General features: G+C 40.7%; 2 protein-coding genes across 3 annotated transcripts; one reads left to right on the forward strand and one right to left on the reverse strand.

Annotated features, from left to right (window-relative positions):
* Positions 1–6,123: 6,123 nt before the first annotated feature.
* On the forward strand, positions 6,124–52,809 carry Sp3 (Sp3 transcription factor). Of its 2 annotated transcripts, XM_038336604.2 has the most exons (7): positions 6,124–6,742; positions 7,367–7,515; positions 7,993–8,142; positions 15,445–16,804; positions 43,985–44,177; positions 49,375–49,571; positions 51,059–52,809. In XM_038336604.2, the coding sequence occupies exons 1-7, from the start codon at positions 6,736–6,738 to the stop codon at positions 51,373–51,375; spliced, it is 2,373 nt and encodes a 790-aa protein (XP_038192532.1). In that variant the 5' UTR covers positions 6,124–6,735; the 3' UTR covers positions 51,376–52,809. The 2 variants fall into 2 exon arrangements, with proteins under 2 accessions (XP_038192532.1, XP_038192533.1); XM_038336605.2 differs by lacking the exon at positions 7,993–8,142 and having other exon boundaries at positions 6,131–6,742.
* LOC119818818 (enhancer of rudimentary homolog) lies at positions 30,483–30,797 on the reverse strand. The gene has a single exon (XM_038336606.1). The coding sequence runs from the start codon at positions 30,795–30,797 to the stop codon at positions 30,483–30,485; it is 315 nt and encodes a 104-aa protein (XP_038192534.1).
* Positions 52,810–72,089: the final 19,280 nt, after the last annotated feature.

The raw sequence follows: 72,089 nt of genomic DNA on the forward strand, positions 1-72,089 counted from the left end.
TTATTATGTATTTTACATATTAGATGACATATAATAACAAATATTGATTTGTAAGTTATTCAGTTTATTTGGCTTATTAGTGTTATCTTTTTGTATAGTGTTAAGAAATATTTCCATATCTTAAATTGAAAAAATAACCTTTATATGTCCTAAAATTTTTGTTTTATCAATTAAATTTGTTCTTTGACAATCTCATAAATGTGTCTATTCCAATTACTCTCGTTGGACAGGCTCCCTTGTCTTCTCCCTCTGGCTGGTCCGGTCCCTCCACTCTCCCTACAGCCCCCTCCCCCTCCCCACAGGTCCCTTTTCCTTCTTGTTCATATCTTGTTTTGTGACCCACTCAGTTTAACAAGGGCCATCTTTGTGACCAAGGGTATGAAACTTCGCTGGAGACTGGTAGCTCCCGAGAGAATCCACAGGTCAGTGAGACATGCGGTCCAGGCTGGTCTGGAACTTATTTTTTTTTTTTTTTTTTTTTGGTTTTTCGAGACAGGGTTTCTCTGTGGCTTTGGAGCCTGTCCTGGAACTCGCTCTGTAGACCAGGCTGGTGGTCTGGAACTTAAAGGCTTCTTTCCTCAGCCTCTGAGGGCTCGGACTGGATTTCAGATAGGGCCATCACTGTCTTCTTTACAATTTACGATTGTTTGTTCAACTGGTGAGTACTGTTTTTGTTTGTTTGGCTCCTTTCCAATCATTTTATGGTAAGTCATATCACTAAATAGTTCTTTTCATTAAAATAAGAAGTTTGAATCATTAATACCAAAATTACAAACTTATAGCTTATTGAAATTAATGCCTCGTTCAAAAATGTTGGCACATGCCTTTAATTCCAGCATTTGGGAGGCAGAGGCAGGCAGATCTCTGAGTTTGAGGCCAGCCTGGTCTACAGAGCAAGTTCTAGAACAGCCTCAGTTACACAGAGAAACCCTGTCTTGAGAAGAAAACAAAACAAAAACAGAAGGTAAGAAGAGCTTGTGAGCACAATGCTTATGGTTAGGCTATATCTGACAGCGCTAAATCATTGCTAAGCCGCCAGTTAAAAGAGCTATGGGGGGGTACACAATAAGGGTATGGAAGGTTAAAGAGGAGGGGCTTGCTGCCAGCCGCCAGCGAAGGCTTTAAGGAAGGCTTGCGGGGAGTTTAAAGTCTTGTCCCAGTTGCCAGGAACACAGGGACCAGGGAGCAGGATCCCGAAGGTCAAGTGTGGAGCAGTGAGAGGGATTATGAGGGCTGTCCTTGATAGGACCCACGAAGGAGTTGGAGCTAGGAAAAGGGAAAGGGGTGGAATGGCAGATGTAGAACACAAAGGGCAGGGAAGTGCAGACCGGGCCAGGGCCAAGCTCGCCTTCCTGCCTTTCAGCAGTGCTGGCTGACGCTCAGTGGTTGAGAGGAATGGGAGAGTTTTGGCGAAGCATTTGGTCTGTTTGATTTTTTTGTTTGTTTGTTTTTGTTTTTTGTTTTTTTTTTTGAGACAGGGTTTCTCTGTGTAACAGTTCTTGCTGTCCTGGAACTAAATTTTGTAGACCAGGCTGGTCTTGAACACATGGAGATCCACCCGCCTCTGCTCCCGAGTGCTGGGATTAAAGGTGTGTGCCACCAAGCCTTTTGATTTTTTTTTGTGGTGTGGGAAACCCAATGCAGGACCCTGTGAATGTCAGCCACCACTGAGTATACACATTTTGTGTCTTCTGCAGACTCCATTTCCTGAGGGTAAGAGCCTTGCAGGGTCTTGCAGAACAGGGGGCAATAAATTTTGTGCTTTTAGCAAACAGTCATTAAGAGAGATGATGCAGGAAAAGTTGCCAGCACCACACGGCTTCTGCTAGTGGGGAAGCTGGGGAAGACTGTCAAACCTGACTACTGACTGGAATTCTGAAGAAAAGAAAAAAAGGGATGGCATCATTGTTAGAGACAGTGTCCAAAGGGAAGGCAGAGCTGTGTTTGCAGACAGGTTAGGAGTTCAGTTGTGAACATTTGCAGTTTGAGGCTAAGTGAGACATTCAAGAGGAATTTATGGCGCCTACAGATACGGAACAGGACCTTAGGTGACAGCAGAAGGCTAAAGATAAGAGGTGGACCTTAGTTGAGAGGTGGTGGCTGGGGTTGCAGGAGTGCCAAGCTTGCTGAGAAAAGCCCAAGGACCCTAGAACTGAGTCTGGAGTGGTATTCACGTGAAGGGCGGGAAGAAGGCCGATCGATACGCAAAGCAGCTCTATCCAATGTGAGGCCTTGATCACGGGCAGCCATTTAAGTGTACATTCATTAAAATAAAATAACTTAATTGCCCAGCCACACTGATCATATTTCAAGCACTAATGGTTGTGTGTGGTTAGTGGTTGTTGTAAGGAACAGATAGGAAGCATTTTCATTGCCCTAGATTGTGTGTGTGCGCGCGCGCATGCGCGTTTGTGTGTGTTTAAATTAGACTGTGTGGCTAAAATGGAGAAATATTCATTTGAGAGAAAACCAGAAAGCAGATGAGGTTGAAGGAGGAGAGAGTACTCAGGAGGAAGTGTTGAGTGCTGAATGTTGAAACTGCTGTCCGGAAGGCAAGCTCTTGATAGCTTGCATGAGGAAAACTCAGACCACTCCAGAGGCAACCGCACCATCCCACGGAGGGGTCACATATAGGTGACAGGGACTGAACACGGGGTCTCTGACATATTCGATGAGCACGTGGCCACTGAGATAACCGGCCTGCCCTCTTCACTTCTTATTTTGAGAGAGCTTCATTGTATAGCCCAGCAAGCCAGTTCGAGATTCTCCTGCCTCAGCATGCCAACTGCTGGGATTTCAAGAATGTACTAGCACACCTGGCCTACACGGAGTGTTTTAAAGGCAAGAAACTTGTTCGTGTCCGGAACAAACAGCCAAGAGGACCGTGAGCAGTCTCCTGAGTCTGTGCCCTGGCCCCCTCTCCTTTTAGCTTCCCGATCCTTCCATGGGTGTCCTCTGGTAGCCACAGCCCACACATTGGAAGCCATCTCCCAGCTGCTCCATCTTTATGGTCCTTACTTCAGTCCAGTTCTCCGGTGACTAAGGCTGGAGCCCTGAGTCACGAGTCACTCCCATACTGGTCAGTCAAGGCATGCTTGTTCCACCGCCTTTCCAGGTACTCATTTAAAAGGTTTGCTTTAAGTTGAAGACCATGATACAATATTTCATAAAAGGCAGTAGGAAGAGCGACGGCGCTGGACTCCGCCTAACTTAAGGAAAACTGGACAGCACCCGGGAAGCCCATCCAAATCTCATTTTCTTTACATTTTATTTTCATATTTACTTATTTATGGTGTTTGTGGGAGGGCCTGTGTGCTACAGCATGTGCATCACAGTAAGGGGACAACTTATGGGAGAGAGTTCTTCTGTCATGTGGGTTCCTGCGACCAACCTTACACTGTCAGGATTGGCTGCAAGCCCTTCTGATCTGCTAAGTCACCTGGCTGGTCCTCATTTTCCTCTTTAACCACTTAAGACTTAGCGTCTGTCATCCCCCGCGAGGGGTGTCACAGTGAGTTTCTGTATCGGTGACACTTCTGTTGCTGTCATACAATGCCCTGACCTTAGCGGAGGAAAGCTCCCTTCAGTTTAGAATTCTACCGTACAGTCCTTTCTAGCCGGGAGGTCAAGCAAGGAATTCAGCCTATCGCATGGCGTACGCTGAGAGAAATGAAGGCTTGCACAATTTGGTCTACTGTCTCCACAACCTAGGACTCAAATCTAGGGGATGGTGCCACCTGCGGTGGGCTGTATCTTCCACATCCATTAAGACAGCCCCTCATAGACACAGGCCGGCTGACCTGATCTGGACACTCTTCTCAGGTGACTATAGATTGTGTCAACCTGACAGCTAGAACCAACAGCTACCATATTATTTATATCCATGTATGGTTACAACTCGGTGTGTTTTAAAACTTATGCTTCTGTAACTAGCTTCCCCTCACTGCTTTTTAAAAGCAGTTCCAAGTTCTACATCTTCTGAACCAACTCACTGGTAAAGATGAAAAAAGGAAAACCAAGAGGCCAGTTAAACATGCCCAACTGTCCAGACAGCACTGACATTTTCAGCTAGATATGGTAAGACTAATCGCTGATCATGATTTCATATAAGCGTTCAAGCTGTTCAGTGCAGTGTCTTACAGTCCCAGCTAGGTTTCCTCGTCTTTTCTTGGAGTTGTAGCTGATGTCATTACTGAGTTTTGTCCTGGTCTACAGAGGAATAGGGTGATCTGGTTTTGTTTCTTGGCCAGGAATAGCTCATGAAAATCTTGAGAGAAAACATGACAAGAAACTGGGCCAAGGCATGAGGATGGAGGAAAACAGACCTTTCTGTTTTGATATTTATTCATGATATTTATACTTTTAAATTTTTATTTAATGACTATACCAAAACATATTACTCCATTGTGAATTGTACTATATTAGCTACTACATGTTTTATATATACATATATGTTTTGCATATGGTTTGAACGTGTCTGCACTAGTTAAGAAAAAAGTAATCTTTCAAGACACCATAGTCTAAAATAGTGGGGCAGTGGTGGCGCATGCCTTTAATCCCAGCACTCAGGATGCAGAGGTAGGCTGGATCTCTGAGTTTGAGGACAGCCTGGTCTACTATAGATTGAGTTCGAGGACAGCCAGGGCTACACAGAGAAACCTTGTCTCGAAAAATCAACCCCTCCTCCCGGGAAAAAAAAAAAAGCCTATAACAGTAACTCAGATGTGGTTGGAGAAGTTTATTGAATCTCACCATAGTCTTGAGTGATGCTTTTGCTAACATGCATTCTTTAAAAGCTATGTATCAAAATAGCTAGTGTGGGTTATCGTTTTTGTGATCTAAAAAGATTGTTCATTCACAACACAATAGAGAATGTGTGTCATTGTCAGCATTAAAAATATCAGAAAATGTCTGAAATATTCTTTTTAGAGCATCCAGGTCAGGACAAAGTTACAAGTCTGTGACACCCTCTCCCAGTAACTTGGGTTTCACCTCCACCTTGCTCTTCCATCTGTCCATCTCTACAATCTGTCCATCATTACACATTTCCTCCAAAAAATTGGGTGTAAAAGTGTACTATTTATACTATTCAATTTAAAAAGCAATACTTCTAGTGAAATATAGGAACACAAGAAACTGTTAGAAGAAATGAGTTCTTGGATTTAGAATTTCAAATTTTGTTTTTGCATGTCTGCACATGTGTGTGCTTTAACAAGTCGTTGGTAAGATTTTGCATAATAAGCACAGGTTTGCTATTCTATGAGCATAGATAACAAATGAGTCTTCTGGAACTGAGATGCATTTTTTTTGCAAATGAAATGAGATTTTTTTTAAGTTAGTGCATTAGTTTAAATGTTTCGTCCTCACAATATCACAAAATATAACTACAATAATTGGAAGGTTGATTCTAGCTTGAGACAGACTTCTAATGGAGTATTGTGGACAGTGTTTCCTCCTCTTGAATTTAACCTTTTAGCAAATGTATCTAAAGTTACATAGGCAACTACGTCTCTTGTTGGCAGAGTACGAGGAGAACCTGAGCATTTTTCTCCTGAATGACAGCAAGTCATTAAGGATGTCAAAGGAAGGAGTGTTAACCTAAATCACTAAGTGAAAAAGTGTACCTAAATGCTCCCAAGGGGGAGGGCACTTTAGTGAGATTTACTATTTTAACAAATGTTGGCAATTGTTGACTTGCTTTCTCAGGAGGATTAAGCAGCAAAACAATTTGAAAAGGTGATTGTACTTCATTAAGTATAACATAGCTAAGCCTGTTTTTGTATCACGGGCCAGAATGAAAACTCTTTTCCCTTAAGAAGCGACTTGAGATACCTTTTAGCAATAACCGCCTGCCTCTAGGGTCCATAAAAGATGGTTGGAAACCAGGGGCTAAAGGGGATATGTGGGGGGGGTGGGGGGTGGGAAGGCGATGGATCCGACAGTGGATTGAATGTGTGTGAAAGAGTCCTCCTCCAGCCTCGGAGGGGGTGTCTCCCCCAATACCAGCTCCCTCCCCCAGGGCTCATGGGGCGGGTCCGGTTTGCTCAGTAGCAGCGGCGACCGCAGCAGCAGCCTTGGGGCTGAGCGGCGGTGGCCTCCTGGCAGCGCCGGCAAGAGGCAGCTCCGAGAGCCCAGGCCCTGGGGAGATCCAGCTCAGGCTGCTGCCAGGATGGAGGACGCGTCGAGCGGAGCCGGAGCCACCGGGGACGGACTTCCTCCCCAGCTCAGCTCCCCGACAGCTTGGCGAGGCCTGCTCCAAGGGCCGGCGAGTAGAGGAAGCTTGTGCCTCGGGCCTGGCAGCGGCGGCCGAGGAACGAGGCAGGCACGGCGGGGTAAACGCGCGAGCTGGGGCCGTTCTCAGGAACCTACGGCGCCACGGCCGCTCATTGTCTCTCCCCTTCCACCCGGGGGCAAACAGGAAGCCCGCCGCCTGGCCGAGCGACAGACGGGCGCCGGGACCAATGAGCGCAGTCGGCGGCGAGCGTGGCGGCAAATGAGCGCCGGGAAGAGGGGCGGAACTTCCGGGCGGGCTGTCACCCTCTTCCCCCCTTTTGGGCTGGAGGCTCCACCTTTTGTGTTTCCCGCACAGTCAATCAAAATAGGAAAAAAAAAATCCCCGGACCGCTCGGGCCGTGTCCGCCGCCGCTTCCCGCATCCTCTCCCGCCGCCGCCGCCTTCGCTTCTCACCATGTGTAAGGCGGCGGGGAGCCCCGCCTGAGGTGTCCTAAACACACTATGACCGGTACGTAAGAGCCGTGCGAGAGCAACCCTCGCTGCCTCCGCCGCTGCCGCCCACAGCCAGCCCGGGGCCGCCACCGCCGGCTCCCGGCCCCGAGCGTGCGGACCGAGTGTCTGTGGAGGCGCCAAGCCGCACTCGCCGTTGCCTCCCTTCCTTCCCCTTCCCCGCCAGCCAGCGTCCAGCCCTCCAGCCCCCACCAGCAGCTCCGAGCGCCCTGGCGGCTTCGGGCCGGGCCGGCCCCGGTCCCGCCGGGAGCGCATCCCCCTGTGTGCGGGCGCGGGCGGCGGGCGGGCGTGTGTGTGAGTGACTGACGGTGCGAGAGCGGCGAGCGCCGCGGAGGGAAAGGGGAGGAGAGGAGGAGAGAGGAGAGGAGAGGGGGCAGGGGCAGCGCGGGGAGGAGGAGGAGGGAACGAGGAGGAGGAGGGTTACAGCCGCGGCGGGCGGGGGCAGCAGGAGGGGAGGAGGGAGCGCGCCGCCGCGGCCGCGGGCCCGGGCCCGGGGGGAGGGGAGGGGAAAGGGGCCGGGGACCCGGCTGGCGCTAATGTGGCCGCGGCCCGCGGGCCCCCCTCCCTCCCTCCCCGCACCCTCCTTCCTCCCCGCCCCATCCCCCCCGCGCTGTGCCTGCAGCTCCCGAAAAGCCTGTGAAACAAGAGGAAATGGCTGCCTTGGACGTGGACAGCGGCGGCGGCGGCCATGCAGAGTATCTGCAGCAACAGCAGCAACAACAGCAGCAGCAGCAGCACGGAAACGGCGCGGCGGCGGCGGCGGCGGCCCAGGTGAGGAGCGGCTGAGCACGGCCCGGCTCCCCGCGCGCCGCTTTCTCCTCCCCTCGCCCTCCCTCCTTCCCTCCCTCCCGCGCGCGCCCGCCCCTCCCCCGCCCCGGGAGCTGCCCGCCCGAGGCGCCAACGCTCCGACCCCTCCCGCGCGCCCCCGCCCGCCGCCTTTTTTTTCCTTTTTTTTTTCTCTCTTGTGCGTGTGTTAAGTGTGCAAGCGTGCGCGCCCTCCCGGGTGGGATCGGGACGGAGGGGGAGGCCCGGCGCGCAGCCGTCCGCCGCGGGGCCGCCGAGCGGGCCGAGCGCGGGGAGAGGCGCCGCCGACCCGGAGCAGGAGGAGGAGGAGAGCGCGGGCCCGGCCGGCCGGCGCGGCGCGGAGCGGAGAGGCGCGGAGCGAGCCGCACTTCCTGTGCGAGCGGGCCCGGCCCTAACCGCCACCCCCTCCCTGTCTCCCTCTCTGAACCCGCCCATCGCGGGTAGGACACCCAGCCGTCACCGCTCGCTCTGCTGGCCGCTACCTGCAGCAAGATAGGGCCGCCATCGCCGGGCGACGACGACGAGGAGGCGGCCGCAGCCTCCGCCGGGGCCCCCGCCGCCGCCGCCGCCGCTGCCGCTGCCGCCGCCGGAGCGGTAAGTCCCGCGCGCGCGGCCCCGCGCCCGCCATCCCGGGCCCGCTCGCCCGCCCTCCCGCCAGAGGCCTCCCGCCGCCGCGCGCTCGCCCGCCAGCCCGCCACGCGCGGCCTCCCCGGCCCCGCCGCGCTTTTCTGCCCGCTCGCGTCCCGGCTGGGAGCCCAGGTCGGCCCGCGCTTCCCGGAGGTTGTCACGGCGGCATCGCGCGCGAAATTCTTCACAAAATGAAGTCTGGGAGGGAGGCGGTGGGGGGTGGGCACGGGACTCCAAAATGGATGTTGGAGGAATTGGGCTCGGGGCTCGCAAACTGGCTCACTCGCAGCACTGCCTGTGCAAGCTCGGAGCCTATCGGCCATGGATAGGATCAGCTACAGAGGCTGGGGCTCGAGTTTCCAGAGTTTTTCAATCTTGGGCTTGTTTGCTGAAGTTCCCAGGTCTTGGCTAGTGTAGGCCGTAGATCATTTAAAGAGCGTGTTTTATACGGAGGGACGAACACTTTTTTAATCAGTTTTTTTTTTTTAACCTGACCATTCACAATTCTTGGCTTTTCCAGACTGCTACAGCTTAGCACCAGTTTTTCCTGAGTAGGGTTTAAGTGAAGCAGCTGGAGGCTATGGAAATTTAGAAGTTAAAAATTGGCTAGAATATAGGTCTTAGAAACAAAAAGCACGTGAGAGTCATTGTGTTTATATCCATGTTATTGCACTCCATCCTTAGAGTTGAATATGGTTAGCAAAATTGAAATTTATTACTTCTCTGATTAGGATGTGTTGGGGTTCTTTTGGAAATTCTAGAATATCTAGGGCATGGGAGAGGAGCTGGAAGTCTTATATGAAGACTGTACAAAATAGATAATGTAAGCAACATGAGTTTCACATTTGTGTGGATCATTGCTTTTTTTTTTAGCCTAAGGTGAACACACTTTTCGAGACTAATTTTTTTTAGAGGTGGGTTATAGGAATCGATATGTAGTGGCAGTTTGGATTGTCACTGTTGGAAAAGTTTGCTATTGCTAATTTTTACACTGTTAGTAAATAGATAATTTTAGTCTTATACTATGGACATTCGAGTGTTTTTAATGTCTTGTACTTTTTAAATCAGATTAAAATGGAAAAAGCTTTTCATAGGCGGATTAGCAAACTTTTAAAGTAAGTTATAGTACCCCCAGTCCCAAAATGCCAGAATAAGTTTATTGGTTACTTTAGTAAGCTACTACAGAAGTAAAATTGAAAATCAAACTTTAATATTTTAAATACAGCAAGACTTTTCTTGTAACTACCAAAGTCTAGAAATGCCTTACAGATGGGGGAGGGGAATGGTGGCAAGAAGGCTAGGGGTAAAAACATGTATCTTAGTCTCATTCAGGATTAGCAATGTTTCCTTGCTTCTTTAAGATTCTCTGAAGTATCAGGTCACTACCAGGAACACTTCCTGCCAGATGAGCATGAATAATCTGAGCTCATTAATAGTAATAATAGGAAAATTCAGTTTTGCCAGAGAACCCCCAAACTTGGCTTTTTTTTTTTTTTTTTTTTTTTTGTGCATGTTTGGTACTTGATCAGTCTCAGTTTTTTCAATTTCTCATTTTGAGCAAAGTTGGAAAAAACTGAGCTGAATGTTGAATAAGCTGAAAAACATGAGCTCTCTGTGTATTTTTGTCTAAACATTAATGGAAAATGAGTTAATTTCCAGTTTAAAAGTGATTCAAATTTTTTTGGAACATTTTAGAGAATAAACTAATTCAAATGAATTCATTGGGATACTTGCAACATTTAAAACTATACTGAGATAAATATGTCTTCAGTACTCTTAGATTACTGGAGATCACTGGAGGACTATAGTGTCTTGAGAGTTGCATTAAAAAGCGGTGGAATATTTTCAGATTTATATCAAACCTGGAAGTGCTGAATCAGAGTTAACTTGAACCCTTCGCCCAGCTCCCCCAGTGCTTCCATTACTGTGGCACATTCCTCAGCTCTGAGAGACGAGCACTGATATATTGCTGAGAGAGTGCAGGTCTTATTTGAGTTCTGCCAGTTTTTCCATTAATGTCCATTTTCTGATCTAGGTTCTAATCGAAGATAGCTAACAAATGTGTCTAATGTCAAGTGCAGATGTTGAACCTAATGCCAGTTTAGCTTGGTATTTCAAGATGAAAACTACTAAAGACTTGTTTAAATACTATTTTGAGTTTGGAACTTGTATAAGAGGATCCTGCCAAGGGTGTGTGTGCAGCTAAAGATTAGACAGTGGCAGTTCCACCTGTAATGTCCTCTAGCATGGACATCCAAAGACGCTAAAACAAGGCTCATTAACTTGTGCAATTTATATGCTTGAACTTCATTTGTACTTAGTGAAATAAACTATACAAGCAAACCTACAGATTCAGTGTTCATTAGTTTTGCAGGTAAATGCTGACACATTTAAAAGGTGAATACTAACTCATTTCTAGTAGGCTGTTTTGCCATTAAGACCCACAGGGCTAGGATTTAGCTTAGGGCCCGGGCTTGCCTAGCACTTGCCAAGCCTTGCCTTCAGTTCCCCACCCCTCCCCACCCCTCCACATTGGGGTGGCGAAGACCCTACAGTGTTAAGTTTTTCTTGAGTATCTGCCCCAAAATGTTATGTTTTACTCCACCTTAATTTCACACTTGTTCTGGTTTTTATAAAGCCACTTATGGGGTCTGAGAAATTAATCGTTCTTTCAAAATGCATTGGGAATTTCTTTTCCTTTTCTACTGCTACAATCTAAGAAGACAGATCCTGTTGTTGTTGTTTTGTTTTGTTTTGTTTTTCCTTCAATCTTTCTGCCATTTTTATGCCCAGATGCATTGGAGAGTGCCCTTGTCATGATTTGCTATAACATCATTGCAAGTACCAGCAACCCCCCAGGGCTTCTGTAGGATATGGTCCTTTTTACCTTGTGTGTGAAAATACACACTTCTTAAATGTCAACTTTGATACTAGATAATGTTTTGTTTATTTTTTAGTAAGAATCTTAGAGTGACTGAAAAAAATGTTGGCTTACTTTTACTTGTAAACTTCCTAGAGCTTTATCTGACACCTAAAGCAGCCCAGGCTCCACTGTTTTTCTGCCTACTGTCTCCCTTTGTTTCTGCAGAACTGCAGTTACTGTCTTTGGTATTAGATGGATTTCTGCTTTATCACTTTTCCATTTGGTATTTAGTGTACTTGATCTTTTTCATTGGTGTGTTGATAGAACTTGCATGAAGGAAAGGGCTTCAGACCTAAGGCTTTGAAGATTTTGAGCTATCTAGAACTTGCTCATAGTGGAGTTGCATAAATAGGTTTAAAATTGTTTTATAGTTTCTTGGCCACTAATATCTCAAAGTCAGTTTTGCTAGTGATTTCTTTCATTCTATATACATTTCCTATAATTTTCTTTTGAGTGATTTGAAACTAATATATTTATTCAGAAAGTGTAAATTGATCTTACTTTGTTCCAAGTATCTAATGGATGTTTTTTAAGTCTGATATCATAGTTTTAATAATTAATGATAACTTAAAATTACATAATGCTTTGCATATGTGTGTTTGTATGTGTGTGCACATATAGAGTTTGTTTTCCTTTCCCCCTTTTCTTTAGACAGTCTTGATATATAGCCCCAGTGGGCCTCCTGCCAAGTGTTTGGTTTATAGGTATAAGCCATTGACCTAGCCCTAGTACTTTCTTAAAAGTGCTTTTCACTTTAGGATTATTCACAAAAGTCTTAATTTATTATTTTATGTTTGATGTAAGTCTACCCCTTCATTTAACTGAGTTTACTGTGGGAAGTTGGTCCAGTAGTTTGCTTAGCTCTGAAGAGGTGCCATAGATAGTATTTAGGTGGACTTGACACTTGAGTAGCAGTGTTTATTTTCAAGGAATTTGTTGACTAGAAAGCTGTTCACTAATGGTTAAATATCTCCTTTATTACTCTTGTGAGAAATTATCAATCAGTATGTCATACATTTGTCATTTTATTTTGAAAACAAATGGACAAAGTAACAGTTTTGTAAAACTAGCTTATGATAGTATAAAGTACTGTTCCTTTATAAACCCTAAGAATATTTGTGAATTTAGTATAAAGTACTATATTTCTCTATAAACCCTAAAAATATTTGTTTCATACAAGCTAAAAATTTGACAGTTAATTCTCAATTGAACAATAACTTAAGATGATGAATGGATTTTATTTTATGCAGATAAAATAGACTAAATTTTAGTTTTCTTAAAATGCTGAGAGACTGAAATATAACATTGTATTGTAATGTTAGAAAAGATTATTTATGGTTATAATTTCAGTTCCAAGTCAAAATTGAACCAAAAGTGACTTCAGTGCCTGATCCTTGATATAAACATTGAAGACTAGGGTGTGTTTTAGTTCAGGCATGGAGGTTTCTAGTGAGTCCAGTTTCTTCATTTATTTTCTTCTGCATTTATTTCAGTCTCCTTCATTGGGCCTTTAGTTTATCTCTAGAAAATACAGATGTGGTTGCACCAGTCACTTGCTTATAAACCTTTTATAGTTCTCATTTACTATCTACAGGATAAAGTCCAAACGATTTAGCATGATCTACAAAGCCATTTATAAGTCTTGACAGAAGTGTCTGCTTGTATTCCCCATTGCTTTGGTCTATGAATATAAGCCTTTTCTGGACCCTCTCTTGAACTCTTAAGGTTTCTTTCTGTCTTGTGGATTTTATTGTCCATACTTTTATTTATTAATGCCTCAAACTGACCAAAGTAAAAATTTATATGTTAATGCCTTAATTATCTTTAGTATGGACAGTCCCCACCCCTACCCCCCATCTTCTGTGTTCTCATATTGTGTTTTGATTAGTGGTTAGTATATTCCACTTTTCACATTATATTATTAATATATGTGTCTATGTTTGCTTGAATAGAGTTGTGACCATTTGTAGACAAATTTTATTTTGCTTGTACATGCTTGTTTCATCTTCACAAATATGCTGAAATGTTTGCATTAAATTAAAGATGAACTATAGTTCATTTTTTGAAATAGACTTTTCAGCTATGAAAATTGAGTACTGGATTTGATTTCTTAGTGTCTCACTATAGTCTCAGAGAATTGGTGACTGTAAACAAATTAAAATAAGTAACTGTTCTAAAGTTTGTGCAGAAGTTAGTGTCAGTTACATATTAGGCTGGTCTCTCAAGCAGTACTTCATAGGAAGTAGCTAGACTGTTCCTTGATGCTCAGTCATATTTGACACTGTTGGGCAAGCTGTATATTTTCATTGTGACATATAGAGTTATTAAAAAATCACAAATGGATCTGGAATAAGTGAAGTAGTACTGGCTTTATTTTGATGGTAAGGAGGTCACATAGGGTCCTTTCCCAGTGTTTTTATGACTGGTCTTAGTACACTTAGCATACTTCATTCCTAGTCATTTAGTGAGGACTGGTGTAACAGCATTTGAGAAGGGGGAGGGTCTAGTGGTAGGTGTTTCCCCTTAGTATTAAATACACTGCTGTTTGATGGCTGTTTACTCGTCTCTTGTATTCTTTATCTATGAAGTATAATTGCTAATAACAGTACCACAGGATTGCTTTAAGAGTGTGGAACTATGGTACCTGGCATATGAAAGAAAAGTTCATGTGTCAGATTCTGCTCCCCCCTTAAAAAAATCTGCCCTTTAACCTTGTTATGTAGGATTTTTTTGCATTGTTTGCCTATATGAGCATTTTTCTAGTGCTGAATCTGTAAACCATGGGGACGATTCTTGAGTGTTACAGAATGTAAAACATATATGCTTCATGTTCTGTTGCGATTTTAGGATAATAGGCTCAGCCACGTTCTTTATTATGCAGCATTTAGCTAGTATTAAAATTGTGGACCTGACTTCTGTGTAGTCACAGGACCACTTTTCCTCATTAAGTGTTGTTTTTGTTTGTTTGAGACAAGGCCTTACTCATAGCCTGGGCTGGCCTTGGATTCCATATGACCCTCCTGCTTTCCCTATGCTGGGATTATGGGTAGGAATCTTAACATTACCCAGATGCTACTTTTTTTTTTTTTTGAAGGTTTTATCTCCCCCATATCCCTAGTAGTTGTTTATATATCTATATATAGATAGTATATATAGTATATAGTAGTTACTAAGAATATGTATGTATATACATATCCACACATGAATAAAATTTGGTGGTTTAAACATAAAATTGTGGCTTTTTAAGATTTATAGCATAGCAATAATACATAGATTTACTCTTCTAATGCAGTTAGCTTGGTAACAAATACTATGCTGTTTGTGTATGTCTACTTCTTCCCCATCCCCCCAGTGGTACCTGATATGGTTTTTGTTTTTGTTGTTTGTATTTTGCTTGTTTTTCTTTTTTTAATGTCTTGCTATGTAGCCCAGCTTTGCTTCAGTAGCACCAAGGCAGCCTTTTTTTCTCCCTCCCTCCCTCCCTCCCTCCCTCCCTCCTTTTTTTTCTTTTTTCAAACCAGGGTTCCTAGTGCTGGGGTTGAAGGCTACACCATCAACGCTTAGTGCCCAAGCTGGACTTAAACTTGAGGCAGTCATCTGCTTCAGCCTCCTGAGTGTTGACATCATAGTTCTATCCTGTCTCCCTCCCTTAAGACAGGGTTTCTCTGCAGTCTCCCGAAACACTCTGGAGACGAGGCTGGCTGGTCTTCAACTCATATTCTACTTGCCTCTGCCTCCCGAATGCCAGGATTAAAGGTGTGCCTCACCATTACCTGGCTTATTTAAGTATTTTTAGTGGGTTGAATACTCTTTGCACTCTGTTCTATTCATAATCTTGCCCACACCCCTTTATTTGTACAGCTTAAAGATTATAGATGAGTGCTTAAAAGAAATTTGTATTGCTAAGCTATATATATATATGAGTATATGTATATATACTTCACCTACCCCCGCCCCCAGTTCCTCAGCTGCTTTGGCTGAGACTGAAAAATCATGTGGTGGATATGTGAGTTCCAAGACAAGTCTGGCCAATATAGTGAAACCTTGCCCATCTCTCCCCAAAACAAAAACAAACAAACAAACAAAAAACCTGTGGTTGTAAAATAATCTAGAATATCCTGATTAAGATACTTTTCCATGTAAATAGGATGTACTATGGTTATCATAATTTATAACTAGAAGTGAAAATCACTATGGTATGTATAGCGCTGCTTCTGTATTTGAACTCTTGTCTTATTAAGATGGCTTTCATATTTACATAGTGGGATTTATACTAGGTGAAGATATTTTGGAATTGGGTTAAGCTATAACAAATACATCACAACATTTTTGTTTTTTTCATCCAGACAGGTGATTTGGCTTCTGCACAGTTAGGAGGAGCACCAAACCGATGGGAGGTTTTGTCAGCCACACCTACAACTATAAAAGATGAAGCTGGTAATCTAGTACAGATTCCAGGTGCTGCTACTTCAAGTGGGCAGTATGTCCTTCCCCTTCAGAATTTACAAAATCAACAAATATTTTCAGTTGCACCAGGATCAGATTCATCAAATGGTACAGTGTCCAATGTTCAGTATCAAGTAATACCACAGATTCAGTCAACAGATGCCCAGCAGGTTCAGATTGGCTTCACAGGCTCCTCAGATAATGGGGGTATAAATCAAGAAAGCAGTCAAATTCAGATCATTCCTGGCTCTAATCAAACCTTACTTGCCTCTGGAACACCTCCTGCCAATATCCAGAATCTAATACCACAGACTGGTCAAGTCCAGGTTCAGGGAGTTGCAATTGGTGGTTCATCGTTTCCTGGCCAAACTCAAGTAGTTGCTAATGTACCTCTTGGTCTGCCAGGAAATATTACCTTTGTACCAATCAATAGTGTTGATCTAGATTCTTTGGGACTCTCGGGAAGTTCTCAGACAATGACTGCAGGCATTAATGCCGATGGACATTTGATAAACACAGGACAAGCTATGGATAGTTCAGACAATTCAGAAAGGACTGGTGAGCGGGTTTCTCCTGATGTTAATGAAACTAATACAGATACAGATTTATTTGTGCCAACATCCTCTTCATCACAGTTACCTGTTACGATAGATAGTACAGGTATATTACAGCAAAACACAAATAGCTTGACTACTTCTAGTGGACAAGTCCATTCTTCAGATCTTCAGGGAAATTATATCCAGTCGCCTGTTTCTGAAGAGACACAGGCTCAGAATATTCAGGTTTCTACAGCACAGCCTGTTGTACAACATCTACAACTTCAAGATTCTCAGCAACCAACCAGTCAAGCCCAAATTGTGCAAGGTATTACACCACAGACAATCCATGGCGTGCAAGCCAGTGGTCAAAATATATCACAACAGGCTTTACAAAACCTTCAGTTGCAGCTGAATCCTGGAACCTTTTTAATTCAGGCACAGACAGTGACCCCTTCTGGACAGATAACCTGGCAAACATTTCAAGTACAAGGGGTACAGAACTTGCAGAATTTGCAAATACAGAATACTGCTGCCCAGCAAATAACTTTGACGCCTGTTCAGACACTCACGCTTGGTCAAGTCGCAGCAGGTGGAGCGTTGACTTCAACTCCAGTTAGTCTAAGCACTGGTCAGTTGCCAAATCTACAAACAGTTACAGTAAATTCTATAGATTCTACTGGTATACAGCTACATCCAGGAGAGAATGCTGACAGTCCTGCAGGTGAGTCTTAATGGTATGCCGTAAGACGTACAATGACAATGTACAGGGAAACTTGGCTTTAGTTGTGTATCAGCATCTGGCATTCATTAAAGGTGACATCCTTGTATGTATATATAAGGAGGCATAGTAGTATCTTCCAAATTGTTCTTTTTGAAACTTTGTAATAGCTGAAGTGAAAGATTTTCTGTTGTACTAGTAACACCCCCTCCCACCCCCTCCCAGGTTCATACTTGGTTTGGCTTCTGATTAATATTATCAGGCATTATGTTTTTTGGGGGGTGGGGGAGAGCAGGAGAGTGTCTTCATTGTTCTTGGTATGGGATGAGTTTGACTTCTGGAAGTGGGGCGGGATAGTGTAGCTAGCCCAAGACTGGCCTAGAAATTAAATTACTATGTAGATCAAGCTGACTTTGAACTCAGAGATTTACCTCCCTCTGTATCCCCCAGTGCTGTGATTCAAGATGTGTGCCACCAAGCCTGGTTGAGTTAAAGATTGTATATATGGTATTTAGGTGGAGTATTAGGTTGGCATAATAAAACATGGTGCTAGAAGTTAAGAGTACTTAATAGTCTCAGCCACTAGATATGTGTGATTCTGGGTGTTTTTCTCTGGCAAATTCAATGTCTTCATTGTATGAAATGTTAAGACTAGGATACTAAGTGGATACTGGCCAGAGCTTACATTTTGATTTTTGTGATGGGGTCCTTAAATTTGGCTGAGTTAGAAATAGCTATTGATAGGTATGGATTGTAGAGGTTTTAAGTCTGCACATTGAATGTTTTGCAAGCATGAAATAATGAAGCTTAAAATGTAGCCTTGTTAACAATATTAATGTTATTTGTCTAGATAACACTGAATATTTTTGTTTTACGCTAATTCCTGACTTTTATAACTTGAACTCTTCTAGTTTACATTTATATTTCTGAGGAGATTATACTGTTAAAACTTTCTAGTCTGTCTGATCTAAAGTCTTAAATTGGGTTACAGAATTGAAGTGATTGAAGGAACATCAATCTATGCTTTTTTTTAATGTACCAATTTTTACTGTTTGTTTTTTTTTTTTTTTTGAGACAGTTTCTATGTGTAGCCCTGGCTGTCTTAGAACTAGCTATGTAGATCAGGTGGCCTGAAATTTAAAAGATCCACCTGCCTCTGCCTCCCAAATGCTGGGATTAAAAACTGCCCCACTCCCATCATCACTTTTAATTATTCTTTTCCCCCCATTTTCTCTCTTTCCTTTTCTTGGAAATTTAGATATGTGTCCTTAAGTCTCATATTTGCATTTGGAAATTCTTTATTGTATCTGGGGTTTCTGAAACTGATTGAGAATAGGCTTCCCCTAGACACACACCCCCCTTTTTTAAAAAAAAAAATCTTTTGAGACAGTTTCTCTCTGTAGTCCTGGCTGGCCTCAAACTCTTTTGTGTGTGCACCACCACCTGACTTAGAGTAGGGATTTTCAGAGTTTTATCTGGAGGCCTCTAGAGAGCCTAGGGATCCTTTGAGAAATCCTTTTTCTAATAATACAAAGATGTTATTTGCCTTTTTTTTTTTTTTTTTTTTTTTTTTTTTTTTACTGTGTTCACAGTGACTGATCAGATTTTAAACTCAAGGCTGGAGAGACGACTCAGTAGTTAAAAACATTTGCAGCTCAAAATGAGGGCCAGTTCTGATCCTAGCTTGTTGGGTAGCTCACAACATGTGTAACTCCCATTTCCTGAACCTGAATCTGACACCTTATCCTGGCCTCTGCAAGCACCTGCATATACCCCTGTGAATGTAAACACACGCACATATATTAAAAGAAAGGAAAAATCCTTTAAACTGTACAAGTATTTGTATTCTTCATGATTATATACTTCTAGTTAAGTAAAATTACAATCTCACTGAAAACCTTGATAAGTCAGTCACGTTTACAAAATTTTGACTCTCACAATGTTGCGTAACTTTTAAAAGTAGCAGTCTTTTATAGAAACTCCATGTGTGTGAATGCTGTTCGTTTATGTGTATGCGGCTGTGCACATTGATTCAGAAGGGGCTGGTTCTCTTTCTGCTTGTGGGAACTGGGATCAAATTCAGGTGCTTAAAATTCATCTTAAGTGCTTAAAAATAATAGCTTTATTGAAGTATAATCCACATACAAAACTTGTAAAGAGTACAGTTCAGTGGTTTTCAATATGGTCACAGGCTTGTGCAACTATAATCTGCCTATTTTTGGAACATTTTCATCACCCCAAGCAACCCATACTTAGTCTCTGTCAGCCACTTCTCAAACTTACCTACTTTCTATCTCTTAATTTGCTTTTCATTTCATATTAGTGACCTGTTGTGCCTCGCTTTCATCTAATAGTATTTTCAAGGTTCATTCCTGTTGTAGATGTGTATATTACTTCATTTTATGACTAATATTCCATGGAGGGATATATTAAAACGTGTTCGTTGGTAGTCGTTGGGTTTCTGTTTTTTGTTATTGTGAATCATGCTGTTACGAGTGTGTGTGTATGTGTACGCGTGCGTGCGTGCATGCTTGCCTGCCTGCCTGTGTGAGAGAGAGAACGTGTACAAACAAACTGTTTTTATGTTTTATGCATGAGGGTTCCAGTTTCTCTGCACCTCCATCAGTACTTAAAAATTGACTACTTTTTTCACTTTTGACATCGTAGTTGGGTGAAAATGATAACTCACCGTGTTTAGGCGTTTTTCCTACATGTACATTTGTGTACTATGTAGCATGTATGGTGTCCACAGAGGCTAGAAAAGAATATTGGATTCCCTGGAACTGGAATTGCAGATGATTGTGAGCTACGAGGTGGATATGGAAATTGAATTTGGGTCCTCTGGAAGAGTAGCCAAGTGCTCTTAACCACTGAGCCATTTCTTCATCCTTAAAACTAGTTTTTGATACTTCAAAAATGAAATTATATGTTTTCGTAAGAATAAAAGTGAGATATCTGACTGGCAAATAACTTGTCAGTGTAAAATTGAGGATTCCCAGGAGAAGTTGAAGTTTTTTCTTTGGCTCAGATTTACTATGTAAGTTTATATTTTTTCTGCTGCTATGGGTGGTAGTGATAAAGATTTTTTTGTGTGATAAAGATTTTCAAAATAGAATTGGATGCCTGACACATGGTTCTTAAATGAGCAATTGACAGTGTTACAAACCATTTAAATGGCTGGATAGGTCAGTAGAGCATGGGAAGCTTACTGATAGTGTTTAAGAGTCTACATTAAAACTGACCTTTAAGAGACTGGTGGTGCTTGCCTTTAATCCCCGCACTTGGGAGGCAGCAGTAGGTGGATCTGAGTTTGAGGCCAGTATGGTCTATAGAGTGAATTTCAGAACAGCCAAAGCTACATAGAGAAATCTTATCTTGAAGAACCAAAAAAAAAAAAAAAAAAGAAGAAGAAAATAAAAAGATTGCTATTTGTCAAGTTTGGGGTAGTATCAAAGAATACCTACAGTTAGCTGAAAGGCTCTTAAATTATTCCTTTTTTTTCCCAGAATTCATATCACTAGCAGTTGAATATAGAATCTGATTCTGTCTTCTTTCTTCAAGCAATCAAGGATTTGCAAAAATATAAAGCACATTTCCTCTTTTTGTGTTGTGTACTGGCTGTAAATGGTTCTTGCTGTGTAGAACAGGCTGGGCTTGTTTTGTTTTGAGACAGAGTTTCTCTGTATAGCCCTAGATGTCCTAGAACTCTTGTAAACCAGACTGGCCTTGAACTCACAGAGATCCACCTGCCCCTGCTTCCTGAGTGCTGGGATTAAATGTGTGCACCACCACCTGGCCAGTACACACTGGTCTTTAAAATTTACAGTATTGATCCTTCTGCCTCTGCCTTCTAAGTGTGGGATTACAGACATGCACCACTATGCCTGGCTTGTTTTCTCTTTAGAAGACTTTTGCTTGGCAAGTAGCTTTTCATAAAATGTTCATTTGTGTTAATGTGATGTGTTTGTTTATTTAGCTGTTTATTTACTTGATGCAAGGGATTAAGCCTGGGGGCCTGATACATGCTTAGGCAAATACTCTTAGGATTTTATTAAGTTTTGTGTATTTGTTTCTCTCTTCGTGTGTGTGTGTGTGTGTGTGTGTGTGTGTGTGTGTGTGTGTATGAGAGAGATCATGGATATCCTATTATGAGTAAAATGTTTTTGTGAATTTTAGAGAGGTTAAAAAGAGAGGGCTGGGGTTGGTGCTTAGTGCTTAACACACAGCAAGTTTTGGATTTAATCCTTTTATGTTTGAAAATTACTTGTGAAAGAGACATCTGAAGATACAAGCTGAAATATTTGCAAATTCTGAAATGTTCTAAAAACATTTAGAAATTCTTTTTTTCAGTTTTTGAAGATTTTATAAGGTTGGTATTGTACAGTGCTAAATATGTTAGGAAAACATTACTGGAAATTTTAATTTTGTTTTGAGACAAATCTCACTCTAAGGTAGACAGACTTCAGACTCGCATCAATCTTTCTTCCTTGGCCTCTCAGGTGCTGGGGCTGCAGACATCCACAGTGCAGGACATACTTTAGATTCATGTTGATTGTGAAACTAAGTTGGGATACATGAAGTGTTTCCATGAAGTTTACCTTCAGGTGTTAGCAGATAGAAGTACTGGCTTAAATATAAGGTAGGAGTTTTAAGGTAGTGACTTTTTTTTTTTTTTTTTTTTTTTTTTTTTTGCATGGGTACTCTAGCACTAATAATAAAAGATAGGACACTTTCATTTTGTGAATAAGTCTTTACTTTGTGTGAATAGTTGAATATGTTGTAGGTGTGGGTGGTAAGGCCTACCTTACCCATTTTTTTTTCTCTTGACAGTCTTTCTGTAGATCTGGTGTCCATTGATTGGTTAGAATGGGTAGTCAGCAAGCTCCAGGGATCTTCCTGTTACCCTCTTTTTTACTGGGGGATCTGAACTCAGGTCTGGTCTAACAGTTTGTGCTGCAGATCTTTTACTGGCTGAACCATTTCCCAAGCCCCAGTAAATATTAGGTTATTAGGAAAACTTTGTTTACTGTCCTTTTAATTGTCAAGGTGGGGAAAAGAAGGCTAGGCTTAGTGGTATATATTATAGCCCTGATCCACAGCATTAAAAGGGGGTGGGAGAGAAAGGTTACAGAGTAAAAAATTTTTATCTGTACTTAGGCATAGATACCTAGATGAAAATGCTTAAAAGTATGTCCTTGTTTGACATATTTTAGTTTTGGTAGCTAGGAATTTAGGAACTGACTCTTGGTGCAGAGAGTAAGCACAAGGCAAAAAGGGGAGAGATTTGGCTAAGCCAGTAGGAAGGGAACTGAGGAAGAATGGGGTAAGAGGAAATTCACAACTGTTGGAACTTGGTTAAATTGGGATTTTATTTTGATGTGCAAGTGCATGGCTTCAGTATACTGTTAGTTGGATATCAGAATCTGCTGGACTAGAAATGAAATGTTGAGTATTTTTAATAAGCATAGCTATGATGAGATGAAACAATTCAGGTCTAGTTGGAAATTCTGTCCTAATTTCAGTACACAGGTCACAATTTTAATAAAACAGTTTAATAATTTTTATGTACATGAGTGTTTTGTCTACATGTTTGCCTATGCATCAGGTATGTGCCAGGTGCCTGTAGAAGCCAGAAAAGGATATCAGGTCCCCGGATCTGGGTTTACAGTCAGCTGTGAGGCACCATGTGGATGCTAGAAATTGACCCTGGGTCCTCAACAAGAGCAGCCAGTGCTGCTCTTTAGAACTGAGTTTTAGTCACACCAGATTTTCATTATCCCTTCCTTTGTTGGTGGATATTTAAGTGAGGTTATACAATCTCAGCAACAAGCTGCATGTTCTCTCATGTGGAAACTAGCCAGTGCCATACATATATGTAACAAGTATACCTCTGGGTATAGTACAACGTGAAGGAAAAAAAAGCTAGATAATCAGGATGAGGAAGGAGAATGCAAGTAACCAGCATGAGCTATGAAAGGATGTGAAGCTAATTGTCAGATTCTAGTTCTGTTGTGGCTTTTTTTATTCTTGGTGGTGATAGTTAAGTGGATAAAATATATTCACTACTGAAAGTGTAAAATTTAATGTTAAGCTTCATTCATAGCTTCCATTCTAATGCCAATTCTAATTGTAGATAAATTCATTGATAAAAATTTTGGTGTGTGTTTTTATTTACACTTTCTAAGTAATAAAGCTTATAAAGTAAAATCTCAACAGCAACAGTAAAAAGATCAAAATATTTAAAAAGTGTCTTCTTTGTAAAGTAAATCCCTTCATAGTATATGACCTTGTAACCTGTTTTATATCCATGTCTTTATGTTCTCTTGACAGTTCTGGACATCTATACCTTCCTTCTATACCTTCCTTCTGAATTAAACATTTTTATGCTGTGTCTCTTGATATTTCTAGCTATAACTGTTCCATTTCTGTTTGTTTGATTTTCGAGACTGTTTCTCTGTAGTCCTAGCTGTCCTGGAATTCACTTTGTAGACCAGGCTGGCCTCAAACTCAGATCCACTTGCCTCTGCCTGAGTGCAGGGATTAAAGGCATGCACACCATCGCCTGGCTAGTATTTTTATTTTTTTAAAGATATATTTATGTGTATGAGTGTTTTGCTTTTATGTATGTGTAATGTGTATATGGACACCTTGTGTGGTGCCTGTAGAAGTCAAAAGGGGCCCTCGGATCCCCTGGAAGTGGAGTGATAGGTGGTTGTGAGCCACATGTTGGTGCTGGAAATTAAACCTCAGTCCTCTAAGAAAAGCACAGTGATCTTTACTACTGAGCCGTTTCTTCAGCCTCATCTTTTCACATCATGAGTGGAAACCGTGGGCTACTCAAAAGTTGTTAAAAGATGAGACTTGACTTGTGTTGGTAGAAATCTGTAATGCAATAATGTTGGCCAGTGTGTGACTATGAACTTGGCTTAAAGGTGGGAAGAGTGTTTCATGATCCATGAAAATCTTGAAGATGGATTGTGCCTCTGAATACTCTTACTGCTTTGTTTCCTGTATTCTGAAGAAAATAGTTGATAAGTTTAGGGTAGAGGTAGACGTTCATAATAAAAAAGTAGTGTTGGCTCTCAAATCTGAATGAGAAAGCTCATTTTATAATACTTTTGATTCTTAGATTTTGCCTTATTGGATAAATACAGAGAAAAGGCTCAAAAACATGAAAGGAGGGTGGATAGGTTTTTCAAAAATTTTTTGGTTTTTTGACACAGGGTTTCTCTGTAGCTTTGGTACCTGTCCTGGAACTTGCTCTGTAGATCAGGCTGGCCTCAAACTCACAGAGATCCACCTGCCTCTGCCTAAGTGTTGGAATTAAAGGTGTGCACCATCACTGCCATGAAGTAGGTTTGTTTTTAAAGAGTAATGTTTTATCAAATAGTCCCTTTTTTTTATATTGGGTGATCTTTAAGAGGACTAAGTACACCTTCATATTCTCTTAGTTTGCTGATTTGTTGAGTCATATAGTATAAAATTATACTGTATAAAGCTTTGTAATTGACTAAATTACTAATTTATATGATTCAAGTAAGAAGGTTTCTAGTGTTGGAAAAATCTTTTAGAGAAGGTAGAACTTCAATAAGGATGTCTAGATTTGCTCAGGTAAAGGCTTGAGGGCAAGATGCTTGCTAGTGAGTGCAAAGAGGTGTCCTCTTCAGGGGACAGGGCTTTTATTTCTTTTTCTTTTGCTTTGAGTAGTTTGTGTTTTGAGATAAAGTCTCATTGCATAGCCCAGGTTTGCCTCGAACTTTGAAGCATACTATGTCTGCTTTCTGAATGCTGATAGAACAGGTATGCCCAGCCCAGAAGACAGTTTTAATAACTCAAATAACTCAGTATTTCTCCCTGTCTGCCACTTACTTGCATATTAAGGTTTCTGTGAGAAATCTGGTGCAGAACAAATCTGTTGAAGGAAAGGAAACAACTTTTTTTCCTTTAGATTATATAGCTATAGAAACTAGTAAGTCGTATGACAGTGAGGAGCTTCATTAAGAAATGTTAGTAAGAGGGCCATATGTGCTATTTGATTAGTAGCTTGGAGAGCGCCCTTTATAAAAAACTATTCTCAGTGTGTGCATAGACTTCATGCCATGCATATCGTGGTCAGGACAATTTGTGGGAATCAGTTCTTTATAACATGTGGGTTACAGGGATGGAACTCAGGTAGTTAGGCATGGTGGCATGAACATATAGACCCACTGAACCATCTCACAGTAAAATTCGATAGGAGTAGAACACTGAATTTTAGTGGTAGCAAATATATATGTATGTATACACACATACGCATATATACATATATGTATATACACGCATACATATATGTATATGTATATATGTGTGTGTATTTATGTATGTGTATATATATTTTGGAGTCGGGGTATTTCTAGGTAGCCCTGTCCTGAAACAGTAGACCAGTGCTGCAATTAGATGTGCACCACTATTCTTGACGTCGTCGTCGTCTTCTTCTTCTTCTTCTTCTTCTTCTTCTTCTTCTTCTTCTTCTTCTTCTTATTATTATTATTATTATTATTATTATTATTGATTCTTTTTTATTTTTTAAGATAAGGTTTCTCTGTGTATCAGCCCTGGCTGCCCTGGAACTTATACTGTAGAGCAGTCTGGTTGCAAACTCACAGGTTGCCTGCTCTGCTTCTGCTTCTCAGTTCATGGGATTAAAGGTGTGTACTACCATGCCCAGCTAGGAATACATTATTTTTTAATTTAGGGTTGCAACACTTTGAAGAGGAATAACATGAATAAATGAATGCTGGGAAACACTTGGGGATAAATTCTACTGAGGAGAAACTAGTCCTAAAGGTAAAAGGCTGTTTTAGTTGTACAAGATAAAGCGATGAAAGGAAGAAGAGTATTAAGTGTTGAGACTGTATTTAGAGGATTTGTGGGTCCATTGTTAGGTTGCATCATTGACAGTTTAAGATTCTCCTTAATTTGGGTGTGACAAGTGATTTGATGACTTGAAATGACGATGGCAGTAGAAATGTAGAGAGTGAGCTTAGAATGTAAACCAAATTAAGTGGAAGTTATAGCTATTGAAGTCAGAAGAGAAGATAATTGACAAAGGAGCTAATAAAGGAGAGTGTGGGGTGGCGTTGGTGTTGGTAAGATAGCTCAGTGGTTAAGAGTGCTTACAGCCTTTGCAGAGTTCAGATCTCCACACTCGCCTCATGTGGTTTATTGTTGCCTGTGGAATTCACTTGCTGTGTCTCTGCATATACCTCCATACGTGTAGTACACAAACTCAACACAGATGCACACACAGTTTTTATAATCTTAAAAAGAGTTAAAGATGTTTAAGAACGTTTCCTTTTGAGACATTGTCTCTGTGTAGTCCTGTGTATCCTTAAACTCACTATTTAGACCAGGCTGGTCAAACTTGAAGACCTACCTGTCTCACCTCTGCTTCCCAAATGCAGTGGTTAAAGGGATTTGCCACCATGCCTGGCTTGGTTAGAAAAGTTTTGAGGGTAGATTGGGCATTTTAAGTTTACACTACTATTAGTAAAGCGTGTGGGTAAGTGTGCACTTTTTCTGTAGCTTCTCTTATGCTCTGTCAGGGTGTTTTACTGGGTAGCATTTTGCTGAGTAAGAAGATTTCTCTTTCTCTGATACCTGGCATTGGGAAGTTTAGAACAGGTAGATAACCGTGATAAAGCATCACCATGACTGCTTTCCCAGAGGACCTGAGTGCAGTCCCAGCCTCCTGACAGACAGCTCACAGCTGTTGTCTCTAGTCCTGGGGACCCAGGAACACTGTCTTCTGGCCCAGGCATGTACCAGGCACAAACATACATGCAAGCAGAACACTCATGTACATAAAGTAAACAAACCTTTAAACTTTATAAGGAAAAATTAATGGCTGTTTGAAGTGAACACACATCTGAACCAGTACAGTTTTCTCTAAATATGTTTGTCTCTTGTTAGGATGCTTTTTATTGCTTATCCCTTACAAGTTTTTAATTCCAAATATTTCTTGTAATTCAGCCATTACCATGGATCTTCAGATATCCCAAATGCTTTTGCGAATGCTCGACTGTAAATGGAACAGAGTAAGCATTTACTCCGAGGAAAGGGGGAGTTAGTTCAGCCTCACCTGTGAGACCACAGCGTCAGCTTTTTAACCTTGAAAATCTGATACTGATCTTTATATTTGGGTGAGTGAATAGACAATTGATTTTTAGTGTTAAATGTTAGGAAATTATGAAGGAAATAAAAGAACCTTTGTAAAAATTGTTTTTAGTATTTGTTAATATTACCCCGTCCCCTTATTTCTCTTTGAGACAGGGTTTTGTTGTATAGTTCAGGCTGGCCTTGAATTTGCAGCTCCCCTCCTTTTTAAGTGCTGTGTTCAGGTATGCATCACAATGCTTTGTTTTTTATCCCACTTTTAAGGAATGAATGTAACATTTCCATTTAATTTTCAGAGTCTTGGTAGGAAGTTGTGAAAGGAATTTGAAGTCTTGTTTGAGTAGAGTTTGGGCAGTGTTGATACTTTTCTTGTTGCTTTTCCAGATCTTCACGAACTTTGTTAAAGGAGAAATATGTTAGTTGGTAAGGAGTTTTGCTTGTCAAAATCACTGCTATTTAGTTGGCTTCAGAGTCTATTTAGTCTAGATTATGATCTCACCTTTTATTGCTCCCTTTTCCTCCTGCCCGTTCCCCTTCAATACTTTCCTCTCTCCCTCCTTTTTCTCTCATCTCCTTGAAATGAAAGGGTGTGTATTCAGGGAGAAGAAGGAAGCGTTGGGATAAAATCCATTGAAAACATAGTTTGAAAGTTTCAAATCGTGATTTATTTTTTTTTTTAATGAGTCTAGCACACCTTTAATCCCAGTGCTTGGGAGGCAGAGGCAGATGGGTCTGAGCCTGGTCAACAGGAGTTCAGGAGAACCAGGATTACACACAGAGACCCTGTCCCCAAACCAAACCGAAATAACAAAGTCTAGTAGTCAGTACGGTTATCTGCTTAGCACACCCTTCCCACAGCGTACCCAAATTGTGTATCATTGCTTTGGTTATTGAAGAATGCCAGTGTCTGCTCCATCATGAGTGATCTGTGAGAAAAGCTTGAAGTACAACATTAGCTGTTATATGGTGGCTATGAGTAAAAACCTTTAAGATACTGTAATTTTAGGGATTATACAGTCTGCTTTTAAGTGTTTGAAATATGTCTAGACTGATTGAGGTATGAAATATAAAATACAAATTAAAACTTGAAGATTTAGTATTGAAGAGTATACAGTTTTTTTTTTTTTTTTTTTTTTTTTTTTTTTTGGTCTTTGTCCTGTTGTTTTACTTTGAACGTGCTGGAATTGCAGGCATGAACCACGTTGCCTGGCTCAAATGAGTAATTTTTATATTGCTCTTAAGTGAAATAGTATTAAAATTTGCTGCTTTTTACCTACTTGACAGTAGGAAATTGTTGGATCATACAGTTAATAACCTGTTTTAATTAAAAACTGATAGAAGGAATGTATGTTCTTAACAGAAAACCTTACCTGTAGCATTGGCTCAATCAGGCAGAGTAAACTGCCCCTAGGGGATGGTAATGTGTAAAGGAGAAACATTTGGTAAAACTTAGCTGCAGTAATGTACAAAGGAGGAACATTTGGTAAAACTTAGCTGCAGAAACAGCAAGGACTTGTATTGTTTTGGGGGGATGACCTTGGAAAGCAAACAGTATTTTAGCTGCCATTATCAACTCCCGCAAACTCTGAGAATGAGATGCACTGGAAAAGAATGTCAATCCTTTAGAGAGGATCCACTCAAGGTTACTGGTGGCTGTCACTCACTCCCTTTGTTAAAACTTAGGAAAAGGTTAAGGTGACTAGTGGTTTGCTAAAGGGCTTAGTGCCTTTCATTTGGGTTAGGAGGAAAGGAGACTAAAGGTGTTGATTGATTGCAAAGTTTGAGGAAACTCAAGTACCCACAGTTGGTAGAGGGAGCAGAGAAACCTGGTAGACTTTAACCTCAGTATTAAGGGAAGGAGGTGTGGTTTAGACACTGGCAATTAGAACACTCAGTAGATGAAACCTGGTCAGCTTCTCAGTTGTGTAGCCAAAGAAACCACAGACCTGAAGAAAGTCTGAAAATGGTTTAACTCCAAGATTTGATCTAGCCTGGCTCAGACCACTCTCTTACCCACTTGTGTGCTGAGGATTCCTCTCAGTTAGGGGACATACTCTGATGTTTTAACTTGTCTTGAATGAGGATTACAGATAAAGAAAAGCCTTACAGAAGAGGCCGGAAAAGTAGTGGAGTGAGAAACTTCTATCAAGGGTTAGAACATTTCTCAATCCTCCGGAGCTCTTGTTAACTAGGTTTACAAATACTCAAGAGCTAGGGACCTCTTTGTCTTCCCAGTTTTTTTTTTTTTTTAAATAAAGGTGTTTCCATGAATGTTTTTTTAACATCCACCCCATGCTGTCTAAATTTAAGATAGAGTACATGAATTGAGTTTTGCCCATTAAGGGCCTTTGGGGTACAAAGTCTTTATAGTCTATTTCTCTTTTTTTTTTTTCCAGACATCTGGTAGGATTGCTCTTCCCTATAATCATTGACATTAGAGTGACAGCAGTCCCTTTTATGACCAGTAAAATGTGAGTGGAAATTGAAGACTAGGGTATAATTTGCCTATGCCCCTCTCTGGTAAGGTATTCTTGGAATCTCGGTGGAGCTTGGTTCTAGGACCATTAGGATCAGATCTTTGTTAACCTGAATTGATTGTGTATAAAACTAGTAAGAGATGGTTTGTTGTGTCAAACCATCAAGATGTTAGGGTTGTTTATTATTATTTTTCCAAGACAGGGTTTCTCTGTAGCTTTGGAGTCTGTTCTGGAACTAGCTCTTGTAAACCAGGCTGTCCTCAGATTCACAGAGATCCTTCTGCCTCTGCCTCCCAAGTGCTGGCTTTTAAGGTGTGAGCTACCATTGCCTGGCTTAGGGTTGTTTTATTATTTTTATTATTATTATTGTTATTATTATTATTATTATTATTATTATTTGGTTTTTCGAGACAGGGTTTCCCTGTAGTTTCTAGAGCCTGTCCTGGAACTAGCTCTTGTAGACCAGGCTGGCCTCGAACTCAGAGATCCGCCTGCCTCTGCCTCCCGAGTGCTGGGATTAAAGGCGTGTGCCACCACTGCCCGGCTAGGGTTGTTTATTATATAGTACAATTTTACTAATCCCAACTTGATGTGATAGAATGTAATTTTGAGGAACTCTTGTTCTTTTTTTTTTTTTATTTTTATTTTTTTACAGAACATTTCTTTATTTTCACTAAGACTTTCCCAGAGGACATAACTAAGCTTGTCACCACCCCACCCCTGACAAGGGGTTAGTGCACTCGCTGCTGTAAAGCAGACACCAACAGTTTCAAGGACTGGAACCAACCTTAAATGGCAAAGAACACTTTCTCTCTGAATTATCATAAAAATGTTTAAGTAAAAAAAAAAGAAAGAAAGAAAAAGAGTAAAGGGGCAATAATGGTGGTTTTCAGAATGAAAATATCATTCATGTTCCATGTCATACATTCAATCTTGGCTCTAGCGTAACAAAATGGAAACAGGATTACTATCATACAAAATGTTCACTACGGCACGCTGTATGCACCTGTTCCAAGCCCACCCCCAGCCCCTAATGCTTCCGACTCAACCTACTTCCCAGCTTGTTGGGCCTGTGGACGAAGGAACACGTAGATCTTCTCTTTGATCCAGTCTTTGTTATAAGGCTGGTACGTCTGTGTATCAGCTCGGTAAACAAGACAGCTGAGATCTGCCAGATCATCAATAAAATCAAACAACTGACTGATATCGTATGTGATGGAGGGGCAGTTGGGATTCATTCTTTTCAGATGTTCTTCGTACATCTTACAAACACCTTCCATGCACTCATTCACAGACTCATAGTCTGCATAAGTCCTGCCTTCTGGCCTCTTGGTAGGCTGTACCAGCAAAATGGTGTGAGACATCTCGTCAGAGGCTTTGCTGCAGCCGCCGCTAACACCACCACTGCCCCGCCGCCGCCGCCGCACACCGGAACTCTTGTTCTTGAGGACAGGGCCAGGTTTGGATTTTCAACACTCACCCATGTGGTGGCTCACAACTGTCTGTGGAACCATCTTCTGGCCTCCATGGGTGTACAGAATATATGCAGGCAAAATACACATATATATTAAAAATAAGGAGGAAAAAACCCAGCAACAACAAATCCTAAGTCCTGTGTAACAACTGTAAGTTACTTTATTAATAAAGGAGGGTTATTACACAAATTTAATATCCTGTGCTTTCTTATAGAAGATAGATATTGTCTAATTGATTTTTGGAAACATTCTGTTCAAACTAAGTATTACTCATACTTTCCCAAGTAACTCATGACCTGAGGGTTTTGAATTTTAAAAGTACTTGAGATAAGTTAAATCATGAAGTAGTAAGTAATGCTTTTCCAGTGTTTAATTTTAAAAATTTTATAATTCATTTTACTAAAATAATTCTCTGTTACTTTAGTTTCAGAAAAATGGGTTTATACTGTATCTTTTCCATTGTATTTTAAATTAAAAGAACAATACGCAATGCCTAAAGGACACTACTAGATATGTCTGGTTTGAGACAAGATTTCAGTTGAGGCTATAGCCTTAGTCTCGACAGTCTTCCTCCAGCTTAGACATGTGGCCAATTGATGCCTTGACTAAGCTATTATTTCTAAGGACATTTTAATAGCTATTACACCCAGTTGGAAGAGTGTTCTTACAGTGAAATTAAAATACATTAATAATGAAACTTCCTGTTTTGGGGGGCAGTCTTTCTCAAACTTGGAATCCTCTTCCTCTTGCCTTCTGAGTGCTGGGTTTGCAGTTGTGCAAGGAGTACAGATGCGCATCTGCATGCCCAGTGCTCCATTTTTGTATTCTTGATAACTAGCAGAAACTCAACGGCTGTGGGTCTAGAAGAAGATTGAAATCTTTTTGTTAGAAACTACAAATGATCATAATTTGAGAAGTGAAAATTAAAAAAAAAACATTTAATTTAGGACTGTTTTTATATAAACTACTCGTGTTATCAATAATGGGTGTGACTTTAAAGAGTGTAATCCTCAATTCCTTAGACTAAGAAGGCAGTTTATTTCTGTGATGTAATGATTTGACAAGTGGATGTTTGGGGGATGGGAAGAAAAGCAAAGTAAATTATGAGTTCCATTTCTGTTGGCAGTTCTGAATCCGGATCAGTTTTATATCTTAATCTTTAGTTTGACTACCTAATCATTTTCATAATCACTTCAGATCATTAGTTTCTAAAAATCGAATCTGTCTCTCTTCTGCGCCCTCCTCTCCTCCTAAGTTTCTCTGTGTAGCCCTAGCTGTCCTGGAACTTTCTCCATAGACCAGGCTGGCCTCAAACTTATGGAGATCCTGCCTCTGCCTCCCTAGTGATGTTGGTGGCATGTGCCACCACTTCCTGGCTGGATTTGTTCTTAATATGAATGTTTGGTACTGTTAGAATTTGAATAGTGTGAGTTATGATTGTGTTTCAGATAAATCACTTGGCTTCTTGGATAGCAGTTATAACTGCTTGGATAAGTTATTATTGTGACTATCTTTCAGTTTTGTTTTTTTTTTTTTTAAAGCCTAGGGAGAACATCTTAACTTTAGAGTAGCTTCAAAACTATTTTTTAAAATCTGGAGAAAAAAGTGGGGGAAACTAGCTCATGGGAAGAGGGTAGACCCTTAGGAAATCGTGTATCTTCAGTAATTTTTAATATTGCTGTACATTTTTCATTATTCTTAACTTTTTGGCATTGATTTTTATCTGTGAGATCCCTGAAACAAGTCCTTTGTAAGTGGGAGCCATTCCTAGGGTTTTTCCTTTAATTGAAGTTTAAAAGGAAACATTAAATTTATCATCTTAAGTGCACCCCTAGTACTTGAATGGAGTCAGAACAGGCTTTTGAGAGCTGGGTCTCTTCCACTATGAGGGTCCTAGAGCTCAGGTTGTAAGGTTTTGGCAGCAAGCATTTTTACCCATTGAACCCCTCACTTCAGTCCTCTACTAATTGTTTTTAATTGTTCATCTTAAATATGTTTCATATTGTGCAACATAGCTCCTAAACTTGCTGATATTACAAAACTACAGTTCTATATGTACTTCAATGCAAATTCCTTTTTCTTGTCCCTAGACCTGCAACTTTCTTTCTACTTTCTGTTTTAGTGATCTGGCTACTTTTAAGATACTTAATGTTTATGGAATTTGTGTTTTGTTAATTGCTTATTTCAATTGCCATAATGTCCTTGAGTTATTTCTACTTGGTAGTATGTACTAGGATTTCTATAAGACTACGTAGTAGTAGGTATATACTGAAATTCTCAGGTTTTAAAGTCATTAATTTTATCTAACAGCAGTTAATGTATATTACACATATGGGAAGCTAATAATACTCTGTGAACTGTTTCTTATGCAAAGAACTAATATATGTGTTTGCACATTCTCTCACACATAATAGTGTGCTTGTGGAGGTCAGAGACCAGAGTTCAGTGTTGTTTCTCTTCCTCAGTTGCATGCCTCCCTCCCCCTTTGTTTTTGAAAGACAGGATCTAACTATGTAACCCTGACTGCCCTGGCTATTAGAACAGGCTGACCTTAAACTCACAGAGCTCTGCCTATCTCTACCTTTAAAGTGCTGGGATTAAAGATATGGATCACCAAATCTGGCCTTCACCTTATTTTTGAGGTAATGTTTTCTTTTTTTGTTTTTTTTTTAGTTCAAACCTTTTTTTAAAAATTTTCTTTGTGTATTTCACATCTAGCATCTCCATTCACGGTCCCTTCCTACCTACCCTTTGCTCTTGTAACCTCCCTGTCCAAAATACAGTTTAAGGGAAAAAAGAAAAAAAACGAGAGAAGGAAGAACAATCAATCTTGTCATGGAAGCTGTAACAGTGTAACACAGTTACACAGTAAGCTCTTTGTATCCATATATCTTTACTTGCAAGTGTTCTTTGCAAAGTCATTCCTCTGGTTCAGGTCTCTGTTTTCTGCTACACTGTTGAGGCTGGGCCATCACTGGAACTCTTTGGTTATCCTGATGTTGCCTTTTGTTATGGAAATCCTGCAGCTTTGGGTCTGAAGGACCAGTCCCTTCACTGGATGTTAATGCTGGGGTGGGCCAACAGGTAATTCTGGTTCTGGACCTGGATAGGATGTTAGTGATTAGTCAGCCCGCCAGCTCTTCCTTGTCCTCACCACCAGGGTGAGCTCTCCTGCATTGTCCTGGCAAATTTACCCCTGCAGCAGTTAGCAAGGGGCAGGTCACTTAATACCCTCAAGGTCAGCTCTGTTGTGTTGCCCAGGCCTAGTGTCTGGGCCAGTTCTTCCACTTGCCTCAGGATTGATGGGCATTGGGGAGGTCATCTCTCCTCGACCCATGCCATCACATGACAGAGGGCAATAGGGCAACTCTTCCATGCTCACAACTTCAGGGCTGGCTCATTCATGAGATAGTGTTTTCTTAATGAACCTGGAGTTCCACGATCCATACACATGGCCAGAAAACTCCCCCACTCACATCCCCAGGGCTCGGTATTTACAGGCATATACCATCAAAGCTGTCTCTTTACATGGAGGCTGCGGGATTTGAGCTATGCTTTTTCATGGTTGCATGGCAAACACTTACCCCATTAAGCCATCTCAGCCCACCCCAGAAGTTAATTCTCAGTAAGATCTCCTAAGTAGATTTATTGTAAATATACTATTTTTTTTTGTTCTTGTACCACCTTTGTCCATTTTAACTGTGATCCTTAAGGGTATAACTAGGCACATTTCTATGGTTGGTCATCTAGAAAAAATATCAAGGGTAGTTAGAGGCATGTGGTGTGGTTATATTTAATGTTTACCGTGGTGCATAATAAAGTATTAAAATGTATTAGCTATCATTGTCTAAAAGATTAAAACACTATCCCATACCAAGTTAAAAAAGTGAAGCTAGCTGGGCGGTGGTGGCACACGCCTTTAATCCCAGCACTCGGGAGGCAGAGGCAGGCGGATCTCTGTGAGTTCGAGACCAGCCTGGTCTACAAGAGCTAGCTCCAGGACAGGCTCTAAAGCTGCAGAGAAACCCTGTCTCGGGGGGAAAAAAGTGAAGCTAGAATTTTATTGTCGTGCTGTATTAATAGCAGGTTATATGATCTTTTTCTCATATTTTTGATAAAGCGACAAAGTGGGATCTTTTATAATGTGTTCAGAAAGTCTTAATTTATGAGTATATGCCTTGTTTGTATGTGTTTAAATAGGTTGTATTGTCTAAATTTATTAGGAAGAATAACTGCTCCAAAAGCATCTCTTTAAGTGGGCAGAAAAGCTTTGATGGTAATTTGAAAAACTGCAGTTTAAAAAAAGAAACTATTTAATAAGGGATTTTTAGTTGGGATAAAGAAGCAGTCATAGAAGAGGGGTGATTCAAATCTTAAGGAGTGAAGGTTTAGGGGATGATTACTTAAAAATTTAGGTAATGCAACATATATTCTATCTTCTGTAATATTTGGAAGTACCAAAATAAAATTTAGTTTTGAATCCTTAGAGTCAGGTGTGGTGACTCATTCCTTTAAGCCAGTGCTTGGGACACTGAGAACGGACGGGGCTCCCACAAGTTCAAGGCCAGCCTGGACCTACACAGCAAGTTTCAGGTTAGCCTGGGCTATTGAATTGAGACCTGTCTTAAAAACAAATAAAAACAAACTAGTCTATCTGTATTGTTTGATGAGCCAGGATTTTAAGGTTCTAGGAACCCATGTCTATAAAGTGTTCCTTAAAAGGAAAGTTAGGTAAAAATTTTTTGATAGCTCTGGAATATGTCCATAAGATTGTTTAGGAAAACCTAAATAAACAGTGTATGCGATTTTGTAGGACATATCCTGTAATTCTGTTTGTGGTTTGTGTGCAGAGAGAATGATTAAAGGGAAGAGGCAAATAAAACTTTAAAAATCAAAGAAGTATTTTTCATTAGTATTTCATTAGCTTTAAAAAAATTAAAGGCAGATAATGAAAGACTTGGATAGAAACCGTACACTATTGATAAAGGAGGAGGAGGTCTCATTTTCTCTACACCACCACAATTTATATTTATACATTGTTAAATATATTAAATATGCACATTCCAGACTTAATAAAAGAGTTAGGAATTGACATTCTGTTTGTTCTATTGATAGTTAGCGCCAAGTTTAAGGAAGAGATAGGTTTGTTTTGTTTTGTTTTTTTTTCCTGGTAATACTTTTGATAGAAATCTGTATCCTGAGTTAGTACTTAACTGATTTTGAAAATTAGTTTTATCTTTATAATCATATTGTATGCCTCTGTGTGTATGTGTCTTCTATATGTCTCATCATTTAAGTTTCTATTTCCCCTTTTGAAATTTTAACTCTTAAATGTGAAGGAATTTTTTCACATACATTTTCTCCTTCCATTTATTAGTTTGTTTTACAGTTTTGTCTTAAAGACAAAACACAGCAGAAGTCATAGGACAAACATAGTCCAGAGGAAAACAAACATTTTTGAGGAAGATGATGGATGTAACTAAAAACAGTGCTGGTACTTTGTAAAGTTCTTAAATATGTTATGCAAATAACCTCAGATTTCTATTTCTGTCACATAGTTTTCTAATTTAACTTTTTCTTCAAATACTAAGTCATTTAAATAAGCACTTTTGCTATTTATATTACTGATATATATATTGTACAGGCATTGTACTTGGTATAAAAGCTAAAATACCATTAGTATTTCAGATAGTCTTACATGTTAAATCTACTTGTGGGTTAGCATAGGGAATGTCCTGACCTTTTTTTTTTAAAAAAAAAAAAATATTACCTTATTATGTGTGTCTGTGTATGTGTCCCCAAGGACCTGAGAGAGGTGTTGGCTTCTTGAAGCTGGAGCTCCACACAGTTGTGAGCTTTCTGATACGGATGTTGAGAATTGAGCTCCGGTCCTCTTGCAAGAAAAAATATGTGCTCATAACTACTGAGCTATTTCTCCAGCCTGGACATTTTCTAAATCTTTGTGTTAGTCCAATTTCTAGTCTGGTGTAACAATATACCTAGCACAGTCAAGTTTGAAGAGATTTTTGTTTGGCTTACAGTTGTGGTGGCTTCAGTCCTGTGAACAGTTGGCTTTGTTTTCTGGGTGCAAGCACGTCCTTGTAAGGAGTGTCTGTCAGGCAAAACTGCTTATCCTTCCAGTTCCACTGTCCCTACAAGGGGGCACACGGTGACCTAAAGATTTTGTGTTTGTTTTTCGATTCCAGACTAGCCTTGGACTCCCATTTCTCTTGGCTTTAATTGCACAAGTGCTGATTACAGGAGTTTTATGATGAACACTACTCAAGGCTTGGTCATTATAAGACCTTCGGCTACTTGAAGGTTTCTCCATCTCCCAGTAGTGCCACCATGGGGAGCAGGCTTTTACCACATGGACCTTTGAGGCACATTTTAGATCTAAAACTATAGTGATTATGTTCACCGTAGAACCTCTTGTGAAAAGATTTGTCTGTTCTTTTTGAGTCAGCTCCTGAGTGAAGTTTTGAAACATTTCATGGAAATAGCTCTTGTCAAGTTAGGTAGTGCTTACTATATCTTTTCTTGATGTATGTATGTATGTATGTAATGCTTTTTTGGGACAGGGTTTTTCTATTGCAATCAGGTGTCCTGGAACTATGTAGACCAGGCTGGCCTCAACTTGGAGATCTGCCTCCCAGTGCTAAGATTAAAGGTGTGTGCCACTAGATACCCTGCTTACTTACTATTTAACATGGTTGGTTATATTTCTAAAAAAATGACTTCTTTTTGACTTTGTTTCTTCCTTTCATTGGCTACTCTTGCTTTTGCTTGTTTGACAGTGGAGATTGAGCCCAGATCCTTGACTACCCTAGGCAACCCACCACCGCCCTCTCATAGTGTGGATCAGATTGGCTTGAAACTTATTTTATAGCTCAGACAAAACTTTTGATCTTGTATTCTTCTGCGACCGCCTCCCTAGTGCAGGTGTGCACTAAGGCTAGTGGAACACGGTCATCTTTAAAGAATCACTGTGTATGCTCTAGCTGCCCAAGAACTTGTTATATAGACCAGGCTGGCCTGAGCTCACAGAGGTCTGCCTGGTCTGCTTCATAAGTGCTGGGATTAAAGGTCTGTGTCATTACATTTGGTCAGTGGCTGAGTAATTTATAATAGTTCCTATTATAATTAGTGTCCCTATGTTATCCTTGTCTTCTACAGACTTTATACAGCATCCCAGGGTAATCCTGAGTTTATTTAATAAATTCAATTCAGATATTCCTTTCCGTAATTCCATCAGAATAACATGTAAGGTTGTATAATAGCCTGCATAATAACGTATGTCCTATATGGTTCTCTTCCCTTGTCTACTCCAATTTTTACCTCTTTGATCTTAATACAGTTCTCCACATTGATTTTTTTTTGGGGGGGGGGGTTTCGAGACAGGGTTTCCCTGTAGTTTCTAGAGCCTGTCCTGGAACTAGCTCTTGTAGACCAGGCTGGCCTCGAACTCAGAGATCCGCCTGCCTCTGCCTCCCGAGTGCTGGGATTAAAGGCGTGCGCCACCACCGCCCGGCGTCCACATTGATTCTTAAACTCTTACCATACAGGCTGCCTTCTTTTCTTTGAACTTATCAGGCATACATCCAACTTGTTTTTCTTTCTGCTTTGACTACACCCGCTCAGTTATCTCCTTTAGGTCAGATGTCACCACATTGGCAGAAGGTGTCTCTGTCCACTCTGTTAAAAATAGTAATTACTCCCTTTTCTCCCCTTTCTATTCCTCCTTAGCCTGTTTCTTCCATATACTTAATTGCCATCAAGTGCTGCCCGCTTTCTTGCCCTCTTCTAATTAAAAGGTAAACCGTATAAAGACATGTATTTAACTCTTGGTAACAATTTTCTCCTTAGAACCTAGAAGAGTAACTTAACATGTTGCAGCTGTTTATGTATTTGTTGAACAAAAAATTATATTCTAAATTTCAAATGATGAACTTAATTTTTAGAAGATACCCTAAGTTTCTTGGGTTTCAACTTAGTTAAGTGGGGGAAAGAATTGGAAACTAAAGATGCAACCATAGTAAGAGAAATTGAGGTACAATTTTCAGGAAATATATAAGTCATGAACATTAACTATATTTCAGGAGATAAAAACATGAAACACAGACCAAGGAATTGGCTCTTCCAGCAACGCAGAACTCTTTCCATATCTAGTTATTATCCATATCAGAAGTGTCGCGTTTTGAGTGGCACATTTGTTACATTTGGTAACTACACCCTAAGAAGTTGTAACAGTGCACATATTTTAGGTTTCTTTTTTGGTGGTGTACATTCTGTGAGTTTAGATTAATACGCAAATCATATTAGCCCATTAAAATGGTAGAGTATTTTATTCTTCTAGAATTCTTCTTTCCTGAGTTTTTGAAATTAAATCCTGGGGAAGAATAGAAAATTAGTACAAGCTGGGCCATGTACAAGCATTTGGGAGGCAGAGGCAGGCTGAACTCTGAGTTCAAGGTAAGCCTGGTCTACAAGAGCGAGTTCCAGGACAGGCTCCAAAGCTACAGAGAAGTCCTGCCTCCAAACAAAAAGAAGAAAAGGAAAAGAAAATTAGTGTATAACATTGTTTCAATAAAGAGATGTGATTATATTTTTATTTAGGAGCAAGGTTTTGGTAGGTTGAGTACAAGATGACTTGGAGAAAGATGAAAGGAGAGCCTTGCATGCACTGGCAGACTTTGCTGAAGTTATTAAGTATTTAGGTTACTGATGCCAAAGGGATACAAGGAGAAGGTTTGTTTTTTTATGGACAAGATGTGTTCAGTTTGGACTTGGCTAAGTTTTATACATCTGCACAGTAAGAAAGAAAACTAAATTGTGTTAGCAGCTCTTTTTCTGGCTGTAAGTATATTTTGAAGGTTCAGGAAGAGAATAAGCAATAGAGTAGGAATGTTCTAAAACAGCGGTTCTCAACAGGGGATGAGAGATCTTTCCTAGGGGTCGTGTATCAGATAGATATCCTCTGTATCAGATACTTACATTATGATTCATAGCAGTAACAAAGTTAGAGTTATAAAGTAGCAATGGAAGTAATAATTTATGGTTGAAGGTCACAACATAAGGAACTGCATTAAAGGGTCTTAGCATTAGGAAGGTTGAGAACCACTGTTCTAAAATATCTATTCCTCAGTCAGGTTTTCCATTCTTTTCCATGCTTATTGCCTGCCTGCCTGCCTGCCTGTCTTCTTTCCTCCTTTCCTTTCCTTTCCTTTCCTTTCCTTCCTTTCCTTTCCTTTCCTTTCCTTTCCTTTCCTTTCCTTTTCCTCCCCTCTTCCCCTCCACTTCCCTTCCCTTCCCTCCCTGTCCCTTCCCTTCCATTCCCTTCCCTTCCCTTTCCCTTCCCTTTCCCCGTTCCCATTCCCATTCACCTTCCCCTTCCCTTCCCTTTCCCCCTTCCCTTGCCTCCCCTACCCATCCCCTCCCCTCCCCTCCCTAAATTTTATGTGTTATTGGTGTTTTGTACCTGTGTATATGTTTGTGTGAGGGTGGCAGAACTCTTGGAACTAAAGTTACAGACATTTGTGAGTCATGGGATGCTGGGAATTGAACCTGGGTCCAGTGTTTTTTTAACCAGTGAGCCATCCCCTTATTTTTATGTGCTTATTTGTGTTATTTTTGATGGTCTTTAAGTCTTAGTAGTCCATATTCAGATAGGTAGATATTCTTTCTGTCTCTTTCTTTACTTATTGAGAGACAGGGTCTTATAGAAGTCTCTATGTAGGCCAGACTAACCCAGGACTTGAAGCAGTCTTCCTCCATCTGCCGCCTGGTTGTTGGGATGCAGCACTTGGTTTATTATATTTCTTTCTTTTTAAAAATATTTTTAATATAGATTCTCACAGTGAAACTCAAGCTGGTCTGGAATTCATTGTACAGCTCGTACTGGTCTCCAGCCAGTATGTTGGAGAGTCCTCCTGTCTGAGCCTGTATTTTTAAGATATATTATAATGTCTTACCCCTGCTTTTTCCTCTGTCTCAGTATCACAGATGGTGTTGAGTAAACACACAGAAAATTGAGACTTAAATGACATGATCAGTTTTTTAAACATCTAATAAAATTCTCGTTTTATTTTTGTATATATGCTATTTGTAAAGTAGCCTTATCCAGCTTGTTAGAGCTAGCGTACGACTGCGGTGCTTGTGTGGTGTCCGCCATGGGACAGTTGGACACCTAGAGGAAAGGCAGGGTCTGTGGTCTCCAGTATGTGGAGAGGTCTGTGATATCTGACTCTCTATTAAGAATAGAAAACAACAGATAGAATACCACTTTTTAAGTTTTCAGCCACCAGATGAAACTCACACTGCACATAGACTCATAATTGCTGGAATACTTGGATGAGGGAATGTGTTCTTGTTGTCCCTCATCTGACAGAGGAGGAGTTGATTGCTCTGTTAGCTAAATCTTTAAGTACTCTCTGGGATTATCATCTCTTCCTGGCATTTTGACACCCCCCACCCCCGGAAACACACATAAGTGAATATTTCTCGTAAGCAGCTAAACACAGTCTCTTGTTTCTCAAAATAAAACATTTCTTGTTGTTTTCACTTCCAAGCTTCTGCTATGTTTCTCCATGTCTCTTGAACATATTTAAAATGTTGCTTTCTTTAAAAAATATTTTTTTACTAAGGTTATTTTATTTTTGTGTGTGCATGGGGATGTGACTGCAGGTACCCACAGAGGCCAAAGGCTTCCATTCACAAGGAGATGTAAGCTACCTGATGTGGATGCTATAAGCTGAACCCAGGTCCTCTGCAAGAGTTGTATGTGTTCTTAACCACTGAGCCATCTCTTTAGCCCTTGGTTTTGACAGTCTTACTATGTAGACTAGGTTAACTTCAGATTCATGAACCTTCTGCTTTAGTTTCCCAAGAGATCTGAGACTACATATGTGTATAACAATATGTACCCAGTTAGGCTTGTTATTAGTAGTACTTTCTTGCTCACTATTTTTAATTATGCACATGTATTGGTGGTTGGAGATTGCTCAGTGCTTAAGAGAGCATGTGCTGCTTTGCAGAGGTCCCAGGCTAGATTCTCAGTACCCATGTCAGGTGGCTTGTAACTGCGTGTAGCTCCGTGGGGTTTTAATGCCTTTGACATTCACGGGCATCTGCATTTACATGTACACACACATAATTAAAAATAAAACTAAGTGCTAAAAAAATTATGTGTGCATTTGTTTGTGCATGTGAGTGCAGCTACTCTTGGAGGCCAAAAGAGGCTGTTGGCTCCTGTGCCATTGGGATTCTGGGTAGTTGGAGCTGCCATGTTGGGGCAGGAACCAAACCTGGCTCCTCTGGAAAAGCAACACAGTCTGTTAGCCACTAAGCTGGTTCTCAGCCCTGTCAGTCACTGATTGGCATTGATTCGGATGTTCTTATGGTGTCAATGACACGAATATCCACCCTAATGCCCAGACCTGAGTTTCTTTCTTTTTTCCCCTATATTTTTTTATGTGGTTAAGTTGCATTACTGTAAAATTATATACATTTTGTTTTTATGTTCCTGATGCTAGGGACCAAATTTTGGGCACTAACCACCAGCTGCATCCAAGCCCTACATACTTTATTTTCAAGGTATTTTTGTCAAAGCATTAGTGATTAATAAAGATATAAAATAGGCTTCTTAGGCTTGTATATATGCTTTTCAGGAATTTGGGGGTGTTTTTGTTGCTGTAAAGGATTTTATGTATATGATACTTTTATCATCATTTATCATCTTTTATTTTATTTTTTATTTATTTATTTTTTGGTCTTTTGAGACAGGGTTTCCCTGTAGTTTCTAGAGCCTGTCCTGGAACTAGCTCTTGTAGACCAGGCTGGCCTCGAACTCAGAGATCCGCCTGCCTCTGCTCCCGAGTGCTGGGATTAAAGGCGTGTCGCCACCACTGCCAGGCTATTTATTATCTTTTAGAATCAGTTTTCTGGGATGAGAAAACTGTAGTTGTCATAGGTTCACCTAGGAAAATCACTGCATATTAATAATGTAGAGATCCTTGTCTTGGCCAAGAAAATAACACGTTTTCTTGCTATATTCAATTTTTATCATTCTATACTCATTTTGCTTCCCAGTCTGGTTTATAATAAACCAGAAACCATCTCATACTTGGCATAGCCATTATAAGTATTTCAATAACTGTTGACTTTGAAGCTTGAGTTTGCATGTTACTATACAAATGAATGCAGGTGTATGCTCTCTGTGCTGGCCCCCTCCTCGGGAGAGAGAGGGAAGAAGGGAGGGAGAGATGGAGAGGAGGGAATGGAGGCTGACAGTTGACCTTGGGTGTCTGTCTCGATTATCCTTTTTGAGACAGAAGCTCTTTCTGAACCTGGAGCTGATTTGGCTAGCTAGCCAGTAGGCTCTAGGAATCCACTCAATTTGTATGTGTTCCCTGGTATGCTGCTCTGTCCCCACCAGTGCCCAACTTTTATGTGGGTATTGGGGACTTAGATCCTCATGCTCCTGAGGCAGGACACTGAACTGACTGAGGTGTATCCCTGGCCTTGTGAATATGTATTATTCCTTTACATTCATATGGTATCTATAAACAGAATGGCTACAAGTTGTAAGATATTAAAGATGTTTGTTCCAGGCTAAATTGGTCATTAAATTTACTGATTGGATCTGCTGTCGCAGGCCTCAAGTTTCAACTGTTTGGTATGCTGAGGGAGGAAGTTCGTGACTAGCCTGGAAAACGTAATCATAACTTATCTCAAAATTAAATATTACAAGAAAAAAGAGGGGGCCTGTGAGGCCCTAGGTTTGGCCCTGTAGCTCCTAGTTAACTAATGAATAACATATTTGAAGTTTACATTTCTTACTGGATCTTTAAAAAAAAAAAAAAAAGTAAGCTTTGCTGCTTGTCCTGTTCCCTCTTCTGTGAAGTCTTAAAAATAAAATGGATTGTTTACAAAGGAACATGACTATGCCTTATAAACAGTTGAAGTTTTTTCTTATATAATACTTGCTTTAACTGAGAAAATTTGAAACTGTTTGTCTTTTTAAACCAGTAAGCTGTATCTCATGTATATGTGTGCTGCCCCCTCCCCTTTATCTTTAGATATTAGGATCAAGGAAGAAGAACCTGACCCTGAAGAGTGGCAGCTCAGTGGTGACTCTACATTGAATACCAATGACCTAACACACTTACGAGTACAAGTGGTAGATGAAGAAGGGGACCAACAACATCAAGAAGGAAAAAGACTTCGGAGGGTAGCTTGCACCTGTCCCAACTGTAAAGAAGGCGGTGGGAGGTATGCACACATCAACCATGTGTTGTTTGAAGGAGTGCTAATATCATTAATTTTAAAAATACTGCATGCCATATCACTTAGTTACTGTAAATTATTCATCACATGATCATTTTGGGTGTGTGACTGACTGACTGTATGAGTGGCAGAAGTTAGATAACTAAATATATATAGATTTCATATCTAAATGCCTTTTAAACTAAAATTGCTTAGTCTTTAAAAGAATATAACATAGAATTTTATAGACCTCAGTTTATTAGCCTGTTTACAAACTATTGAGTTTGACCTAAATACAAAGAAAAATGCTATATAATGCAGAGAATGCTATATAAAAATAAGTTCAAAAATAGTTGATAAGTGTGAATACTTCCATTTTCAACAGAAATGAGAATGAAAGGTCTTGATAATGGGGACTTACATTTTTCAAAAGTAGCATGGTAGGATTTACCTTTTTTAAAAGATATACTAAGACAAAAATAATGTTATAGGAATGAGTTCAAATGGTTGGTAATTACTTTAAATGTAGCTAGAGTAAACTTATTAGGAGACTTAGGTAATAAAAAACAACAAAATCCATCCTGATGTTAGTATAAGAAACATTTCAAATAATTGGTACAGTATTATAGAAGATGGAATGAAAAATATCAAATTTTAGCAAAATGAAAACTTGGATAGCAATGTTGGTATCAAGCAAGTTGCAGTTAAATTGGAAAATACAAGACAGGCAGGATTATATTTCATAATGACATTTCTGCCTAGATTCAGTAATCACAGTACCTGTTTGCCCAGCCTTGAAATACATAAAACAGAAACAGATTGCTAAAGTTGTGCTAGCAAATCTCCACGCATTATTGTAAAAGGCTGCAATACCTTTCGCCTATGACCTACTTTAAGTATGCAAAATATGCTGGACAGTATAACTTTATATAAATACACATGGTTATAAATTTGGTTATCTTTCAGTTCTCTGGTTGGTCCTATTAGTTGATTTCTACTTTGATCAGTTTATTTGCAACAATAATGACTAGGACATAGATATCTTTCAGTGAGGCCTGAAAACCACAAAAAGGGGAGGCGACTGATAGCTGCTAACATATGAAAGCTACTGTATTCTTATAAGTGACACATGTGTCAGACATAGTAAATTACTTAAATGCACGTGTGCATTCAAGTAGAATTGCCAGCACTCAATGAGAGTTTAAGGCCAACCTGAGCTATAATAAGAGACCATGTTTTCCAGGAAAACAAACAAAAAGCAGAAACAAACCAAAACTGGACCAACTGGGTTTCGAACCCATTTATATACTCCCGAGTTTTAACCCTTACAATTGTATTGCGAACTCAATGGATCCGCTTCTGAACCTGACCTTAGATAATTTAGTGGAATTCTGGATAGGCAGTAACTTTCCTGAAGTGTATTTTTTTTTTAAAAAGGCACTTTCAAGATAAGTTACTTACCAGATCTACATGGTGGTCAGTGCTTAGCCTTAACTTAGGAAGTTCAACATGTTCCAGAAGTGCAGAGGAAGTAGAATATTTCAGAACAGCACATAAAAGCCCACACGTCATAATCCTGTCTCGGTCTAGCCACTGTAACATTTTTGTGTAATACCTACATATACTTTAAAGTAGAAACATCTTACTGTTTATGTCTCTTGTTTTGTAAGTTTTTGTGGCCTTATTTCCATGTCTGAGCTGTGTCATTTTTGATCTATGTATAGTATTGTATGTGGATATATAATTTAATTTTCTCTTTTTTTGGGAGTCATCAAAATCCTCACATATACGTCCTTGTACATCTGTCTGATTGTCTCATTAGTGTATGTTGGCAGAAATAGAATTGCTGGGTCAATGGAGTTGTCTACTAAAAAGCCGTATCTCTCTATACTTAGAGCAGCACTGTCTCAGGATGTCTATGTTCTCATGTGCTGACCAATTCTTTCTGTTCTTTTTTTTTTTTAAAACCTTTTAAAGATTGATAGACAAGAATTATCTCGTTTATTTTAGTTTATGTTTTGTTTTATTGCTTGGTGAGGTTGAACAAATTTGGTAATTAGGTTTATAAAATTTATTTTCTGAATTGTCTGTCTTGTGGAACTGTTAGTTTATGTGAACTTTTACATGTACAAGTATGTTTCCTCATTTCTTTCTACATTACTCATAACTGTCAGTGGTCTGCACAGTGCACTATATAAGTAATGGAGTTCACTTACAATTAACAAAAAATTAAGTTAGTCTTTAGATGCTAAAAGTATGCCAGAAATGGTAGCAGGTAATATTTTTTTTCATAGAATTTTTACTTCATTCTTTTTATAACTTATTCTAAACAAATCAAGGTTCTTAGGATAGTTTCATAGACTTGATTTGAACAGAATTCAACAGGTTTATATCCTTACCTTATATAAATAGCTAATTATTAGAAGCATTAACATAAATAGTAAGTCTAAGAACATTCTGCAACTTAATTTTTTTAAATGAGAATATTGGCTTTTTTTTCCTTAACCATTTTCTAAATACATATACAAATGGGCAAGATAGCATTTTTCATTTCATTTAGCTGCAGAAAACTGTTTTGTTTACTTTTTTGAGCAAGCTATAAAAGAAAATATTTCAGGGGCTGGAGAGATGTCTCGGTAGTTGATAGCATTGGCTGTTCTTCCAGAGGACTCAGGTTCCCTCCCCAGCACTGATATGGCAGCTCATAAACATCAGTAACTGGAGTCCCAGGGGATCCAGCACCTCAGTTCTCTGTGAGCACTGCTTGTGGTGCAAAGATACACATGCAGGAAAATCACTCACATTATAAAGTAGTAGATTTAAATTAAAATGGTTCAATTAGCCAGTTTTTATATAGGAGAACCAGTCTTTAGACACTAGTAGAAGAAATAATTGTAACAGTACAAAATGGTCTAAAGGCGTTATTGTTACATGGGTTTTGTGTGAATTAAGCATCAATCCATTAAATTATTTCAAAAGTTTGTCAGCATTTCAGCTTGCGTTTCTGCCACCATAGCAAAAGAGACTGTGATTATTTAGCTTTCCTTAATTTTGTCTAGAATTTAGATTTATTCTGTGTTGCTGTCTTGTCATTGAATTATTGGGCACAAGTTTAGACACTCAGGAGTAGAAATTTAAAATTGCTTAGTTACATGGGGTTATATAATGGACATTGTTATGTTCAAGATGGAAACACTTGAAGAGCTTTCTTTTCCCTCAGAGGAGAGGCCATGAATACTTCTGGTCTGTCTAGATCTTTCCTTGGGTTGAATTTCCTTAAGTACTAATTTGAACTTCAGCAAGCTAAACATTTACCTTAAATTATAATACAGTTGATGCAACTTGATATTTTTTCTTAGATGCATATTCCATTTTTAATGACTTTTTCCTCATTTGCTTTATAATTCAACAGGAAAAAAAAATCTTTCCCTACCATTTTTTCTCAGTCTTCTGAGAACCTGTGTTTGTTGCTGTTCATTTGTTAGTCTTGTATTTTGTTGGTACTCACAGGCTGAGTTTTGCTAAATTTGTCAAATCACACTGTAGAGTTTATAAAATCACAGTAGTTCACCGAAGTGGCAGCCTTAACAAAGGAGTGTGAAGTCATGAGTGAACTGAGTTGGGTTTCCTGTGAAATTGCTATGGTGAACGCAACATTAATACCAGTAAAGACACTGTTTCTTTCTCTTAGATCTATTTAAGAATAAAGCAAATTTTAAAAAGCTAAATTAAATGGAAACAAGACTTGGGCATTGAAAATAAGCCAGGAAAAACCTGTTTTTTCTCAACTCAGCTCTTTAAAGAGATTTAGAAATTGGGGGTGGACTGGAGCAGGAACTGGAATGTGTTAGATTATGACATCCTTGCCCTTGAGACAACAGCATGATTCCTCCTTGTCTTTACTTATGCTATTCCTCTGCCTGGAATGCCTTCCCTCCTTTCTATCTAAATCCTACCCACCTCCTCCACGAAGCCTTCTCTAACTACTGGAGCCCACATTGATGTCTCCCTGTTCAGAACACCTATGGCATCTAACAGCCAGCACTGCACCGTTTAGCACTGTTTGTCCTATGGCAATTTCACATGCTACTGAGTGTGAGTACATTAAAATATAAATGTGGGGGAAATGTGAGAAACGATAGGTGGATTGTATCCAGGAGGATTTAGTAGTTGTGGAAGGTTTGCAGGCTACACTTAGATTGAGATTGAGGGAGGAGGGGCGTTGGGAAGGGGTTAAAGGTGCCTTCTTTTTTTTTTAAATCTTAGAGAAACATTGTAAAGTTTATACATTGTTTTGATAATTCTGTCCAAAAAGTCAAGCTTTAAAAATATATTCCGTAACAATCCTAATTAATTTTTGTCAAGAAATGTTTATGCTTAATGCTATTGAGATACCGTTTGTGGATTCAAAAAGGTTTCTTCTTGCTTAGACTAAGATGCCTCTGTCCACTCATCTGAGCTCGACTCTCAAACTGTCCTTTGTACCAAATACTTAAGTCTATTGTAAAATTTTGAACTGTGGAAAAAATGGTATTTTGTTATATCTCTGTGAATAATTTGGGGTGGCTGCATTGGTTTATGGGGGGAGAATTTTAATAGTAAAGATAATTTTATTTGTAGTTTTTGTGTGAGATACCAGGAGAGTTAAGAACATTGCTTTAGCTAGATTTTTTAAAACTGGATTTCAAGTCAGTGTATGTTAGGTGTGACCATTGGAGCACTTAAATGTTCTTAAATCATGTTAATTTAAAACTGCTTCAGCTGTCTATCTGCCTTCTAATTGTATGTGATGAATTTCTGTACAGTATTCTTTGGATAATAAATTACAAAAATTATCTGACATTATGACTTTGAATAAACTAGTTTCCTGTACTGTTAATTGGATTGGTTCTGTATTTGCGAGTGATTCTGATGGGATAGTTTAGCTTATTGTACGTACATTCTTTGTGTATGACGTGTTCTTTTAGTTACATCATTATTGATTATAGTTATATTCAGACAACAATTCTTAAATAAACTTAATACATTAAATTTGTATGTTTAAAATACATAAATTTCCACATAAATAGATTTAAAATGGTTTTGGTTTCTGATTGTTCTCTTGGTGATAATATCTTCTCTTTGAAACTCAAGAAGCTATATGATGATATAAATGGTTTTGAATGTTTTGATATAAATGTATATTATTCTGTGTGTTTTTTAGAGGTACCAACCTTGGGAAGAAGAAGCAGCACATCTGTCATATACCAGGATGTGGTAAAGTCTATGGGAAAACCTCACATTTGAGAGCGCATCTACGTTGGCATTCTGGAGAGCGTCCTTTTATTTGTAACTGGATGTTCTGTGGCAAAAGATTTACACGAAGTGATGAATTACAAAGGCACAGAAGAACACACACAGGTTACTAATACTTTTATTGCCCCCCCTGCCTTTCTCCCTCCCTTTCTGTTAGGGATTGAGCCCATGTGTATACTCAAAACATATTGAGCTGCCTCCCTAATCTATATAGTTGGTTTTAACAGACAAAATGAATTGTAGTCTATAGCTGCTAGACATTTTTTCAGCATGACTTACTTATCAGATCTTTAAATTGATTAATTAGATAAAAAATCAGCCTCAGTAATACTAATTTAAAGTCTAAAGAACAAGCCAGTATAGATTTTCTTGAGGAATGGCTTTTATGTTATATATACTTGAGTTAGCTTTCATTGACTGTTGAATGTTTTAAAGCACATTTTACTGTTTATTCTGTTCACATATTTAAAATTAGCTGCTGTTTCTCTTACTGTTACGCTAGCAAATATCTATTCTGAAATTCTGATATTTTATCTTTTCTGTTTGAGTATCTGAGGTGAGGGAAGGGCATTTCATTGAGGTATTTGTTAATTTTTTCTTTTTTTACATAATATATGGTGATTGTATGAGATGGGTATAGGTCAGACTGAGACTGAAATCTAACGTAATGTAATTTTCTGCCAAAATCAAACAGAGTGTTCATCATTCTATGTGTAGTGTTGAACAACTGGGAGCTGATGCTCTAAGGTAGTGTTGTGGAAGGAAGTGTGGTCAAATGAGCAACATGAATTTTGAAGACTAATACACCAGGACTACTTGCAGTTCTTCTGTTAGGTTAAGCAAATAAGTTTGTCTCTGCTTCACAACTCTTTAATTTGGCTTTGAATGTCATAATGTCATAGAAGATAACATTGGAGTATGAGGCAGTATTAGATTCTCTGCTTGTTTTAGTTCTGTTTCCTGTTATTATAAAGATAAAAAATGTGATTAACCTTTTTGAAACTAACATGAGTGGCAGGACTTTTTATTACAGTTTGTGTTGAATATGCCGAGGAGAGAAAGTTCTAGATATAACAACATTGAGCGATTGGAATGTAGATCCTAAAATGATCCCCCAATAGAATTTTCCCCAGTGGAATTTCCTCAGTAGGCTGTGTAAAAGAATAATATATATGGAGAAGAAAAAATCTGATCAAATACATGTGGGTTATTTATTCACCCAAGGGCATGGATTAAAGAGGGAACATGAATTCATAAGGTAGTACCTTGAGCTTTGAACCGTGTCGGGTAGTCTTGGTGCATATGTTTAATTCCAGCACTCAGGAGGCAGTAGCAGGCAGATCTCCAAGTTCAAGATAGCCTGATCTACATAGTGAGTTTCAGGAAAGTCAGGGTTATACAGAGAAACCCTGTTTCAGAGGAGGGGGGGAAAGAATGCCAAATATTTGGGTAGAGTTATCTCCATAGGGGAAATCTTCCAGGGGCAGCTCATGAGACTAATACAGCTCTTCTAGATCTTCTGTTTCAGGAGAGACCATCGTTAATCTGTAAAAGTGGAATTTAAAAATAAGCAGTTTCATTTTTCTTTACAGGTGAAAAAAAGTTTGTTTGTCCAGAATGTTCAAAACGTTTTATGAGAAGTGACCACCTTGCCAAACATATTAAAACACATCAAAATAAAAAAGTTATTCATTCTAGCAGTACAGTGCTAGCATCTGTGGAAGCTGGGAGAGATGATGCCTTGATTACTGCAGGAGGAACAACACTTATCCTTGCGAATATTCAACAGGGGTCTGTTTCAGGGATAGGAACTGTCAACACTTCTGCCACCAGCAATCAGGACATCCTTACCAACACTGAAATACCTTTGCAGCTTGTCACAGTTTCTGGAAATGAGACAATGGAGTAAATATTACACAAATACTTATTCATTGTGGTTATTTTTATACAGTAGTGAGAAGAATATTGTTCCTAAGTTCTTAGATATCTTTTTATTGATGTGCAAAAATTTTTGGATTGACAGTAACTTGGTTATACATGACACTGAAATGCCTTACTTTGTATGATATTCCATAGTATATTAAAATGGTAAAATTGCATGGGTTTTGTAGGTACTTTTGGAATCTAGAAGAAATGAAATTTTACCAAGTTATATAAAGAGAAAATTGAATTTAACAATGCGAATGGTAGTCTAACCAAATGCATCAATCCTGTGTGGTTTAGTGTAAAAATGAGAAACTGTTGGTATTTATCTATTGTAAGATAAAAAAAAGTTGGTGGGTAAAAGAAATCATGTTATGATAAATTTTTGTAATTTTCTTGATGACTGGAATTTTTATTATGCATAACTGACAAATCAAGTTTCCAAGCAAATGTTACATAGTGTAGGCTTTACTTAGCTTATCAATTTGTCATTTTGAAGCTAATTATTTTAATTAGGTTAACTGTACAATATTTTAAGCATTACTCTTGTAAGATTTTGAAAACTACATTTTAACATGGACCTTTAGGGATAGTCACCTTTTAAATCCTGTTGAAAAGCCATGTTTAAGATTTAATTTGCCAAAATAATGTCTTGTTAATATTCTTTCAATAATGAAGTTGGGCAATATAACCGATGTTTTTAAAAAGTTTAAAATGTGTAGGTTGAGGCATTTGGGTGGTAAGAAAATGTTCTAGTGAATTACCCCTTTTCCTGAAGTTTGGAGGACCAAAAAAAAGAACAAAAAACAACAACAATAATAATAAGGTGTATTGCGTCTTAGCAGTGATTGTTTTCTTTCTTTCTTTTTTAAATCCAATCTTGTTTCCAAAAAACATGTCTGCCAGGGCCTTAAAAGCCATTGTGTAAATTACCAATAAAGTATAACATATGCAAACATAACAAAATCACTTCCACAGTGACGATACTCCAACCATATGGATATTAGTCATAGAAACTAGAAGCTTTATGATATTTTTTTAATTTTTTTGTCTAGATAGTCTGCACTTAAATATCAACCATTTTCCTTTTTTGCTTCTTTCCTTAAAATTTATATGTATCCAATACATTTAATTGAGAAATGTATGTTTTTTATTATGCTGTATTTTCTTTTTATTTTTTAATTATTGTTTATATTTTCAATTAAAAATGTACAAAATAAAATTACATTGCTGGTCTTGTAAGAGCGCTACAATTTTCCTAAATGTACCTATAGCTGCAGCAGTTCACCTATTTCAAGAAGTTGGATTCTGTTCATTTGTTATCTTAAGACCACCTCAGACTGAAAGGCTACCTTATTGTACGTTTAAAGTGTATTATAACAGTGTGGTAGTTAATAAAACACTATTTTTTTTCTTTTGAGTTTGTTGTAGTCCAATGGATTTAAAATACTGCAGTGGTATGGATAAGAAAGTCTAGCTTATCTTTAATTTTGGCCTCTTATTTTAAGATTCTTGATCTCAGATTCTGGATTGTACACAAATATATTTACTTAAAAAGAGGTGTATAGAGGTGCTGGCAATTTAATTTTTCACTTAAAATGAATTTATTAAATATAACTTGAAAAAGTAACTTCTTAGCTCACATTGATTTTTATCAGTTTTATCAACGCCATTTTGCAAACTACTTACTTCTCTTTACAAAGCACTGCAAATTATTTTGATGTATGAGAGTTCTGAATTTACATAGGTATTTCTGCAAATGGTAACATAGACAAGCTGTGGTAATCATGGCAGGCAGGAGCTGTTGTAAAGGTTTTGAGTATTGTGCCTGGGATGTATACAGGGAGGGAGATGGGAGTGCGAGAAGACAGCAGGCTGTCTCTGTGTGTGGACATTGCTGATGAAGTTTCTATCGACTGTTATCCAGGCCCAACCCAACATTGTTACTTGTAATTTCTAGTGCGTGTGTTGGTCAACTCTAGGCACACACAGTAATCCTGGGCAGTTTTTCTAAGTGAAGCTTAAACTTAGGCTGTTAAAAAGGAACTGTTACTTGGAAGTTATTGGAAATCAATACTTTGGGGATCAGAATTTGAAATAATTTTTTAGAATAGTTTTCATTAAGATTATAAGTAGAGGTTGCTTGCTGAACCAAACAAACTGAATCAGGTCGTGTGTGTGTGTGTGTGTGTGTAGGGGAGGGTTGGAGGTGTAGGGAGGTTAGCCTTGGTTCCCAGGTAGGTTAGGTTGACTGGTCAGTTAACCTTATGGGACAGGGATGTTCCTACCTCCCTGGTTGGGAATCACCACACCTGGGTTTTTTTGTGAGTTTTATGGGCTCAGATTCGAGTCTTGCTGACTGAATTACCCTGGCACCAAGATGTTTTTAAGTAATTGAAGATTGACTGTGAGTTTCAGAACATTTCGATCCAGGAATTGCCAAGCATATTTAGACTAAATGCACTGAAGAAAGGTGTTAATGGTTTTGAAAAGTGTTTGTGGACTTTAGATATTTTGTTTAACAGGTGAAAATATTTAACCTCCAGTGTAGTGATTGTATTATCGTTTTTATGTTTGAATATTGGATGTTTAGAAACAGTATTTGAGGAGTTGCTCTGAAGCCAAGTTCTGTAGTTAAAAAATATCTATCACTGGATAAGAATATTTCTCTGTAGATGTTTTAATAGTTTTTTCCAGTTATTTTAATAACTAGAGTTAGTGCACATTGTATTGATATACAAGTAATTATTATTGTACATCTACTGAGCTGGATGTCTACTGTACCTCAAAGATACCACTCAGTGCTTCAAATGGAGGTATACACACTACAAAGTCAGCTACCTTATAACTTTGGCCTCAAAATAGTGAAAGTGCTTTAATATATTTAAAGTCACTTGTTAGGTAAGCTGGAGGCATTTTAGACATTTTATAGAAAATAATTCTTGGGACCAGAGAGATGACTCAGTACATAAAAGGTGCTTGTTACACAAGTGGGGCAACCTGAGTTCAGTTCTAGGCTTGGAAGCCTTGTAGAGGTTGAGGGAGAACCAACTCCACAAACCGTCCCCTGCCTACCACATACGTGCTGCCACAGTTGTGTGCATGCAATAATGAATAAAAGGAAAAGATAGTTCTTGACCAGTATTGTCCATCAAGAAATCCTAGTAAGCGTTTTTATTTTTTGAGGCAGCCTCATTTAGCCCAGACTTCCCTTGAGGTAGCTGGAGGTGAGCTGCTCTTCCCTCTGCCTCCCATGTGCTAGGATTACATACACATCACTTCCATCATACTTGGTTTGTGCAACAAATTTTTTTTTTAGGAAAAAATGTGAGTGCAGCCGCGGCTACAGTAGAGATCAGAGGACAGAACTGTGGGGTTGGTTGTCCATCTAGAGATGGAGGGATCAAGGTCAGGCTGTTAGGATTTTGTGGAAAGCACTTAGCCTGCTGAGCTATTTTATAGGTTTTGGGAAAAAAAAATTTTAAATACTATTTTTGTTTTATGTGTATGGGAGTTTTGTCTGCATGTATTTCTGTATCACTTGTGGACCTGGTGCTCAAGGAGGCCAGAAGAGGGTGTTGGATCCCCTGGGACTGGAGTTAACGGTTGTTGGCCAAGGTGTGGATGCTGCTCATCAAACCTGGGTCCTCTGGAAAAGCAGCCAATGCTCTTAAGTGCTGAAACACCTCTAGCCACCTGGAAAATATTTTTTAAAAGTCCATTTGACTTTTATCCTTGACTAGATAGGGTGTTTTTTTTTTTTTTTTTTTGGCAGCAACTTAGGTTGTTACATAACCTTTATTATGGTCATATAAAATTCAGCAGGAAAAACGTAGACGTTTTATTTAAGAAGAAAATAGCAGCTATTCCTTGTATTACGTATTTAATTTTGCTTGGGAAGAGTATATGCTTTTATAAGCCCTCCCCAAGCCAAGCAACTCACTTTTAAAAAGCTAAAATATTTATAAAAATTAATAAATGGTATTTTGTGGGAAAAATAAGTGCAATAGGCATTTCCTTCAGATTCTAACTATAGATTAGATCCTAGAACTCTCAAATTTCCTAAGTTTTTGTATCATTGTATTTAATATTTGGATTAGAATTTTGAAATTTTGGTTTTAAAAATTGGCATTTTATAAACTACAGTTGAATTTTATGAGGTTAGTATTTTCAGTGTAAATAGACTAGTGTGCTATGAATAAGTAGTCTTGTGTGACAGCAGGAAACCAGTTGACACCCTGGAAACAATTTGATGTTAGTGGCTCACCTTTATAAAGGTTGAAAAGATTGATTGATCTCTTGCCTTGTTCTTATTTATATATGAAATCATTTACATATGTATTTGTTGCATTTGTAAAGTGCTTTGGGGAAAATCCATGATTCCTGCTCCTCAGAAAAAATAAACTTCATCGAGGTCCAGAGTTTTCAGGCACTGATAAGCTGAGGACTAAACCTGGGGAAAGGAGTGTAGGGCTGGGAGACCTGCCAAGGAGACTCAGACACTAGAGAGGGTGAACATCACACACCACAGCTGGCCTTAGGCTGCAGACCGCCTACTGGCTGAGTAGTCGAGTGGGTAAAAAGTTTGGTCATTTGAGGGTGTGGGAAGAGTGGAGACAAGAACAGAATAGTCTTAGCGGTTAGGAGCTGATTGGTGAGCTTTGTTATTGGGGAAACACTTGTACTGAACAAATAGAAAAAAGAAAGTGAAATTATGCTATCACCCATAAAGTAGTTTCCTTTTAACATTCATGAGTTTTGTTTTTGGGGGGTGGTTTTGGTTTTTCGAGACAGAGTTTCTCTGTAGCTTTGGATCCTGTCCTGGAACTAGCTCTCTTGTAGACCAGGCTGGACTCGAACTCACAGAGATCCACCTGCCTCTGCTTCCTGAGTGCTGGGATTAAAGGTGTGCGCCACCACCGCCTGGCTCATTCATGAGTTTTAAAGACATTTTTGAGTCTATTTAAAAAGTATTTCAGGGGGGCTGGAGAGATGGCTCAGCGGTTAAGAGCATTGCCTGCTCTTCCAAAGGTCCTGAGTTCAATTCCCAGCAACCACATGATGCCTCACAACCATCTGTAATGAGGTCTGGTGCCCTCTTCTGGCCTGCAGGCATACACGCAAAACAGAATACTGTGTACATAATAAATAAATAAATTTAAGAAAAAAAAAGTATTTCAGGCTGATTGTGACATGCTTTTAACCCCAGCCCCTAAGAGGCAGAGGCAGGCAGATCTGAGTTCAAGGACAAGGGCTAGACAGTGAGACCCTCTCTTAAAACAAAATTTTCATATTTTGTGGTACTTAAATTAACAAACTTAGAACCTTGAATGTACTATACAAGTATTTTACCACTGAGCTACATCTTCAGCCCTTAAAAATACTATAGCTGGGTGACCTGCAAATAACATGTTTTGTTAACTGCCTAATTTGTGTAACCCCTCCCTGTGTGTGTGTGTGTGTGTGTGTGTGTGTGTGTGTGTGTGTGTTAATGTGCTAGGGGAAAGATATGTTAAGAGCATTGGCTGTTCTTGCAGAGGACTGATTCCCAGATTTCACATAGCTGCTCACAACAATCTGTAATTGGCAGTATCAAGAGGATTGCCACCCTGTTTTGTAGGCAGAGATTGCTCGTTTGTTCCCGGCCTCCCAGACCTGAGTCATCACACAGAAACTATATTAATTACCACACTGTTTGGCTAATGACTCTAGCGTATTCCTAGCTAGCTCTTACATCTTAAATTAACCCATTTCTATCAGTCTATATCACCACGAGGCTGTGGCCTACTGGCAAGGTTCCTAAGGTTCCGGCGTGTCCTCTCCTTAGGCATCTCTTTGACTCTGCCTACTCTATATTTCTGTTTCAGCCTGGCTATATTTTGCCTTGCCATAGGCCAGAGCAGCTTTATTCATTAACCAATAAGCAACACATACACAGAAGGACATTCCCACATTATCGTTACAGCCTTCTTGCTGCATTGCCACATACGGTGAACCTACATAAATGTAGGCAAAACAACACACACACACAACTTTAAAAAATGGGTGCTGAAGGAAACGTGTGTCTCTACTCCCAGCTTCCCACTTTCTGTCTCTTTTCCAGTCCATGCTACTCTACCGACATTTTACCTTCTTAAAGCATTCTCAGCCGTAGAAAGGGTAACAGGATTGCCATCTTTTAAAAAGTAAGCATGTAACAAACACACAACACACACCTAGGATAAAATGATAACTGTTACGATTCTCTTAAGTGTTCTGGGTAGAGGCTAATGAAATGACTACAATTACCTTTCTGGCTTTAACGAAATTCTGTTTGGTTTCTCCTGTGTCATGTGCTTGTCTCATTATAACATTACATACAGTCCCTTTATTTTAAAAGTTAAGAGAAGACTAGTTTTTAAGAGTTACAGCATAACCCTGCTAACTGCCCACAGATGTGGCGTCTGGAAGGTCCGCCCCCAAACACGGGAGAGCCTAAGTGTAGCCCTGAGGCTGCTTGGCACAGTTCATGAGGACAGCTTGTAAGCCTTTATGACATTCACACAGAACAGAGAGCCTTCCTTGTTTACACTCTTGTATTGAACTTGAGGGTTACTTGATAGGCCCAATTCAGGAAGGAAGACAATGCCAAAAATCTTGCTTCTGGAGTTTACCAAAATCTAAACTACTCTTCCTTGGAAGTCAGTGAGTCAGCCCTGAGAGGGAAGCTAGAAACTGCAAAGCTGCAATGGAGCCACAAATCACTTTTTAATCCGCTGGGAAAGGGGAAAGGGGAACCAGCCTGTCAGGAATACAGCAGATGTGGGGTGACTTCTTTTCTGAAAGAAGACAAAGGTAAGGGTTTCTGAGACATTTTGTGTGTTCTGGAATTGAAGCTTAGGATGGGGGTGTGGTGGGCAGAGATGGAAGAGAAGAGTCACCACATTGGCATGGAGGAGGCCAGGGGCATAGAATGTGCTGGGTAGCTGGAACCTCAGTTCCTGTTACTGCTAGATCTCTTGACAACCTAGATGTGAAGAGTTGCCTTCACAGGAGGCGCCTTTGCTGTCGTCGGGAGTCTTAATATGACTATATGACTTGAAGCTGGCCTTTTGGTTTCTGATCCATTGTGATCATTCTTGTTCTTGAAGCTTTCCCCACAACTCTTGAGAGCTCAGCAACGCAGTCTGCAATTTAAAATCCCTCACTTAATTTGTCACGAAGAGCAGGCAGAAATAGACAGGATCATGGTTTCACTAAGGTTGTGGAGCCAGGCTGCAGAAGAGCCGCTGTGAAGCCCATCACTGAACTCTTATAAAGCAGCAGCAGCAGCAGCAGCAGCAGCAAAGGTGCTTTATTATGATTTTTTTTTCTTTTTTTCTTTTTAAATTTTTATTTATTATGTATATAGTGTTCTGTCTGCATATATGCCTACTTGCCAGAAGGGGGCACTACAGTGAACCATTACAGATGGTTGTGAGCCACCATGTGGTTGCTGGGAATTGAACTCAGGACCTCAGGAAGAGCAGCCAGTGCTCTTAACCTCTGAGCCATCTCTCCAGCCCTATTATGATTTTTTTTTAAGACCCTTTCTGCTGTCTCAGGTTCCTATTGCCCTGCCAACAGGCAGCTAGGTGAAGTTTGGCTTGTGGGATTATCTCCGCTTCATGGCCCACTTTTGGAAGAATTACCTGCACTCTCCACTTCTCTCAGCCTTTACAATTCCCTCTATGTTTTGGTTTCTGCTCCATATTCCATTGAAAATGCTGATGTCAGCAGTAGCCCTTTCACTAAACCACAAACCATGTAAAGGGTGTCCGGCTCAGGTGCTCCGCTGTGGCACTACCCCCAGTGACTTCCAACTACGCCGCTCTTCCTAAAATCTTCCCAGCCTCCAGAGCAGTACTACCAACTGACTGAGCACTCAAAACCTGAGCCTGCGGAGGTGTTTGGTATTCGAATGATAACAATCACATACCATATCTTGTTTATCTATTCACTAATTGATAGACATTTGTCTACTCACTGATTGATAGGCATTCAGGTTGTCTTCACCTTTTTGTCCTCGTGAGTGTGGCTGCTATGTATATTTGTGTACAAGTATCTACTTGGATTCCTGTTTCAAACTCTTGCATATATACTTAGGAGTATAACTGCTGGATCTGCTGTGCCCTTGATTTGAAAAGAAAAACATATTTTCCTGGATTCCTAGATGTGCGTTTTGGCCCTGCACCTACTGTGCCTGCGTTGGATTCTTCCCATGTGAACCACTTCTCTTCCCATCAGGAGAATGGCAGCTCCAACTAGCAGGATGTCTTTTGGAAAGATCAGCTGTGCCTCGCAGAGCAGAGATCTGCTGATTGGCTAGAGAATGGATCCAGTCTCAGTTCTTATCCAGGGGAACGCCAGGAGTTGATTACAAGTGTCAGGCTGAGCATAAAGCAAAGACTATTCCTGTGTATCTACCTAGGCAGTCCGCTCCTCGGCTTGCTCAGCTGAACTGGGAGGGGTGATGTTCATCCATGTCTCTAGCTCTTGGCTTGCATGAAGGCAGCTATGACCCTTGTGGTTCTCACGTGTTCATGTCACCTTGGCTACTTTCCCGTGGTGAGCTTGACCTTAGAGGTGAAACAAAAACCTGCCTTGATAATAACACTGATGCTGTTAATTAGATGCAGCCAAGTTATACTTAATTTTTTTCCAAGACCAAGGTTATATTCTTGTATTAGCTGGAAAGTCTCAAGTAAAATTTGAACCTTATGCCGGGCGGCGGTGGCGCACGCCTTTAATCCCAGCACTCGGGAGGCAGAGGCAGGTGGATCTCTGTGAGTTCGAGACCAGCCTCTTCTACAAGAGCTAGTTCCAGGACAGGCTCCAAAGCTACAGAGAAACCCTGTCTCGAAAAACCAAAAAAAAAAAAAAAAAAAAAAAAAAAAAAAAAAAATTGAACTTTATGAAGAAAAAAATTCTGAGTAGAATAAGTGATAATGACTTAGATTTCATCAGCACGTTGTATAGATCTCTGATGACAGACCTATATTTTGTTTGAACAGTAATTTGTCTCTCTAGGTTCGTGGCAGGTTTCTTTTCTTTGATACTTGCATATTCAGCTTTTATCAAATGGGATAAGGTGTCTCTATTTATGAGCCTTGTTCTAGACTTATCTGCATCTTCAGGGTCGCATCTCAGGTCGTCGGGAGGAGTCTGGACAGATCTGTCTTCCTTTGGTGCTCTTTGTATCCCTGCCTCTCTCTGCTGACATTTGTAACAGGAGAAGGTTACAGTTAGGAAAGGTCCTTACCCACATTTTCTTTCCCTCGTGAAGCCCACAATAGTTTCCATTCCCTTTTTAATTACATTTTCCCTATGGTTTGGGTAAGACCACATTGCTTGCTGCCCAAATTATTTTCCAACTACCAAATTGCTAAGTGAGTCCCTGACAATTTCCCCAAACCATTCCCTCCATGTCTTTTACAATACTCCTTATGAGGATATAATTACAACATCAATGTCTACACTTTTTGTTATAAATACCTACTCATTCTTTTTTTTTCTGCTTCAGAATACTTAAGTAGTTCTCCAGGCATTAAAAGATACTATCAACAGGGTAAGTACTGACCATTGAGGAAGAAATACAGAGGAAGCAGTTTCTTTGAAGGAACCCACTAACTTCAACCCCCAGTGATACGTCTCTGTATGTTTCTGCTCATTAGCGATTGGTGACTTCTCTACCTTCTTTTGAATTATTTTGTGAAACGGGAGGGTATGAAACGGTCACCACTCAGTAACTTTTCCTGTGTCTTGTGGAAACCGACTCTCTTTGGAGACAGCAAATGGCCTTTGTTGTTAGTCACTCCATAGCAGCTGATTCTCTGCCCTGGAAACACTGTTTCCTTTGTGTGCAGCTTGAGATAATAAACATCAGGACACCACAGATGGCTAGCCGGGGTAGAAACCTGAGGACAGGACTATGTCGGGGGTGCAGAAAAGATTCTGAATTAAAAAATGCTGTGATTTCATCCAAACCTTCACACTTCTGAGAGAAACAAGGCGTCTGAAGGTTTTCTTGGGCAGGTTGGTTAGTTTTTCTCCCTCTGGTTTCACTGTGTTTTTTTTAAATATATTTTTATGGTTTATTTTATGTGCATTGGTGTGAAGGTGTCAGATCCCCTGCAACTGGATCTTCAGACAGTTGTGAGCTGCCATGTGGGTGCTGGGAATTGAACCCTGGTCCTTTGGAAGAGCAGTCAGTGCTCTTAACCACTGAGCCATCTCTCCAGTCCCTCACTGTGGTTTTGTATCTTTCACTATGATTTACAGGCCTGGTTTTTGTTTCGAAGTTTAAACATGGGGCTTAGTCAATGGTCTCAATTCATGGGATCCACTTACCAAAATCATTCCTACCTAGTCATGCAGCAATGTTGAGGAAGACATAGGAAGGTGCATGGTGAGCCATGAGGCTAGAATCGGGGCTGCTGATTGGTCTGATGGCAGGGAAAGACTGGGTCTTTGACAGAAGACTGGAGAGCTGATGAAGATGATGAACATCTTAGAGATCTCCACAGTGAAGCCAAGGTGGAGTCTATCAAGGCCTTGCCAGAGCCAGTAGCTTTTCTCATTCTCTGCTGTCTTGTTCCCTTTTAAAGCTTCTTATGGGACGTTTCCTGAGAAGTGTTTCATTAACAAAGTAGGGCTATTTTAGTGGATTATAGTGACATAGACCGAATTCATGAATGATAGAGATATACCTTGTGTCCCCTCTCTCTCTCTCTCTCTCTCTCTCTCTCTCTCTCTCTCTCTCTCTCTCTCTCTCTCTCTCCCTCCCTCCCTCCCTGTCTCCCTCCTCCCTCCCTCCCTGTCTCCCTCCTCTTCCCCCTTCTCTAACCTCTTTCCTCTCCCCATCTCTTCCAGGGTCTAGCCTAGCCCAGGCTGGCTTCAATCTGCTGCAATCTCCCGAGTATCATACCAAACTCATATTTTTCCCCTGATTTTGTCCACTGAATCCCATCTTTCCTTGCTTTCAGTAGCGTTTAATAAGCTGTGAGGATTATTTTATATAGTCCCTTACATTTCACATGAGAATGACACCAATTTTGAGATGTGTAAAATAACAGTGCACCGCTGAAATCCTGGGAGCCAGGAATTCCTTTTCAGTGAAAAGTGTTAGGGGCTCACAGAACGTTGCAGGAAACAGAACAGTGCCCAGTGAAACCAGACGGGGGTCCACAGGTGCTGCCTGGAGGAGTGGGGAAGTAACTGATAAAGAGCGGGGTGACCCACTCTGGGAGCTGAGACCAGATGTGCCAAGTTCAAGGCCAACATGGCGTGACAGCGTACAAGATCATTCTGGGATATTAGAGGGACCCTGTCAGAAAAAAAGTTTGTTGGATAGAGGTAATCCCATACTAGGAAAGCTAGCATGTCTGTTTTGCTTAGCGCTGCCTCCTCAGCCTGTTTTGGTACAAAAAGCTGTCAATAAATATTTGTCGTATGATTGAGGAAAGAGGCTTTGTGGTGGTTTGAATGGGAATGGTCCCTATGGAGTAGTGTATTTGAATGCTTAGTCACCAGGCAGTGGAACTGTTTGAGAAGGATTAGAAGGAGTAGGAGGTGTGGCCTTGTTGGAAGAGGTGGGCTATGAGGTTTCAAAACCCCAGTCAGGCCCAGTGTCTCTCTGCTTTCTGCCTTTGGATCAGGATATAAAATTCTCTGCTAATGCTCCAGCACCATGCCTGTCTGCATCCCACCATGATGATAATGGTCTAATCCTCTGAAATTGTAAGCAAGCTCCCAAATAAACCTTTTCTTTATAAGAGTTGCCTTGGTCATGGTGTCTCTTCACAGCAGTAGAATACTGACCAAGACAGGCTACTAATGTGTTGTCCTTCCAAGGAAACATGCCAGCATTTGGCCATTTGGAGACACCTTAACCCAATGCAGACATTTTGGGAAGCTTTAAATTAAAAATCCCTCTGCCTTCAGCACCTACATCCTGCAAAGGAGTGAGTGCTGCTTCCATGTGCTGAGCTTTGACTGAGCGTGTGCAGTGCTCTCTGGAGGCAGCTGACATTGATTAGTACTCCAATGTAAACACCCATATCTAAAGATATGAAGACGGCATCCACACATGAGAGAGAAAGAATGTGTGTCTTACAGGGTCTGACTTATCTCACTCAGAACGATTTTTGCTAGCTCCATCCAATTACTCGCAAATTTAATAATTTTATTTTCCTTAACATTGAATAATATTCTGTGTGTATATGTACTGCATTTTCATTGCCCATTCATCCAGATAGACATCTAGCCATTTCCATGTCCTGGGTATTATAAACAAAGCATCAATGAACATGGATGAGCAAATATGTCTGCAGTAGGATGTAGACTCCTTTGGGAATATGCCCAAGAAGCGGTATAGCTGTATCATACAGTAGATCTATTTTTAACCTTTTGAGTTACTTCCACATTGATTTCTATAGTATTTTCACTTCCACCAAAAAATGCACCCCCTTTTCAACATTTGTTGTCTCCCCTCCCGCCCCCCACACCCCCGGAGCTGAGGATGGAACCCAGGGCCTGTGGTTTGCTAGGCAAGTGCTCTACCAGTCGCTAAATCCCCAATCTTTTTTTTTTTTTTTTTTTTTTTGTATTAGTTATTCTGACAGGGTAAGATGAAATCTCAATCTCAAAAGTAGCTTTAATTTGCATTTTCCTAGTGACTAGAGATATTGAATAGTAAAAAAAATATTTCTTGTCCATTTGCATTGCTTCTTTTGAGAAGCCTTAAACTCAAAGAAATCCACTTGCCTCTGCCTTCTGAGTGCTGGGATTAAAGATGTGACCCACCACTGCCTGGCTTTTTCAAATCAGAACTTTTTTGTTTCTCTGTGTTTTGAAACAGGGTTTCTCTGTGTAGCCCTGACTGTCTTGGAACTTGCTGTGTAGACCAGGCTGGTCTCGAACTCAGAGATCCATTTGCCTCTGCCTCCTGAATGCTGGGATTAAAGGCGTGCGCCACCACTGTCCAGCCAGTAGTTTGTTTTTATTACTGTATTTCTCTAGTATAATTGGAAATCTGGGATGTAAAACCTCCAGCAGTGTTTCTTTTATTGTTTATGATTCAGGACTGTTTTGGCTATCTTGGATCTTTTGATGAAGATTGTGTTGAGTCTAAATGACTTTTGGTCATTTTCACAATATTAATCATATCAATCCATGAATATGAGAGTTCTTTTCATCTGATATCTTGTTTAGTGTTTTTCTTCAGTGTCTTAAAATTTTTCATTATAGGGGGCTGGAGAGATGGCTCAGAGGTTAAGAGCACTGCCTGCTCTACCAAAGGTCCTGAGTTCAATTCCCAGCAACCACATGGTGGCTCACAACCATCTGTAATGGGGTCTGGTGCCCTCTTCTCGCCTGCAGGCATACACACAGACAGAATATTGTATATATAATAAGTAAATAAATATTAAAAAAATTTTCATTATAGAAGTCTTTCACTTCTTTGCCTAGATTTTTGCGATGGTTAATCTTGGTTGTCAATTTGGATGCATCTGGAATCAAGTAAAACACAGCTACTGGGCGCTCGCATAAACAAGACGTTTCCTTCGTCCAATTATGTGAAGCAGGAAGACCTACCCTCACTGTGGGCGGGGACTTCCGGTGGCTGCCCAGACCAGAAGAAACAGAAGAAGGAAATGACTTTGCCAGGTTACCCTCAGTCTTGCTGGCAAAGTCACCTATCCTGTCAGAACCTACCCAGTGTTAGAACCAAGTTCTTCAGAATTCCCATGCCAACAGAAGACCAGAAGCTCTCAAGGTGGTCTTCAGGCCTATTGTGCCACATTGGCACTGCCGAGACATCCAACCTGGACTGGATGCTTGGCCTCTCCAGTGAGGGACAGTCACTGTCGTGCTACCGGGACCACATCCGGTAAGTCAATCTAATAAATCCTTTGGACTACTCATTCGATCAGTTCTGTTTCTTTAGAGAGCCCAACTAACACAGATTTATTCCAAGATAGTTTACCTATAAAATTTTGATGCTATTGTGAATGAGATTGTTTCTCTGATTTCTTTCATGGTATGTTTGTCGTTGTGTCTGTTTATCTATCTATGTATTGATTTATCTTTTGGGGAGACCTTGATTGTCTTGTGTTACTTTTGTTTCTCTACTGGGAACTGTGTATCAGAAGTAGGTTTTTTTTTTGTTTGTTTGTTTTGTTTTTATTTCTCAAAGACAGGATCTTACTATGTAGCTTTGGCTAGCCTGGGAGTCATAGAGCTCTACCTGCTTCTGCCTCCTGAATGCGGTGTTAATCGGTAAGGGCCACCACGCCCGATTTCACCTGAAGCAGTGTGTTGGTTGTGTCTTTTTTCTTTCAGCACCCGCATGTGCAGTGCTCAAGAGAAGATTAAATTGTAAAAGGGTTGAGGAAACATTCCTGAGGCAGAGGGGTCTGTCAGTAGTCTCCCGCTGAGAGGCTGCTGACGTCATCCAAGCATTGGCGCGCCCCTTGCCTCTCCTCTCCTCTGCCGCCTTCTGACGCGGTTCTTCGTCTGTCTGCTACTGTGAGTAAGCGCTGAGGCCTTGGTGTGAAAGATCTTGGGAAGCTGGATGAGGCCTATGAGAACAGGAAGGGCAGGGCCTGCCCGGGATCCCAGAAGTGTGGGTGGCTTATAAGCTGGGAAGGAGTGAGCCTCGTTTGGGGCATGGGACAGGGAAGGCTGGAGGCAACTGGAGGTAAGATCCTGGGGGAACTCTGAGGCCTGTGGTACGGGTTAGAGCAATGCCTAACCCCTGACTCTGAGAAGTGAGATCCCCTAAGAGATGAACTGCACACAGGGTGGGAAAGAACAGAGCCTACCTGATGGGTGGGGTGGGAGGCCCTAAAAGTGCTGGGGAGTCCTATGGGGTAGGAAGGCGCTGTCTTACAGGACACCTGCTAACTCAGGGGAGGGCCTAGCTGGAGGAGTTGGTCTGCTCGCTGGTGGCTTCATTCATTACTTACTAAACAGAGGATTTGGTGACTTTATCACAGATGTATATTTTCTTGTATGGATTATCACCCTGCGTTTATTTTGCTGCTCGACTGGCCCCTGTTTGGGTCGCTGATGCATTCTTTGGGATCCTCTGATAGAAGGCAGTGTGGCTGCAGACTCTCTCAAGCCCTGCATTGGCCTTTGACCCTTCTCTCCCCCTTTCCTGACTACCAGCACACTCCAGAGGCATCTGATAGCCTCTCTCCTGCTCCTTAGAAACAGTCAGTGCGTGAAGGAGCCCTGGTCCCTTTTACCTGAGAACTGGGTATTTAGAACCAGGATCTGGTTGCTCCTGGGGTGTCATTACATCAAAATGCTCTCAGGAGACACTCTTAGAAGTATACTATACTAACTCATGCACACGTACAATATAGATTTTATCTGTCTTACAGAGACCCTCCTATTCCAATCTTGAGGGGCACAGATCCTTCTAGCCTTTTGTCTTTTCCTACGTAGGACTTTTGGATAGTGAGACGCCTGACTCTTTTTACCTACAGTGTATTTCCTGTTTTTCTCAACCCCGTCCAAGCGGACATTGACAAATGCTAGTGTAGGTTTTCCTAAATCCTCTTTTTCCCCTCTTTGAAAGCACTCCCCCCAGCTCCTCCACAGTTAGAAAAACTAGAAGCTCAATTTGGTTTTACAAGCTTTGGAAGCCATAGGTCAGGCAGCATGGAACAGCCTTATGAGTAATTGACTTATGTATCAGGAAATTCCCTTAGCCAGCGTTGCATTTCAATGGCATCGCATTGTGTTAAAGATGGCATTTTAGCAGGACTTTGTAATTCCCAGCTCCTTTTACGTTGGCTGTGCCTTTAAGGAGGGCTGGCCCCTTTCCTCTTCTCCATCATAGTATACAACCATCTTAGGCAGCTACCCAGAGGTCTAATCACAATGCAAAAACAGCGTGGCTAATCGAACAATCTCCATGGATGGCAACTCAGTGAGATAGCTATCAGTTAACAACACAATTGTTAGTTTACATTGCCAACGTTAAAATAGGTGATTGTTCCTCCAGTGAGGCTTTTGTGATTCTCTCCCCTCCTCCCCCACACACACTTCCTCTTCATGGGGTCTGGATATCTGGCAAAGGCCTGGGTTGAAAAGTTTAAACTGATGATCAAGTTAATTTTGTTTTAATTTCTTGATTGGCCTCTTTTATTGGTCTTTCAGAGCTGAAAGCAGTGGTTCTGGTTCTAAAATTCCTCCCCAGGTGTGACAGGTCACCCTTGTCTGGGTTTGAAAACCCTATAGCAGCAAGTGCTATGCCAGGTCTATATCAGTGCTGTTGTCGACTGCAAGACATTGAGGTTCTCACGTCAAACAAACAAGCAGCAGGCTCTGTGTGATGTCACAGCCCACGCCTGCTGCAAGTAACTGAAGAAAGTTCTTAACTTCCGGCTGGGATAATGGCCTGAGTCTCTAGGCTAGCTCAGGATAGTTGCAGGCTGCTGGAGAGGTGGGAGGGGGCAGGAAAGGAAAGCACAGTAGAAAAGAAATTGAGTTTAGTGAGGGAAGAGCACCAGGAAAATCCAAAGTGCCAGGACCACTCTTTTTGTCTGCCTGTCTCTCACGTGGTTACTTGGTTGGTGGAACCCCGTTTCCTGCCCCAGAAGTACTCCCTACAGCCTGAGCTTCTGCTTCTGTATGGACACAGTACCCGCAGACTCAGTCACATCCCATTAGCCAGGGCCCGAAGCTGTGGCAGGAGTAACCACGGAACACCACTGAGTCTCTGGCACCGGGTCAGGGGCTTTGCCCACCCCTGAGTGGCACATTTCTATCTGAAGACAGAGTTTGACTTAGAACTTGGAACCAATAGCTACCTTTCTCCTTGGGGATATTGAAGTGGAATTTTAAAAAAGCAGGCTGGTAAGTCGGAGCCCTAGAAAGGGAAGACCAATGGGATGATTGTCAGAATGTGGTTCGGTTCCTTTCTTAGGTCTTTAATGCCTTGTCTTTAAAATAATGAGAATCATCCCATCTTTGGGGGTCTTCAAACGATTAAGTGAGCAGACACAGGTCAAGTGCCTGGCACCCTGTTGGCACTCACAAACGGCTGGTTGTTACCAGTTCAGAGACGTTACGGTTTGAATTGGAAACGTCCCCCCCCCCCCCCCCATTCATTTCTGAATGCCTTTTCCCAGCTGGGATGCTGTTTTGGGAGGGTTAGGACTCAGGAGACGGAGCTCCCTGGAGAGAGTTAGCCACTAGGGTTCTTTATTTATTTATTTATTTTTTTTAGCCACTAGGGTTCTATGTGACAGTTATGTATTCCTTTGGCCCCGGCTTTGCTTTCTGATTCCCCATCTCCTTTGCTGTGACCAGCCATGCTGCAGGCTCCACCTTGTCTCCCCTGCCCTCATGGACTAAACCGTCTAATGGTGTGAGGCAAAATCGAGACACTTTGATTTATCTAAAAATATTCTAAAATTAATACAACTTTGTTTTGTCTTTTGGGTCTCAGTGAAAGGGGATTTAAGGGTTTCTGTTGTTGTTTTTGTTTTTAGTCAAAGACATGTCCATTAGTGTTTCCATTATAAGGTGAATGTTCTAAGTCAGCAGGGGGCTATTATGATGTATAACAACTTTACTAACCATCAGTTCCTGAATTAATCTCTCTGGGCAGCTGGGTTGGTGTCAGGTGGACGTGAACCGTGGAGAGATGTCATGTAGAGGTAGTGTAGTGTAGCGAACACCCTCGGTGCTTCCCGTGACCATATTAACTGTGCGTGGTACGGTCGGCGTCCCAGACACAGCCCATCTTCTCTATTCTCCTAATTTAAACAATCACGTTAAACCTGGGGGAGACAGTGACCCTGCCTTCTGTGCTCACCGAGGAGAGTCTCTAGGTGCACGACTTCCAATCGGTTGTCTTGCCCAACTCCTTCTTTAAATGCTTCCCCAACGCCAGACTACTGTGCCTCCTACATCTGGTTTGCGCATGGAGAGGCCCACGAGCTTCTCCTGCTGTGTGGGCGGGTGGGCGCAGGTCTCACCTTGTGGTTCAGCCCCTCGGAGGTTACACTTGCTGCCTGGAGGAGCTGACGGCTCTGCAGACAGGGAGCGTTTCATGGCACCCCCTTTTCCACACCATCTGTCTGACCTGGACCCATTCCAAATACTCGGGCTCTGCCAGCGGAATGGCCTCTCTGCTACAGAAGCTTTGTAGTCTGCTAATTGACAGGGTAAGGAAAATTTACATTTGGGTTACAGCTGAAAAGTTGGATGTTTCTTTGATGGGACTTTAAATGCCGACATATGCTGTGTTGGTTTTTGATTTTAGGCATCCCTGTTTGTGCACAATCCAGTGCCCTCCCCTGTGCTCTCTGCCTCATTGAGAACGTGACATCCTCAGGAGAAGAACACCAATATGACCTACCAGGGAATTAGCCTCTACTTAGTTTACTCATTAGCAATGATTTTATTATTATAATCTCTCTGTAGTAGGAGACAGATGGCAAAGGACTTTGCTTTATTGAGCAAGATGCAGGATTGGACATAGCCTGGCTCACTTAATGGCTAACATCCTCAGGACTCACACAGCTTAATAAGCATCTTTGCATCGATACAGGGCCTGGTCCCACATTCAGCACTCAATGCATGTGCAAAGCTGTTGACATTTCCTTTTTCTATTTTCTTCACAAGGGTAGTGGGCAGCGGAACCCTGAGACAGCATTGTTACGCTCATACTGTTCAAGTTGACATGCGTGCTTGTTCTCATTTTGAAATGATGCTTGAGGACCTGGTGTGAACAATAGTGCGGTCACACCTACTGACCCAGACTCACGTGCCCAGAGCTCCACCCAGAAGCCAGGAGCCTGTAGGAGCACGGTGTCATAGCGTGCCCCCGGACTCTGCAGGCTGCTCTCTCCGGCGCCGCCAGCAACCTGTACTTGAGCAATGAAGGGAAGACGAGAATGGGAAAGGATTTCTTCCCTACCTTTGAAAACTTCAAAGTTCTTCCCAATCTGGTTCTGATGATCCCTGTCTCAGCGCAAAGCGCACATAAAGGTCTGAGATCCGCACGCTGATCGGAAATAGTTTTTTAGAAAGTCAGGTTTAATCCCATGAGCCAAATGATCACTACCAACGGCGATCAGGGAAAACCAAAGTCCACGGCAAACTCTAATTTGGCAAATGCATAAAAGGTTCAAAAGAGCAGAGGTCTCATTTACATTCCTCGCTCTTATATGGGATTTTCTTCTGTATTAGTAATTAAAGAGTGCAGGCTACGGAGCGCAACTATATCACATAATAGCCATCGGGAACACGCTAACAACTTCCTTGAAGTAACACACACTAGGGTGTTTATGGTTCGGTGTCTCATGGACTCTCTTTGATCTAAATTAGGATTCATTGGCAAACTCACAATAGGCTCCACATGTACCCCTCTCAACCTCTTTCTTTTAATCATGGAAATTAGAGATGGAAAATATCCATTAAGTCACTTAGTCCATTTCCCTGCCAGGGTGAAATTGTTGCCTGGGATTCGGGGGGTAATGCTCCGTCCAGCTTAAGCGTAAATGTCTCCTGGGACATGAGGGCTCTCGGTTTTATAATTTCTTCCCTTAAAATTCAGAGGGGGGAAAATATAAAACGGAGAGAAGCTTCCTCCCTCCTTATGGCTTGGAGGTAGTGATGCCATGGTGGGCAAGTGTGTTTGCATGGCGTGGGCTTTCTGGAGACCCTTCCTTTGCTGCCGTGGTCCCTCTACCCATCACCTGCACAGATGAGAGCAGCCTTCTCTCCAACTTGTTTTACTCTTCAGCCTGGTGGAATGATCCAGGTTCCTGAACCTCCCTGTCAGCTTGAGCTAGCAAGTTCTCTACTCCAACAGCTGGGAGCTAGCAAATTCTCTGCTCTGTCAGCCTGAGCTAGCAAGCCCTCTAGGGGCCGGAGGCTGGGAGAGGAGAGGCTGCTTATTTTAAGCTCCACAGGGAACCTTACAAGCTGCACAGCCCTGACCGAAGCACAAGGTCACTGACGCAGCATGAGCTAATGACTGGACCGCTGCCTGTCTTGTGAGTGGCCTGTTGCAATATTTTTATACTTTGGACGTTTGGCATCGGAATGGTACGAAGTGTGTGTCACTGCACAATGACTTCCTTCTCTGACTCAGGTTCAGCAAACGAAGGAAGAAGCTTGTCATTCAGCAGCTGCCTGCAGCATCTCCAGCTGCAGAGGTCAGCTTGATGGGAAAGCCGCAGACCCCACCGACCCCACCCGCAGCGCCTGAGATGACTGAAGAGGCAACAATCCTCGGTGAGATTTGCGTTTTGCATTTGTTTGAAAAGTTCTGTTAAAATTTGATAAGCTGGCATTTCAGTCTGATCCAGATATGTAGAGTGTGATCATTCGAATTATAAGATGGAAGTCTTCCCCCCACCCCGCCAAAAATTCACCATGGGCTTCAGTAAATAGCTGATTTCCCACAAGCGTTTGAAGAGGGATTCAGGATTGCAAAGCCTGGTGTATTTACTACAGAAAGCCGCAGCATGTTTCCATTAGAGAATTATGTCGAAACACGTGGCTTCTGTAACATATAATGTTTTCCTAAGATAATTCTTATTGTAAGTACCCTAAAGGTGATGAGAAACAACGGGCCTTTGAATGTATTAAAAGCAACAACAACAATGAACCAAGCAAGCAAACAAACAACAAGCAAACAAACAAACAAAA

The sequence above is a fragment of the Arvicola amphibius genome, chromosome 7 (assembly GCF_903992535.2).
Source record: "Arvicola amphibius chromosome 7, mArvAmp1.2, whole genome shotgun sequence".
Taxonomy (NCBI): domain Eukaryota; kingdom Metazoa; phylum Chordata; class Mammalia; order Rodentia; family Cricetidae; genus Arvicola; species Arvicola amphibius.

Excerpts from the sequence above, each read along its gene's own strand:
- LOC119818818 (XM_038336606.1), bottom strand. The coding sequence starts at position 30,797 with ATGTCTCACACCATTTTGCTGGTACAGCCTACCAAGAGGCCAGAAGGC.
- Sp3 (XM_038336604.2), top strand. Across the intron at positions 7,516-7,992 it reads CGGCGGCGGCGGCGGCCCAG|GACACCCAGCCGTCACCGCT; the intron begins GTGAGGAGCGGC and ends CATCGCGGGTAG. Across the intron at positions 44,178-49,374 it reads TGTAAAGAAGGCGGTGGGAG|AGGTACCAACCTTGGGAAGA; the intron begins GTATGCACACAT and ends TGTGTTTTTTAG.